Source organism: Equus quagga, chromosome 16 (assembly GCF_021613505.1).
Source record: "Equus quagga isolate Etosha38 chromosome 16, UCLA_HA_Equagga_1.0, whole genome shotgun sequence".
Taxonomy (NCBI): domain Eukaryota; kingdom Metazoa; phylum Chordata; class Mammalia; order Perissodactyla; family Equidae; genus Equus; species Equus quagga.
This window is the reverse complement of record NC_060282.1, coordinates 43,418,997-43,475,135: the sequence shown is the minus strand read 5'-3', so window position 1 is coordinate 43,475,135 and position 56,139 is coordinate 43,418,997. Positions and strand designations below refer to the sequence as shown.

General features: G+C 37.4%; 2 protein-coding genes across 9 annotated transcripts; one reads left to right on the top strand and one right to left on the bottom strand.

Annotated features, from left to right (window-relative positions):
* The first annotated feature begins 17,644 nt into the window (after positions 1 to 17,644).
* CIBAR1 (CBY1 interacting BAR domain containing 1) lies at positions 17,645 to 42,625 on the top strand. 2 transcript variants are annotated; one of them, XM_046641909.1, is made up of 9 exons: positions 17,645 to 17,863; positions 18,411 to 18,645; positions 20,949 to 21,017; positions 21,999 to 22,100; positions 24,749 to 24,754; positions 26,224 to 26,328; positions 34,151 to 34,264; positions 39,473 to 39,592; positions 41,676 to 42,625. In XM_046641909.1, the coding sequence occupies exons 1-9, from the start codon at positions 17,838 to 17,840 to the stop codon at positions 41,760 to 41,762; spliced, it is 864 nt and encodes a 287-aa protein (XP_046497865.1). In that variant the 5' UTR covers positions 17,645 to 17,837; the 3' UTR covers positions 41,763 to 42,625. The 2 variants fall into 2 exon arrangements, with proteins under 2 accessions (XP_046497865.1, XP_046497866.1); XM_046641910.1 differs by lacking the exon at positions 34,151 to 34,264.
* Positions 32,284 to 53,363, bottom strand: RBM12B (RNA binding motif protein 12B). 7 transcript variants are annotated; one of them, XR_006885576.1, is made up of 4 exons: positions 52,959 to 53,363; positions 49,838 to 49,886; positions 36,943 to 37,058; positions 32,284 to 32,824 (listed from the first exon to the last, which is right to left on the bottom strand). XR_006885576.1 is itself a non-coding variant. In XM_046641907.1 (4 exons), the coding sequence occupies exon 4, from the start codon at positions 49,232 to 49,234 to the stop codon at positions 46,328 to 46,330; it is 2,907 nt and encodes a 968-aa protein (XP_046497863.1). In that variant the 5' UTR covers positions 49,235 to 49,262; positions 49,838 to 49,886; positions 52,959 to 53,024; positions 53,213 to 53,345; the 3' UTR covers positions 45,817 to 46,327. The 7 variants fall into 7 exon arrangements, 4 of the variants coding, with proteins under 4 accessions (XP_046497863.1, XP_046497861.1, XP_046497860.1 ...); XR_006885578.1 differs by having other exon boundaries at positions 53,213 to 53,363; XM_046641907.1 differs by lacking the exons at positions 32,284 to 32,824; positions 36,943 to 37,058 and adding an exon at positions 45,817 to 49,262 and having other exon boundaries at positions 52,959 to 53,024; positions 53,213 to 53,345.
* Between the last annotated feature and the right edge of the window lie 2,776 nt (positions 53,364 to 56,139).

Sequence of the window (56,139 nt, the reverse complement as noted above, 5' to 3'; positions counted from 1 at the left end):
GGAAGGAAGGAAGGAAGGAAGGAAGGAAGGAAGGAAGGAAGGAAGGAAGGAAGGAAAGAAGGAAGGATGGAAGGAAGGAAAGAAAGAAAGAAAGGAAAGGAAAGGAGGGAGGAAGGGAGGGAAGGAAGGAAGAGAGAGAGATGGAGAGAGAGAACAAATGAAATCAAAAGCTAGCTCTTTGAAAAGATCAATAAAATTAATAAATCTCCAGCCAGACTCATCAAGAAAGAAAGAGAGAAGACACAAATTATCAATCCCATAAATGAAAGAGGGAACATCACTACAGGCTCCACAGACGTTAAAATACTAATAAGAGAACACTGCACACAACTCTGACTTTATACAGTCAACAACTTAGATGAAATAGACTGGTAGGAAGTATTGTAAATGTACAACTAAGACTAACCACTATATGCTTTATAGTTTCAAATATATTGTTAGTAACATTGATAATATAAAATAATAGTATTACTAATAAAAACAAAATGTGTGAGGGGCCAGCCCAGTGGTGCACTAGTTCAGTTCTCATGTCCCTCTTTGGCATCCCAGGGTTTGCCAGTTCAGATCCCGGGTGTAGACCTAGACACTGCTTGTCAAGCCATGCTATGGCAGGCATCCCACATATAAAGCAGAGGAAGTTGGGCATGGATGTTAGCTCAGGGCCAGTCTTCCTCAGCAAAAAAGAGGAGGATTGGTGGCAGATGTCAGCTCAGGGCTAATCTTCCTCAAAAAAAGAAAAAAATGTGTGAGAAAGGGAAATGATAGGGAGTATGAAAATACTAATTTCCTTATTTTTCATGGCAGAGAGCTAAGCACAGAATCTGAAAGTGAACTACAAAAACTTCAATTCTTAATGACTTCTGTAATCTTCCCTTTTTAAAAATCTTAGCAAGATCTTTTTGGAACTAACATCTTGTGGAATAGGAAATTTATTTAGAAACATTTATTTTCTAAATTTCAAGATATCTTTATGTTCTACTTTGTTTTCTTTTTCTCTGTCATTAAATTCAATAAAACTAAAGTTAACATTTTAATTAAAAACAACATCTTAAAAATATCCTATTCTTCCCCCAATTTTAAAACTGACTTCAAATGACAGTAATCAGGACAATGGAGCACTGGCATAAGGATCAACATATAAATCAGTGGAAGACAGTTGAGATCCAGAAATAAATCCTTACATTAATGGTCAACTGATTTTCAGCAACGGTGCCAAGACAATTCAGTGAGGAATAAAATAGTATCCTCAATGAATGTTCTCAGACAACTGGATATTCACACGAAAAAGAGTAAAATTCGACCCCTTCCTTAAATCATACACAAAAATTAACTTAAAATAGACCATAGACACAAATGTAAGTGCCAAAACTATAAAACTCTCAGAAGAAAACATGAGTGATTCTACATGACCTCAGGTTAGACAAAGCCTACTTTAAACATAAGACCAAAATCACAAGCAACAAAATAAAAATTAAATAAATTGGATTTCATCAAAATTAAAACCTTTTGTACTTCAAAAGATTCCATCAAAAACATGGAAAGACGATCCACATAATGAAAAAAAATACTTGCAAATCATATATCTGAAAAGGGACTTGTATCTAGAATATATAAAGAACTCGTAATAGTAATAAAAAGACAGAGAACCAATTTTTAAAAATGAGCAAAGGACCTAAATAGATATTTCTCCAAAGAAGATATACAAATGGCCAATAAGGACATGAAAAGATGCTCAACATTATTAGCCATCAAGGAAATGGAAATCAAAATAACTATGAGATACCACTTAATACTCACTAGGATTGCTAGAATCCTAGACTAGGATGGCTAGAATCAATAAAGTCAGAAAATAACAAGTGTTGGCAAGGATGTAGAGAAATTGTAGCCTTCATACACTGCTAGTGGGAATGTAAAATGGCACTGCCACTTTGAAAAACAGTCTGGAAGTTCCTCAAAAGGTTAAACATAGTGTTACCATATGATCTAGCAATTCCACTCCTAGGTATTTACCCAAGAGAAATGCAAATATATGTCCACACAAAAACTTGTACATAAATGTTCATAGCAGTATTATTCATAATAGCTAAAAAGTGGAAATACTCCAAACATCTATCAACTGATGAATGGATAAATCAAATTGGTATATCCATACAGTGAAATATTACTCAGCAATAAAAATGTTACATGTTACAACATGAATGAACCTTGAAAATATTATGCTAAGTGAAAGAGGTCAATCACAAAAGACCACATATTGTATGATTCTATTTATATGACATGTCCAGAAGAGGCAAATCTATAGAGACAGAAAGTAGATTTCTGATTACCTATGGGTGGGAGGATTGAGGAGAAATGGAGAATGACTGCTAATGTGTAGAAGTGATGAAAATGTTCTAAAATTGATTGTGGTAATGGTTGCACAATTCTGTGAATATACTAAAAATGATTAAATTGTACACTTTATATTGGTGAATTGTATGGTGTGTAAATTACATCTCAACAAAGTTGTCCAAAAAAAGGTGACTTAGGAAAATAAACTGTGGTTACACCCATTAAAAATTTTTTTCATGTTAAGGCCAACTTGATTTATCTTACAAATCTACAAACAAGTTTCTCTTGATTTCAAGTACTTTGATCCATCCAGAATATCCCTAATTAAAATGGCTTAGAATTGGCCCAGCCATAAACAAATAGGCCAATGGGATAGAATGCCTAGAAACAGCTAACCTATGTACGGAAACTAGGTATGTGACAGAAGTAGTAACAAAAATCATTTGGGATAGAGGAGGGAATGAATTACTCAATAAATCAGTCTGGCACAAGTGGTTATACAAATGGAAGAAGATAAAATTAAATCCTTACTTCATAGTATACACAAAAATAAATTCCAACTAGATTAAAGACCTAATATTAAAAACTTCTGTTCTACAAAAGTTATTACAAACTACACGAAAAGACAAGCCATTTCTATATAGACACTCAAGTACATAAACATTGCAGCATATTTTGTAACAAGAAAAATTGGAAACAACCAATATTCCACCAAAGAATGCAGACACTGTGATTTATTCATACAATAGAAATATATACAGCATTAAATGTAACAACATGGATAAATCGCTAAAACAACATTGTGTTAAAAAGTAAACTTCAAAACTGAATGTAAAACATTATATCAGCTATATAAAATTTAAAAACATAAAAAATACTATGTCATTAATGGATACAAACATCTAAAGTAGAAGCATACAAACAGGCATGGAAAGAACACGCACCACCTTGAAGACAGTGATTATCATGAGAAAAAGGCAGAGAGGGAACAAGATGAAGGGGTATGGCTTTAACTATCTACAACTTTTGCTTATTAAGAAATTCTGGAGTGACATCAGCATTAAGGGAGAGTGAGTTGTTCCCTCAGTCTCTCCCCTTTAAGTTACAACTAAATGGACATGTACTAACCAGCAGAGGTCTTCCTGCACAGCACAACAGGACTTCTGAGAGATCCACACAGCTGTACACCTGAAAGTGAGTGGACTGGATCCTCAAGAGGCAGCAGAACTAAGTAAGTGCACCCCTCCCCGTCCTTGGCAGCAGTGAGCCAGTTCACAGATCCTCACATAGCAGCTGTGTGCAACTGTCCGAGGAGATGGGGATGGCCTGGCCTACGCAAATGCTTTTGGAGCTGCAGCCTAGCCTGCAGGAGTGCCCAACATGCCACAGCAGCCCCATACATGATGAACACTCTACACCTATGTGGTAGTGGCTCAACCACCACATGGGTGTCCCTCGCCCCAACACAGCACAGGCAAGAAGGCACCTCACCTTCTCAGAAGGCTCCCTTGCCAGTGGAGCACAGCAGCCTAGGAGAACCACCAAGTGGTAGCTCAGCCACTGCCTGGGTGCCCCTCACCCTTGGTGCAGTGCAAGTGAGAAGGTACCTTGCCCATTCAGAAGGTGCCCCCTGACTAGAGAGTACAGCAGCCCATGAGACCCACTGAATGGCAATTCAGCCCCTGCATAGTTGCCCCTCCCACCTAGTGTGCAGCAGCTCAGCAGGTCCCCTGCCAAGCACAGAGGCCTCATCTATGGTGCCCAATCCACCCACTCAGCGCAGAGGCCCTGCCCACATAAGCACAACCTGCAGAGCAGCTGTGGCTGTCCAAGTGGAACACAGAGTAGCCCTACCTGCACAACTTCAAGCAGACAGAGCAGGATCAGAAAACACAACTCCTGCCATCCCCCCACCAGTGGTAGGTGGAGTCTGCAACCTAATACTACCACAAGTGTGCTGGCACAGGATCACTTCATCAAACACCATGAAGAACTACATTAACACTTTGGAGCAGAAGGAAAAGGACAAGTCTCCAGAAACCAACACTGAAGTCACAGAAATTTATAGTCTAAATGACAAATTCAAAATAATTTTCATAAAGTAACTCAACAACTTACAAGAAAACTCATAAAGACAGTTCAATGAGCCCAGGAATAAAATTAATGAGCAGAAGTAATACTTCATCAAAGTGATTGAAACTCTAGAAAGAAACACCCCAGAAATTCTAGATATGAAGAACACAATTAATGAGATAAAAAAATAATCTAAAATCCATAAAAAACACAGCTCACATTATGGATGACAGAATTAGTGATTTAGAGGATAGAAACATAGAAATGTTTTAGGTGGAGAAAGAGAACTCAGATTTTTTTTTTAATGAAAAAATTCTCTAAAAATATCCAGCGCAATTAGGAAAAGCAGGACAAGGATTATAGGTACTCCAGAGGGAGAACAGAGGGAGAAAGGAGCAGAGAGCTTGTTCAAAGAAATAACAGTTGAGAACTTCTCAAACCTAGGGAAAGAACTGGACTTACAAGTACATGAAACCAATAGAACTCCTAATTAAATCGGTGGAAAAAGACCTTCTCCAAGGCATATACTATTAAAACTGGCAAAAGTCAATGACAAATAAGAAATATTAAGGAGAGTAAGGCAGAAGAAAATAACCTGCAAAGAAACCCCTTTCAGCAGATTTCTTAGCAGAAACCTTATAGAATAAGAGAGAATGGAATGATATATTCAAAATATTGAAAGACAAAAACTTTCAGCCAAGATTACTCTATCCAGCAAAACTATCCTTCAGATACAATGGAGAAATAAATGCTTTCCCAGATAAACAAAAGATGAGGGAGTTCATTGCCACTAGACCTCCCTTACAAGAAATGATGGAGGAAGCCCTCCTACCTGTAACAAAAAGGCAAAGGTTTACAAAACCTTGAGCAAGGAGATAAATAGGCAGACAGAATCAGAAAATTGCAGATCTATATCAGAATAGGTCAGTAAACACTTAATTATAACATAAAATACAAAGGGAATTAAATTACTATAAACACTTCAATTTAGCCACAAACTCACAACACAGAAAAGAACAATTTGTGATAACAGTAACTCAAAAGGGGAAGAGCAAAGGGACGAAACCTGCTTAGGCTAATGGAGATAAGAGGCTGTCAGAAAATGGACCATCTCATCTGTGAGATCTTTTATACAAACCTCATGGTGACCACTAAACAAAAAATCAGAACAGATCCACAAATTGTAAATAAAGAGAAAACCATCACAGAAAACCACCAAACTGAAATGGCAGTCAGAAAAACAAGGGAAAAGAAACAATGGAAATATAGAAGAACCAGAAAACAAGAGATAAAATGGCAGTATTAAGCCCTCATATATCAATAATCACTCTAAATGTAAATGGATTGAATTCTCTAATCAAAAGACACAGAGTGGCTGGATGGATTTCAAAAAAGACCCAACTAAGGCTGGCCCCTGGCTGAGTGGTTAAGTTCGTGTGCTCAGCTTCAGTGGGCCAGGGTTTCACCAGTTCAGATCCTGGGCATAGACCTAGCACCACTCATCAAGCCATGCTGAGGTGGCATCCCACATAGCTCAAGTAGAAGGACCTACAACTAGAATATACAACTATGCACTGGGAGGCTTTGGGGAGGAGAAGAAGAAATAAAAAAAAAGATTGGCAACAGATGTTAGCACAGGTGTCAATCTTTAAAACAAAATTAAAAAATAAGACTCAACGTTATGCTACCTCCAGGAAACACATCTCAGCTTTAAAGACAAACATAGGCTCAGCATGAAGGGATGGAAGACAATACTCCAAACAAATGGCAAGCAAAAGAAAGCAGGTGTTACCATACTTATATCAGACAAAGCTGACTTCAAGATAAAGGAGACAATGAGAGACAAAGAAGGGCAGTATATAATGACAAAAGAGACATTCCACCAAAAGGACATAACACTTATGAATAAATATGCACCTAACACAGGACCACAAAAGTATATAAAGCAACTATTAACAGGCCTAAAGGAAGAAATTGATAGAAACACAATAATAGTAGGGGACCTCAACACCCCACTTACATCAATGGATAGACAGACAGAAAGTCAGCAAGGAAACAGTGGCCTTAAACAAAACACTAGACCGGATGGACTTAATAGATATAAATATAGACCATTCCATCCAAAAACAGCAGAATACACATTCTTCTCAAGTGCACATGCAACATTCTCAAAGATAGACCATATGCTGGGAAACAAGGCAAGCCTCAATAAATTTAAGAAGATTGAAATCATATCAAGCATCTTTTCTGACCACAATGCTATGAAACTAGAAATCAAGTAGAAAAAAAATGCTGGGAAAGTCACAAATATGTGGAGACTAAACAACATGTTACTGAACAACCATTGGCTCAATGAAGAAATCAAAGGAGAAATAAAAAATACCTGGAAAAATGAAAATGAAAACACAACATACCAAATCTTATGGGATGCAGCAAAAGTGGTACTGAAAAGGAAATTTATAGCATTACAGGCCTACCTCAACAAAGAAGAAAAATCTAAAATAAGTAATCTTAAACTACACCTAACAGAAGTAGAAAAAGAAGAACAAACAAAGCCCAAAGTCAGCAGAAGGAGGGAAATAATAAAAATTAGAGCAGGAATAAATGACATAAAGACCAGAAAAAAAAAACAGTAGAAAGGATCAATGAAACTCAGAGCTGGTTCTTTGAAAAGATAAACAAAATTGACAAATCCTTAGCCCGACTCACTAAGAAAAAAAGAGAGAAGGCTCAAATTAATGAAATTAAACATGAAAGGGAGAAATTACAATGGATACCACATAAATACAAAGGATTATGAGAGAACACTACGAAAAACTATATGCCAACAAATTGTTTAACCTAGAAGAAATGGATAAATGCTTAGACTCATACAACCTCCCAAAACTGAATCAAGAAGAAATAGAGAATCTGAATAAACCAATCCCAGGAAAAGAGATTGAAACAGTCATCAAAAATCTCCCAAAAACAAAACTCCAGGTCCAGATGGCTTCTCTAGAGAATTCTATCAAACATTCAAAGAAGATCTAATACCTATCCTTCTCAAACTATTCCAAAAAATTGAAGAAGATGGAATGCTTCCTAACTCATTCTATGAGGCCAACATTACCCTGATACCAACACCCGACAAGGACAACACAAAGAAGGAAAATTATAGACCAATATTGTTGATGAATGTAGATGCAAAAGTCCTCAACAAAATGCACTGGCAAATCAAATACAGCAATACATTAAAAGGAATATACACTATTATCAAATGGAATTTATACCAGGGACACAGGGATGATTCAAAATCTGCAAGTCAATCAGTGTGATACACCACATTAACAAAATGAAGAATAAAAATCACAAGACCATCTCAATAGATGCAGAAGAAGTATTTGACAAGATGCAACATCCACTTATGATAAAACCTCTCAGTAAAATGGGTATAGAAGGAAAATACCTCAACATAATAAAGGTCATATATAACAAACCCACAGCCAACATCATACTTAACAGTGAAAAACTGAAAGGCATCTGTCTGAGAACAGGAACAAGACAAGGGTGCCCACTCTCATCACTCCTATTCAACATAATACTGAAGGTTTTGGCCAGAGCAATTAGACAAGAAAAAGAAATAAAATGTATCCAAATTGGAAAGGAAGAAGTAAAACTCTCTGTGTTTGAGGACAATATGAGTCTATATATAGAAAACCCTAAAGAATCCACCAGAAAGCTATTAGAAATAATCAACAAGTACAGCACAAGTGGCAGGGTACAAAATCAACTTATAAAAATCAGTTGCATTTCTATACATTAATAACAAACTAGCAGAAAGAGAAGTCAAGAATACAATCACAACAAAAAGAACAAAACATCTAGGAATAAATTTAACCAACGAGGTGAAAGACCTATATACTGAAAACTATAAGACATTATTAAAAAAAAATTGAAGTAAACATAAAGAAATGGAAAGAGGGGCTGGCCCAGTGGCGCAGTGGTTAAGTGCACATGTTCTGCTTCGGTGCCCAGGGTTCGCTGGTTCGGATGCCAGGTGCAGACATGGCACTGCTTGGCAAGCCATGCTGTGGTAGGCATCCCACATATAAAGTAGAGGAAGATGATCACAGACGTTAGCTCAGGGCCAGCTTTCCTCAACAAAAAGAGGAGGATTGGCAGCAGTTATCTCAGGGCTAATCTTCCTGAAAAAAAAAAGAAAGAAAAAGAAATGGAAAGATATTCCATGCTCACAGATTGGAAAAATAAACATAGTCAAAATGTCTATATTACCTAAAGCAATCTACAGATTCAGTGCAACAATCAGAATCCCAATGACAATCTTCATGGAAATAAGACAAAGAATCCAAAAATTTCTGTGGAACAAAAAAGACCCCAAATAGCCAAAGCAATCTTGAGAAAAAAGAACAAAGATGTAGGTATCACAATCCCTGACTTCAAAATATACTATAAAGCTATAGTAGTCAAAACAGTGTGGTAGCGGCACAAAAACAGACAGACAGATCAATGTAACAGAACTGAAAGCCCAGAAATAAAACCACACATCTAAGGATGACTAGTCTTCAACAAAGGAGCCGAGAACAGACAATGGAGCAAGGAAAATCTCTTCAATAAATGGTGTCGGGAAAACTAGACAACCACATGCAAAAGAAGGAAAGTAGACCATTATCTTACAGCATACACAAAAATTAACTCAAAATGGATTAAAGACTTAAATGTAAGACCTGAAACCATAAAACAAAACTCCTAGAAGAAAATATAGGCAGTACACTCTTTGACATCGGTCTTTGCAGCATCTTTTCAAATACCATGTCTACTCAGGCAAGGGAACAAAAGAAAAAATAAACAAATGGGACTGCATCAGACTAAAAATCTTCTACAAGCTAAAGGAAATCATAAACAAAATGAAAAGACAGCACACCAACTGGGAGAAAATATTTACAAATCATGAATCCAACAAGAGGTTCATTTCAAAAATATATAAAGAACTCATACAACTCAACAACAAAAAGACAAACAACCTTATCAAAAAATGGGCAAAGGATATGAACAGACATTTTTCCAAAGAAGATATACAGATGGCCAACAGGCACATAAAAAGATATCCAATGTCACTAATTATTGGAGAAATGCAAATCAAAACTACAATGAGATATCACTTCATACCCATTGGAATGGCTATAATTAATAAGAAGAGAAATAATAAGTGTTGGGAAGGATGTGGAGAAAAGGGAACCCTCACACACTGCTGGTGGAATGCAAACTGGTGCAGCCACTATGGAAAACAGTATGGAGATTTCTCAAAAAATTAAAAATAGAAATACCATATGATCCAGCTATCCCAGTACCGGGTATTTATCCAAAGAACATGAAATCAAAACTACAAATATATCTATGCACCCCTATGTTCATCACAGCATTATTCACAATAACCAAGATGTGGAAGCAACCCAAGTGCCCATCAACTGATGAATGGATAAAGATGTGGTATACATATACAATGGAGTACTACTCAGCCTAAAAAAAGACAAAATCATCCCATTTGCAATAACATGGATGGACCTTGAGGGTATTATGTTAAGCGAAATAAGCCAGACAGAGAAAGACAAACGCCATGTGATTTCACTCATATGAGGAAGAGAAACAAACACATGGACAAGGAGAACAGATTAGTGTTACCAGAGGGGAAGAGGGTGGGGAGGGTGGGCGAAAGGGGTAAAGGGGCACATACGTATGGTGACAGATAAAAACTAGACTATTGGTGGTGAGCACAATGCAGTCTATACAGAAACTGATATATAATAACATACACCTAAAATTACACAACGTTTTAAACCAATATAACCTCAATAAAAGAAAAAAGAAAAAACAGTAAATTGTTACACATTTCTAATTTTCTATTGTTCAAGCAATACTTTGTTTTATCCAAAAGCTCTACCTACATATTGTAAATCATATCACTCTTGTGAATGTCTTTTCTTTTTCCCGCTTTTAAATCTAGTCATGTTTTCATTTGAATTAAGCAGCTTTCTTTATCTGAAAAATGAAAAACATTTTGTTGTAAAAAAAATATCTGAAGAAAATACGGTAAAATCTGTCCAGTGAATATACAGGGCTCAGTTAATTATTTTCTGTGTGTTTGATATATTTCATAATGTAAAAAAAATTAAATAATGCCCAAAATAAAATTTTTAAACACACAAAATCCTACCTTTATAAGATTGTCTTCATGCCTATTATATATATATATGCATATTTCTATATGCATGTATATACATATATATATGCTCTACCTCTACCTGTCAGATAGATCAATCTAGAAAAACAGATCAATCTAGAAAGGCATTCACCTAATATTAACATTTTAGCATATAGCATTGGCATGTTTTTATTTATTATGCTCCTCAAGTTTCAATGGAACTTTTTATAATAAATATGTATCAATTTTTCTCTAAAAGTTAAAGAGCTTTGCTTTATTTTGTTTCCTTACTTTATTTAGATTTCCTTAGTTTTTACCTAATGTCCATTTCCTGTCCCAGGACCCCATCCAGGATACTGTACTACATTTAGTTGTCATGTCTCCTTAAGCTCTTCTTGGCTGCGACAGTTTTTTAGACTTTCCTTGTTTTTGATGACCTTGACAGTTTTGAGGAGTACTAGTCAGGTATTTTGTAAAATGTCCCTGAACTGGGCTTTCTGGTCCGTTTCTCATGACTATACTGGGTTATGGAATTTGAGGGGGAAGACCAAAGGGTAATATGCCGTTTTCATTATATCACATAAAGGGTACATATTGGTAACATGATTCATCACTGTTGATATTGACATTAATCACCTGGCTGAGGTGCTGTTTGTCATGTTTCTCCACTGTAAAGTTACTCTTTTTTTCCCCTTTCTTTGAAAGGAAGTCACTATGTGCTGCTCACACTTAAGAAATGGGTAGCTACACTCCACCTCTCTGAGGGCAGAGTATCTACATAAGTTATTTGGAATTCTCCTGCATGGGAGATTTGTCTCGTCTTCTCCATTTATTTATTGATTGATTGATTCATTCACACATTGATTTATCTCAGGGACATTTAATTTTTACTTTGGGTTATAATCCATTACTACTTTATTTTCTTGCTACATTGTTCCAGCTTTGGCCATCGGGAGCTCTTTCAATTGGCCCCTGGATCCCTTTGACATACCCCCCAGTGTGTCGGTTTGGTTTTGTTTTGTTCTGTATTACTTTTTCAAAGGAATATGCAAAAAGACTAATATATTAGTAAGAAGATAGATGCTAATAGATATATTAATAGGGCTTAGTGCTGTGTGAACCACAAAGACCTTAATCATAAGTACAATTACCGATATAACTTAGCTAACAACACTAGCTCAACAACAATATTATTAAAAAGTTCTGCCTTATTTTTTGAGTTTTCCAAATCAGAAAACACTGACAGATCTGACATTAATAGGAGCTAAGCTTTGTGGAGAACTTACTGTGTCAAGTACCATGATAAGCACTTAACATCTACTGCTCCATTTAATCCTAACAACAACCTTATGGCTAACCTTGAGGAATATAAGGCTTAATTTCATCACTCTAGGAGTCAAGGACAATGCTTCTTAAAGTGTGGTCCCTGGACCAGCAGCATCAATATCACTTGAGAATTTGTTATAAATGCATATTCTTGGCTCTCGCTCCAGACTTGCTGAATCAGACTCTGGGGCTGGGGCCTAGGAAGCTCTGTTTTAACCTGCCCTCCAGGTGATTCTGAAGCTCGCTGACCCTTGAGAGAGTGATGGAGCCAGACTTTAAATCCAGGTGTGAGATCTCAGAGCCCAACAAAACCCATGTGCTTTATCACTTAATAATACTCCCTCCTTAATATACTAAAAAGAAAATCAGTTATAGGTGATTTCTGCTTAAAAACTGGTCATAAAAGAGATATGACAGTTTCTTTTTGTCCCCTTAGCTTCTGGTGCTTGGCCAAATAATTTTAAGTACTAAATTTGCCACTAGAGGGAGTCCCTATATGCCTTCAAATATTGAAAGAGCAAAAAATAAACAAAACAAAGGAAAAACTAAATCTTCTGCTGGAGAGAAGTTTTATTTCTATGTATCAGCATTAAAACAATTTGCTTAAGCTACTTAACCTGAAACAACTTCATGTGAAGTTATATTGTTCAGGCATAAACAATAGCAAATAAATACAATGTATCACTATTGATCATTTAACATCTTTCTTCATTTCTAAAATGAGACAAAGGGAGAGGGAAGGAGAAAGCTAAGATTAACAACATAACAACATAATTTAAATAAAATAACCTAATTTAAACTACATCATAGCCTCTAAAGTTCCAAAGAAATAAGACTAGAAGAAAATCCAAAAAATGATCCAGCTATGTGTATTGTTGTCTCCTTCCACCTTAGAGCACTTGGATTAAAGAACAGTAAATCCAGCACCTGGTACATGACAAGCTCTCAGTAAGTAGTGCTGAATAAATGAGTGAAGTTAATCTAACTCTTTGTCTCCACTGGACCTTTCTTAAACTATCCTAAATAAATTGAAATTCATTCAATATTATACAAAATAAGATTGTGCTGTTTTCACAATATAAATACAAATAACATATAATGGTTTAAGAAAAGTCAGTACCAGCTTAAGAAAAGTCCTGAAAAGTCATGTTATAATGCTTATAACCTGGAACGATAATTTCCAGAAACATTGGAACGTGGCACCCAATGATTGATCATTGACACACATTCTCCTTATTCCACATATGGAATGGCATTCATTGAACCTAAAGTAATTTACTTATGTTTACATTTGTTTAAGAACTTTGCAAAAAAAGATCATAATGAGAGAGAAAAAGAAAGATAGATACGTTCTGGTATAGGGGAAAGAGCACTGGAGAGGGAAGACAAAGGATTTAATTCCAGCTCTCCTAATATCTCATCAAGTGACCTTGGCCAAGGGCACGAGGCCTCCCCAGGCACCCAGCCCCTCTGTGAGATGATGTGTCCTATGAGAAAGTGTTGCCTTTAAGAAAGAAAAGTGCCTCTAAGCAGAGAAAAGACTTGAGAACAATTGTGCTGATACATGTTTTGAAATGTCTGTTGACAGGAGACAAAGAGTCCAGATCTCAGGAGAAGGGTTCCTAGAACCTATTCATTCCGTATATTGAGTGGAGACTGAAAGAGTGCAATTCAATATACATTTGTTCAACAATTACTATACTAGACATGACACACTTGCTAAAATATTTACGAGTTACATGATAACTAAGATAGTCCTCGCTGTAAGACATCAATATGAAGACAAGGACTGTGTTGGTTAGTTTTTGTCAACTTGATTTGACCACAGCATGCCCAGACATTTGGCCAAACATTATTCTGGGTGTGTTTGTGAGGGTGTTTCTGGATGAGATTAACATTTGACTTGGTAAATCAGATTGCCCTCCCTAATGTGGGTGGGCAACCATCCAGTCAATTTAAGACCTGACTGGAACAAAAAGGTCGAAGAAGAGAGAACACCTCCTACCTGACTGCTTAATCTGGGATATTGGCTTTTTCCAGCCTTCAGACTCAGCCAGAAACATTAGCCCTTCTTGGGTCTTAAGCTTGACAGCTTTCAGATTGGAATTTATACTATCAGGTCTCCTGGGTCTCCACCTTGCCGACTGCATACCTTGGGACTAAGCCTCCATAATCACATGAGCCAATTCTTTATGATAAAACCATATATACATTTTGGGTTTTTTTGAGGAAGATTACCCCTGAGCTAACTACTGCCAATCCTCCTCTTTTTGCTGAGGAAGACTGGCCCTGTTCTAACATCCATGCCCACCTTCCTCTACTTTGTACGTGGGACACTTAGCACAGCATGGCTTTTGTCAAGCAGTGCCATACCCGCACCTAGGATCTAAACCGGTGAACCCCAGGCCACCGAGAAGCGGAACGTGTGAACTTAACCCCTGCACCACTGGGCCGGCCCCTATTTTTTTCTTTCTATTGGCTCTGTATCTCTGGATAATCCTGAATAATACAAGGACCAAACTCCTTAGCATGGCCAAAATGCCCTTCTGACCTGGCCCATACCTACCCCTCCAACTATATCACACATCAGGTAACAACCTCCTCCACTCTAGCCTCATTGGTTTTCTACCATTTCCTCACATACACCATGCTCCATGTCGTGGGGTTTTCACTCACTCACCTATTCATTGATAAATTCAACTAATTTTTGAATTCCTACTATGAGTCAAAAACTGGGGTGGTATGGGGAATATAATGTGAACAAGATAGACTAGTTTCATGGAGAATACATTCTACTCACGAGAGACAGAAATAGCATATAAACAAACAAGTTCATTTTAGAGAATGACATTTGCTTCAAAGGAAACAAAACAGGGTAATATGATAATAACTAGGTGATCAGAGAAAGCCTCACTCTGTGGGTGCCTTTTAAGCAGAATGCTATATGATAAGAAGGGGCCAACCATGTGAAGATCTGAGTAACGAATGTTCTAGGCAGAGAAAATGACAAACACAAAACTGACTCTGAAATGGGCTTGAAATATGCTACAAACAGAAAGAAAGATATTGTAGCTATAGCACAGTGGGGCAGTGAGAGAAGGTAGATGGATACGCAAGAATGAGATACAGCTTTAAGAGGCAGAGTAAGGATTCAAAATTTTATTTTAAGCACACTGCGAGTCTGCCTTAGTCCATTTGAGCTGCTATAACAAAAAATACCATAAACTGAGTAGCTTATAAAAAACAGAAATTTATTTCTCACAGTTCTAGAAGCTGGGAAGTCCACGATCATGGCACTGGCAGATTCAGTGCCTGGTGAGAGCCTCTGTCTCATTGACAGACATCTTCTCAGTGTAACATGCAGAAGGCACTAGGGAGCTCTCTGGGGTCTCTTTCGTAAGAGCACTAATCCCATTCATGAGGGCTCCACCCTCAAGACCTAAGCACCTCACAAAGGCCCCATCTCCTAATACCATCACCTTAGGAGTTAGGATTTAAACTTATGAATTTTGGGGAGACACAAACATTCAGGTCATTTAGCAGAGGCTTTGAAAGGTTGGCATAATCTGATCTACATTTTTGATTTTGCATTGCAATGTGTAACTGTGGCTGTGAAGAGAACAGTAAGAAAGATTTGCAGTCAAGGTGAGTGATGATAGTAGCTTGGATTATACTGATGTAGAAAAAATGAAGAAGGAACGAGGCAGGATATGTTTTGGAGGTGGAACAGATGGAAATTGCCAGCGTGCCTGGGGAAAAGAAAGAATGACTCCTAGGTTTTTGACTTAAACAATCAGCTGGGGGGTGGTACCATTTTCTGAGACATGGAAGTTAGGGTAGAGGTGGGAATGGGGTTGGGGGACAATTTGCCTACACTATCCCTCTCTCTGGACTGTTTTTCCCTCCCTCTTCACTTAGTTAACCCCTTTCCAATCTTTGGATCTCAGCTCAAATGTTACTGTCTCAATCAATTTCTTTCCCCAACTAGTTCAAATGAAAATTGTGTACTACGTACATGCTCTCTTGGTGCCATGTACTTTTCTTAGTACCTGAGTTAAATTGCAAAAGTGGCCACTAACATGTTGCCTCTGTTGCCCCTGCTGACAGCCTTCCCATCCTTAGACTTGTGAGTGAGGCCACTGTAGCTCCTCCAGCCACCAGCAGACCTGCCTGCTGACCAGAAAAGCATGAGAGAGACCAATCAAGCAGACCCAAAGTAGAAGAACCAGTCAGTCCACTCACAGAATCCAGAGTTAGCTAAAGGATTGTTGTAAGCCACTAGGTTTCATGGTGTTTTGTTACACAGCAAAAGCTGATACAGTAGCACATATCTCAGCTGCAATTTCACATGTATTTGTTTGACTGGTGTCTATCCCTTCGATCAGACTGTGAGCTCTGTAAGAGCAAAGACTATTCTGATTTTAGGCTACCACTCCACGCTCAGAGCCCAGCATAATATCTGGAATTAACCAGGCATATAAAAGATAACCTGCTGAATGAACCCAAGAGGAGAAGAGGGGTATACATTGTAACACGAGAGAGTAAGAGGACTTCTATAAGAAAAGTAACAAAGCAGGGCCAGCTTGTTGGGCCAGCTTGGCCCAGCCATTAAGTTCTCACCGCTGCTTAGGCCACCTGGGGTTCAACCGTTCAGATTCTGGGTGCCGACCTATGCATGGCTTGGCAAGCCATGCTGAGGCAGGGATCCCACATATAAAGTAGAGGAAGATGGACACGATGTTAGCTCAGGGCCAATCTTTCTCAGCCAAAAAAAAAAAAAAAAAAAAAAAAGAAGGATTGGTGGCAGATGTTAGCTCAGGGCTAACCTTTCTAAAAAAAAAAAGAAAAGTAACAAAGGACTGGGGACATCCATTTGTCCAAAACAAACTTTTATGACCACAAGACCAAAATTACATTTCCTCCGCCTCCAAGAGCTCAGTCTAGACTACAGGAGACAGTACAAATCCAACAGAATATACTAGAGAGGGAGGGGGCTCTAACGCGGTCTGCAAGAGTGAAAGGTGGGAGTTGTCAAGGGAGGCTTCTGAAGAGCGATAAATCTTGAATTTAGCCCCAGGGGAGTTTACTCAGAAGAGTCACACAGCCGAGGACCAAGAGGGCGGAAAGGAATGGGTGTTCAAGGGCAAGAGTCTCCTGTTTATCTCAGGGTTTTGTTGCAGTTTAAATGTCTGTCTCCCCAGCAAACTCTAGGGCCCTTCAGGATAGAGGCCTCTTCTTCTTACCCTTGCATTATTCCCAGCGTCTAACACAAGCTTTTCCACAAAACAGGAACTCAAAAACATTTGCTGAATAAATGAAAAGTTAAAGATGAGGCGGTAAGCACTGTTCTTTCGAAAGGCAGCTTCCAAGACACCACATTTTCAGATTCCTCACAGACAGGCGGACAAACTGAGCACATGTCCTAAGACTCGATGTCGCCTAAGCGGAGCGGCCCCCACTGGCGGGTGGTTTTACGTTTCCCGCCTGGTTACCGTTTGGCTCTTTTCCTCATTTGCTCGCAGTCCGGCCCGAAAAGGGCCGGGGAAGGGTGCTGGGAAGGCAGCGCTGCAGGAGGAGGGAAGGCCCGGCAGCGGCCACCGGCTTCCGCCACGTTCCACACACGCCACGGGGGCAGGACCGGGCGGGCGAACGCGCCGGTCCCCCGCCCGCGCTGCCGCGCTCGCGCCCGCCCCCCCCCCCCCCCCCCCCCCCCCCCCCCCGCCGCGCTCCCGCCGCCGCCGCCGGCTCTACGGGGTTGCCGTAGAAACGCCGGGGTCGGCGCGGCGGCGCGCGGGGCGGGCTCTTGGGCTCCCGGCGGCGGCGGCTAGCGCCCTGGCGCACGCCCGGGCGCCTCGGAGCCTCGGTTGTTGGGTCCCAGCCCGGGGGCCCTGGCCGTGCGCGAGGCAAGATGTTGAGGCGCGTCTTAGAAAACCGGTAACAGCTCCGGGCACCAGCTGCTCAGGGCCCGCCACACGAGAGGGCTTGGGTGGGAGAAGTGGAGCCTTTCTCCGTGGGGCTTCCGCGCCGAATCGTGACCCTGGGCCGAGGGCTGGACCGTCCCCGCTGCGCTCTGGGGCCTACCTCCCTGGGCTGCAGCAAGCCCCCGGGGCCGCCCGCGGCCGGGCCGGCTCCACCCACCCGCTCTGCCGGGCTCGGGTCCCCGCACGGCCGCGGGCGGTGCAGATGCCTGGGGGGCAGCCGGGCGCCCAGGCCGCGCAGCGCGGAGCGGCCCTCGCAGCCGCCGCCTCGCAGCGGTGCGGCCAGCCGGAGCCGGGCCCCTTCGTGCGCCTACACGGTGGGGATATTGAGGCCAGGCTAGAGGAGGGGTATTCGCCTCGGGAAATGGTGGGATTGTTAATGGTTTGCGCCTCAGAAGCTGCGAAATGCCCCGGGAATGTTTGCGTATCAAATTAACGTGAAGACGGAAGCCATCTCCTCTCTAATGAGAATGATTTGCGTTTTGTGTCACCTTTTTCTCCAGAGACGCTCAAACCAGACAACTGCAAGATGCTGTGACAAATGTGGAGAAGCATTTTGGGGAGCTGTGCCAAATCTTTGCTGCTTATGTACGGAAAACTGCCAGACTGCGAGACAAAGCAGACCTCCTGGTGAATGAAATCAACGTGTATGCCTCTACGGAGACCCCAAATTTAAAGCAGGGCCTGAAAAACTTTGCTGATGAGTTTGCCAAACTTCAGGATTATCGACAAGCAGAGGTATGGAGTGAGGTCACAGCGTCATTGTTGTGAATGAGCCCTGAAGTAGTGGATGAGGGAACCCTGAAGACTTGCACTGGTAATCTACCTAACTGCAGTGGCGAACACACACTTGATGATAAACGTACATTTTCAAATCTGTAACACTGAGAGAGTTATTAAAGGGAAGCTTCCCGTGATGTTACCGTTTTCAAACTAAACTTTAGGGTGTCTTGAAGTCCTGAATTTCTCCACGTCCTTTGCCAACTTTTGGCCAAGGGGTGAGTATTTACAGGGGGCGTAAACATAGTATACCCATGGGAAGAAAAGGAGCATGACTTGTGTCTTGTAAGTATATTTTAAAGTATGTGTGGAGATGGAAGATGTTGGGAATAGTAATGTGAGTGAATAAGTAATAAATGGACAAGAGATCCTTGCTGCTTCCCTGCTCTGGAAAGTTGACCAATGTTCATTGAAGAAAAAAAAGGAACTGGTTTATATCATCGATTCAAACCAGCAGTGAAACTTTTGGAGTTTTTTTTTGCTTTGCCGGCGAGGGAAGAAGGTGGTCTTGTAATTGTTTTCTTTCTAAAAGTCCATTTTTTCCTTTAATACCTTATAAATACTTCGTTTATATTTACGTTAGATGTCAAGAGACAAGTTAATTTGTAAGAAGTTGTCCAGTTAGAGCTGCATTGCTGCTTTTCTCATCAGTGCTTTTGATCCTTTTTTAAAGCCTGAAACAGAAATTTGATTTAAAAACCCCACAAAAACAAAATGAGGATAATGATCTTTCAACCTATTACAGCTATTCATACAGAAATTTGAGTAGTAATTATATTTAGAGGTACTTTTTGGGAAAATGTTGGGTTCTTGTCATATGATGTTTTTTCTGTAATAAGCAACTCTCAGTTATACATAACTGGGGATTTACTATTTCAAAAATTTATACTCACAGATAATCCTAAAATCCTGTGTTAGCCACTAATTTCAATGTCCCTTTCTAGGAAACTTTTATGCTATTATCAAATAGCAAAGTGAATTCATGTACACTTGTTCTCCTCTTTGTTTCCCTTGCTTACCAAACAGTGGAGGTGCTAATAAACAATTAGCAAAAGGTGGGCGACCAAAAGGAGAACAGAAAAAAGACGTGGATGATCTCACACTGCATAGTCAGTGTGTGGATTATTCAAAATGGTATAGAGTAAACTATCCTGAATATTCATGGTTTTGATTTTAGGATTCCTAATATTTAAATGCTCAATGAGAAATTGATTTTCTTCATTTTCCTAAAATCTTTTAAAATGAAACATTCATATGCACTTTGTTGACAGAAACTAAAGAAAAATCAATATGCAATGTACTCACTGATTATATAAACATGTATCATCAAAAAAAGCCTTTTTCCTTCTACAAAAGTAATATATGTTCATTTTAAACACTTAAATACGTGTCACCTTGTATTACCTATCCTGAAAAAGAAAATTTTACTGTCGAAGTCTTATTTTTTGTGTGCTATATTTATATACTTACCTTTAAAGCAAATCCTTTTCTTCAGTGCTTTTCAGTAGTGCTATTAGTAAAAGAAGAATTACTCAAAATGTGATGATAAAAATTGTAGTGTTTAAGAAAAACTGTTTAATTCTAAATAAAAGAAAGATCAACCCTACTGTTTGACAACTCAGCAAGCCTGAGACCATTTATCTTGTTCTCTAAGCTTTTCTAATCTACAAATGGCTTCTCAGAAAAAAATTGCCCTTAATACAGTGGTCTCTAAGCTTTTTTGCCTTTGAGGGTTATGTTGCTTTAAATGTTTCCAATGAGCTATTTCTTTCAGCTTTGATTTTTTTATTTGGAAACTTGGGCTATATTGTATTTCGGAGATAAAGTATGTAAAGTATCCAACACTGTGCTAAACACACTGAAAGTGGTAGCTGTATTAAAATTTGAGATGTCTTAAAACTTACCCCAAAACTACTACTTTAAGATAGAAAAGTAATACAGAGATGATGGTGTGGCAAGGATGAGCTCCTTGGAAACCCGAGACATTTTCTTGTCATATTGCACACCAGCTGCTTTTCTGCTTTTATTGTTACTGTATAGCTTAACAGTTTTTAATGTGTTTGAGTTTAGATTCTGTCTTATCAATTTCTCATGATTCTTTTATTTATAAAGATAACTGTGACATTTTAATCTAAAAATTTTAAAATATTAATCTGTGTAGTAATTATGTTCAAGTTAAACAGCACAGGATTTATTTCAGAATTTAAATTTTGATATGTATGTGTTGCTTTTCAGTTACATTTTATAATAATTTTCAATAGGTTGAACGACTTGAAGCCAAAGTAGTTGAACCTTTGAAAGCTTATGGAACCATTGTAAAAATGAAACGAGTAAGTAAATTCATTTGTTTCTTCTATTATTAGGTATTCTGGCAAAGAGTATGAGGTTTCCGATAATTGTCTTTTTAATAAAAAGTACAAATTAATGTTTATTCATTCTTTTTACACACTCTGAAGCATTATTTCTTAGAACTTTGAGAATGAAATTTTTTATTGAGCTTACTAAGTAAACTACTATAGCAACATAAAGCATTATTTTGTTTATTATGGGAACATTAAAATATGTCATATTTATAGTCATGAAGAATATATGGACAGAAATCATTTTACTAAATGAATATAAGTTTGTATTTTTGTTTGAAAGCAGACAATAACATGACTAAAAATAAGTATGACAAAATTCTATTTTTTTCAATTGAGGTATAATTGACATATATTAGTTTTAAGTGTATAGCATATTGATCTGATATTTGTATATATTGTCCAGTGATCACCACAATAAGTCTAATTCACATCTGTCACCATACAGCTAGAAATTTTTTTTTTCTTGTGATGAGGCGTTTAAAGATCTATTCTCTTAGCAACTTCCAAATATGCAACACAATATTATTAACTATAGTCACCATGCTATACATTACATCCCTAAAGTTCTATTTTTTAAATCAGCTTTATTGAGGTATAATTTATATGCACTAAAATCCTCTCATTTTAAGTGTTCATTGAGTTTTGACAAATGTGTATACACATGTAACTACCACCACAATCAAGATATTTTGTGTGTGTTGAGATATATACATATATATATACATATATATGGTTATAGTTTTGCATTGAAATTGTGTCATTATTTTGAGAGGATATTAAACACTCGCGTGCACACACTCACACACAAAGACACACACTAATTATGCAGTAGTATTGCTGTGGTAATGCCTGAATCAAACAAGGAGTGTTCTCTCATTCTTAAAACAGTGTGTGTGTATTTTATTTCTTAAATCAGATTTTTATTAGCAAAAAAATGCTTATTTGCAGGATGACCTCAAAGCAACATTAACAGCAAGGAATCGAGAAGCTAAACAGTTAACTCAGTTGGAAAGAACACGTCAGCGAAACCCATCTGACCGACATGTTATTGTATCCTTTGAATTTTGGTCTTTAAAAAGACATTTTGTAAGGTATGAAATATGAAATATATATATGGAAATTATGCATTTATACTTTTAAATGTGTACAGAATTTGAATATAAAGATTGAAAAGAAATGCATGCATTTATGAATTCTCACTATCAAAATTAGCCAATTTTAAAGAGAATACACCACCTAATTCAATCTCCTTTATTGTTTTCCACAATTGATATACAAAAAATAAAACACTTATAAATGTAGATGTTTTTATACAGAGTAAATTCTAAAATTCTGAGATTTTTTTTCACATGATGACTATTAATTATAAAATTAACTTAAAGGTCTGTTATTAATTCTAATGTATCAATGTCCTTTCTGCCCTGCTTTTGAGAAAAGGAAGGAAAAATCATTTTTTCCCCAGTATAATTCCCTTCATCTTTAAAAGAAAAAAAAAACACCATGAAACTCACAATATGACTTCCAGCCAAAGACCCTCAGGAGATTGAAGAGTATAATTGAGGTCCACAGCTGGACACAAAGGATCTATATGGCAGTGTCTACTGTAACAAGGTTCTTCTGTTAAGAATGCCTATTTTTTAAATTAGAACGTGCCTTGTTCATTACTAAACAAAAGAAGAGAAAATAGTGCCTGGCTAATTGCGAGCCTCTGGGATAGGTGCAATTGTATACAAAGTACTAACTTATCCAGCTGCTTCTTTTTCCCATTCCCTCCTATGTCTCCTTCCTACTTCCTTAAGGTTTTTACTGCCCAGCTCAGCCAGAAACCACATGAGGAGTGGCTCTTTGGGGGCATTTGAGGTTCCAGAACACCTCCATTCCTGAGGGGATTCCCTTGAGCAGTGATTTGGGGCTGCGTCACTTGCCTGGTCCTCCTTCCTTTGGACCAAAGGTACATACGCCCAACTTTGTAATAAACAAAAATGGGCAGCCACAGGGCTGGGATTGCCCATTGGAGGCTGGAACAGGAACAGCTAGACAGTAGTTGATGCTTAAGATCCACCAACTGGAGATTACAGAGTCTAGGTTTTAAGCAAGTTGGAGAAACCAGAGACTGCTGGAGAAGTTATGACTGACAACTAGGGACAAACGCAGAGGTGAGGGAATGTCAGTAGTTTTTAAGAATTAAGCCAGAGTTGAAAATTTTGTTGTTTTGTTTGGAGGAGAGTGTATAAAGGCAAAAAAAATGTCACATCTGGACTCCTGAGTGGTTGGCAAGATTGAATCAGAGATAGTATTAGTAAGGACACTCAACACAGAAATGAAGCTATTCCTAAGTCTGCCTTAGAGGCTCTGCTGTACACAGTGGTGTGGAGGAGGTGTCTTATGGTAGATGAAGCAGGTCTGTGGATTCACATGTGGGGAAATGCAACAACTGAGTAGATTCTTGCTCTCAGTGAATTGCTATGCTCACTGGGAAAGATCTGTGACTTCAGTGGATTTTAATGACCTGAGACTAGAAAATAAAAGACAATCCCTACATATAAATGTATTCAGTATAAATATGGAAATATTCAATCATAGAATATTAACCAGGATAGACCCTTAAATTTTAGCTGACTATTCAAAAGAAGCACATTAAAATTCAGTGTGTAAAATATAATGGAATAGCCCTGGCCCCAGAAGATGGAGTAAAGAATCATCCCAGGGCTTTGCCAGTTCAGCCCTCAAGGCCCCTGGTGGCTTCTGAACAAGCTTCCTATAACATATTTTGAAAAACACTAATCTGGCTCACTTTTTTATAAGCCATTTTGCACTTGTGACTAATTTGATTAAATATACTGATAATTCAGTCGTAGCTTAGTATTTCAATCAAAAGCATTTCCTACTCAAATTGGGACATTATAGGATTTTGAAGAATCTTCAACAAAAAAAAGATATAGAAATCTGTATCCTCTTTGCTAAAAATAGCTGTGTAACTTTGGTTGAGTTGCTGTGCTGAAGTAAAAAGGAGTTCAGACTTCAAGAAATGGATAGTAGTTGCCAGAGGATGGTAGATTACGTTACAGACGTCCCAGCTGTGGCTTATGCTTCCCCATTCTTTTCTAGTTTAGCCAACACTAGTTACCCTTCTAGAGTTTAAAATGAAACTATCAGTAAATGGGGAGAGGAAAGACAAAAGTCAAAAGGAAGAAGAAACAAGTAAAGAATTGCGTGAGTCACATGTAATAGACAGTATTAGGAAGTTAGTCTGCTTGAATACTATCATTAGTAAAAGGTTAACATGCATCAAATAAGAGAAGTTTTTTCATGCTAATAAATCTTTAAAGGAGCTCTATTTTACTTTGAATTTCCTGTGATGAAGTTATATTTTAAAAATCCCAAGCCCAATAACAGTACAGAGTATTATTTTTGATTGCTGGGTATGATTAAAAGTTTGTATGTTTTTTAAAAACTTTACATCCTATATGGCAAATATACACACATATACACGCAGGTATAAATGAATATATTTTTAAATGCTTAGTATCTTGAAATTGTATATTTGAATTAATTGTAAGAGTATATACAATATTAATATGTAATTAATGTATAATCTAATTGCAAAAGTATATAATTCTATAAGAGTATATGATTTGAATTTATTGAAACAAATTGTTCTCTTTGAAATGTATTTTTTCCTTTATGAAAAATTTCAGTCACAGGTGGGTAATAAAGTGGTGTGTCAAGAGATGGATCCTTATAGTAAACCCTTTTACTTATTTCAATTTCTACATTTTCTTGAAAAAGAGAGCCAGGGCTGAATGTCAGAATATGATGTCACAAAACTTTGATGACAAATGCAGATTTTTCCCATGAATTAACTATTGAATGATGATGTGTGATACTTTTGAGTAAATGCAATACTAGCATAGGAAATGAAACTTTATTAGAAAGAATTTAATAAGAAAATTGGACTACGTCTTTTAAAATCTCTATGTTACTGTTTAACAAAAAATTTTAAATATTTTTGGGCAACTATTGTCCTAAAAGATGAGATACTCTTTTTTTTTTTGAGGGAGATTAGCCCTGAGCTAACATCTGCTGCCAATCCTCCTCTTTTTGCTGAGGAAGACTGGCCCTGAGCTAACATATGTGCCCATCTTCCTCTACTTTATATGTGGGACGCCTACCACAGCATGGCTTGCCAAGCAGTGCCATATCTGAACCGGCGAACCCTGGGCCACTTAAGCGGAACGTGCGCACTTAACCGCTGTGCCACTGGGTCGGCCCCTGGATGAGATACTTTTTTAAGAGAAATGCATCATTAGACTAGAAATGTCCTGCATTTTATAGAACTGTAGCCACTAGCTATATATGGCTGTTGAGCTCTTGAAATGCAACTAGAGTAACTGAGGAACCGGTTGGCTTTTAAATTTTCATTTAGTTTTAACTTGTTTAAATGTACATAGCCACCTGCGGCTAGTGGTCACCATATTGATTGTACAACACAGATCTAGATAGTATGAGTACTTGTCATTAGAGTATATAAAACAAAGCATTAGACTTGCCAGCTAATTTATTAGTTACTATATATATATTTTTTGTAATAAGCATTAACAAAATAGTAACAGTATGATATTGTTAGCTTATAAGAATATACAAATAGAAACCCCATGCTGGAATAAATATTTCTAGTGTATATTCTTTTCTACCTGGGATATTACAGAATTAGAAATATTTAATGCATTTGGAGAAATAGAAAATTGAAAGTACTTAAGTCACAGGTTCTTTCTTTTTTGGGGAGAAAGGGTTAAAGGGGAGAGAGAGTGAGAAGTAAAAGGATAGTGGCACAGACAGCAAAATAGGTAAAAGCAGTAGAAAATACAGAAAATGTTTTACAGTAAATCATCCAAGGGTGATACAGGGAAAAAATGGTTGTGTAGAAAGAAAGGGAAGAAATTTTGTTTTCTTTTGTTTGAGGTTATGAATCATGTCACTTAGTAGATTTAAAGTTCTTTATTCTGCATGTGCTAATTATATAGATCATTTTATCTCATGTGGTAAATACATTATTGAACAGTTTACACTGTTATGCCAAAAAGCCAGTACTGCAGTGGTAGCATTTACACATAGATTCAGTTGAATGGATTTTGACTTGATTTTTTTGTATCTTTGGGGAATACTTTTGTAGGCAGAAACCGAATTGCAGAGAGCTACAATGGATGCTACCCGAACAACTCGTCACCTGGAGGAAACTATTGACAATTTTGAAAAGCAGAAAATAAAGGATATAAAGGTAATAAAGTAGCTATTAAGGTTTAAAACATGTTTTCTAACCTTAGTTTTTGTTTTATTTAAATTTATGAAAAATTTAAATTACTCTGACTTTTTTAGGCCATAGTCTGTGTGAAAAAAATATCATAAATAAAAATATATCAAATGTTATTTTCTTATGGAAACAATGGTATGTAAAGGGACTACATTCCCAACCAGAGGCCAGATATTCAACTTTTTATCACAAATACTATTTAATCAAAGGAGCTATCATGTGGTATGTTTTATGTATCAGGCACTGTTCCAGGTACTTTACACAAATTATCTTTTAATCTTTACAGCAACCTCGTGAGAATAAGGTGGTATTATCCATATATTGTATAAAAAATACAGCAACTTACCCAAACTATCATAGCCAAATATCTGATATGTAAACCAATCATGTATTTTAGAAATATGTTCTTTCCATTATAATAGACTATCATTAATTTTTATACCATAAAGCTTTCTAATAACTACCTATTATTAAATAAGTAGGTTAAGAGTAGCCAACCAAATAAACTTGCATCCACCATGATATGGTGTCACAAGAAGAATTGCCTTATTGTATTGTAACAAAGTAGGAGATTTAAAACTTTTGGGATCATGGGCTTCAGAAGGTCTTCAGTGACTTTTTCATAGGCATTTTGGAAAGATTTGGAGGATTGCTTGTGACCGTATTCTGTCTTTTAAAACAAATCATTTAAGGATCCCTTTTGGCTCACTGCAAATTTTCCTGGAACAAGCTTTTAAAGTATTTTTGTCATTTTACAACCATTAACAAAGAAAATGGCCTGCTTTCAAAAGTTAGGTTCTTATCAATAAACTAAGTATTATCTACTACTTAATTATATCATTCCTCTCTACAATCCATGAAACAACATTCATTTGCCCCTTTTATTTTTTAAATTTCCTATCATAGTTTCAAAGCATTTCAGAACTTTGATGTTTTTGATAGCCAGACTGAAAGGTCCTGAAGACCAAAACTCTTTTTTTAAAGCTTCTCGATTCATTCCGCACCCTGCTGTGTAATGGTAGATTGCTATTCGAGAAGAGCATCTCAGGAAGCTGCCCTGAGACAAACCCTTTTACTGAGGTAAGAGAGTATAGGCAGGGTATAATATTTTACAATTGCTGACATCCTCCTTAAATTGAGAAAGAAAGGAAGGAAGGTTATTAAAATAATTAGCTTTAACCTGAAAAATGAGAATGGAGACTTGCGAGGTCTGCCTGGTTCCATTGCCACCTGACAGCTGCTTTAGTGTGGTGGGAGTCTGATTCCTTGCTCCACCACTGTTCCTCATGCCTACAAAATCTGCTTTACCTATGGCAGTCTGTGCCTGTGATCTTTGGTGGGTTCACTTCAATGTTCCACCTGCATGCTGGCTACCTCTACAGGTGTCTTTAATTCCCTGGCATCACCAATAACAAAACTGGGGTAGAGAGAGTGCAAAATTCCCAACTACAATTCCTACTGCCTATTTCCTGAAGCAACAGGACATGGAGTGAGGGACTGCATAATGGAGGGTGCACAGAGAAGAAAAGAGCTCCCAAACTTTTCTCTTTGCCCCTGGAAGAGGGAAGTCTCTTGATGATCACACAAAAAAGGAAGACAGGAAGAAACCTAGTTTTTAAAAAATTGAGATATAATTCATATACCATACAATTCATCCATTTAAAATGTACAACTCAGTGGTTTTTAGTGTGTTCAGATATGTGCAACCATCACCACTGAATTTTAAAACATTTTCATAATCTGAAAGTGAGACCTAGTGCACTTTAGGCCCTGCTTCCCCTGACCCCCTCCACCCCAGCCCTAAGCAACTTCCATTAATCTCATGTCTCTATGGATTTGGCTATTCTGAACATTTCCTATGAATGGAATCATAAAATACATGGTTTTTAACTGGCTTCTTTCACTTAGCATAATGCTTTCAAGGCTCATACATATTGTAGCAGGCATCAGTACTTCATTCCTTTTTATGGCTGAATAATATTCCATTATATGGATATTACCACATTTTGTTTTTCCATTTATCAGTTGATGGACATTTGGGTTGTTTCTACCTTTTGGTTATTATAATTAATTATATAAATATTCATATACAAGTTTTTGTATGGACATATATTTTCATTTCTTTTGGGTATATACCTAGTTGAATTGTTGAATGATATGGTAACTCTGTCTTTAATTATTTGAGAAACTGCTAGACTGTTTTCCAAAGCGGCTGCACCACTGTACATTCCATCAGTATTACATGAGAGTCCCAGTTTCTCTGCATCCTCACCAATACTTGCTGTTCATCAGACTTTATCATTATAGCCATCCTAGTGGGTGTTAAGTGCTATTTCATTGTGGTTTTGGTTTGCAATTCCCTGCTGATGCTTATTGGCCATTTGAATATCTTCCTTAAAGAAATGTCTGTTCAGATCCTTTGCCCATATTTAATTGGGTTGTCTTTTTATTATTGAGTTGTATTGAGTTTTTATATATTCTAGATACAAGTCCCTACCAGATATATAATTTGCAATTATTTCCTCTCATTTTGTGGGTTCTTTTCACTGTCTTGATGGTGTCCCTTGAAGCACAAAAGTTTTTAATTTTGATTAAGTCTAGTTTATCTATTTTTTCTTCTGTTGCTTGTGATTTTGTCATCATATCTAAAAATCCATTGCCGAATCTGAGATCCTGAATATTTACCCCTATGTTTTCTTCTAATGGTTTTATAGTTTTCGTTGTTACGTATGTCTTTGACCCATTTGAGTTAATTTTTAAATATGGTGTGAGCTAAAAGTTAATCTTCATTTTTTTGCATGTGACAATCCAGTTGTCCCAGCACCATGTTGAAGAAACTGTTCTTTCCCCATAAATAGTCTTGGCGCCCTTGTTGAAAATCAGTTGACATGGTTTTGTTTCTGGACTCTTGTTCTTTTATTGATCTGTCTATCCTTATGCCAGTAGTACCCTGTCTTGATTAATTAACATTGCTTTGTAATAAATTTTAAAGTCAGGGTGTGTGAATTCTTCTGCTTTGTTCTTTTTTAGGATTGCTTTTTTTGTGATCATCTGTTGCAATTCAATACGAATTTTAGAATTGGCTCATCAGTTTCTATCAAAAAGTCAGCTGAGATTCTGATAGGGTTTGCATCAAATCTATAGATCCATTTGGGGAGTATTGCCATCTTAAGATTAAGTCTTCCAATCCATGAACATGGACTGGTTTTCCATTTATTGAAATCTTCCTTAATTTCTTTTAACAATGTTTGCAGTTTTCATGGTATAAATTTTATGCTGCTTTTCTTAAACTTTTTCCTAAGTATTTTATAATTCTTGATGCTATTATAAATGGAATTGTTTCCTTAATTTCATTTTTAGATTGTTCATTGCAAATGCACAGAAATACAATTGATTTTTATACACTGATCTTATATCCTGCAACTTTACAGAACTCATTAGCTCTGATAGTTTTTTAGTATAGATTTCCATGGATTTTCTACAGACAAGATCATGTCATCTGTGACAACCCACACTTTTAATGCAGACCCCCATGACTCTAGCAATTTCCCAGAAATGGGAGTTCCAGAGATCAATACCAGAGTCTGTGAGGGTTGTGAATCTCCTGTATATCTTTCCTACTCACCGTCAGATTGTTTCTTTTCCACATGAGGCCTCATTTGAGATCTTTTATGATAAAGAGGGATGCACAAATCCCATACCAAAAGCTTCAAAGATCAGTCAAAAAGGGTTACATCACTGCCCCCTTCTTTTTTTCAAGGAAGGTTAGCCCTGAGCTAACATCTGCTGCCAGTCCTCCTCTTTTTGCTGAGAAGACTGGCCCTGAGCTAACGTTCATGCCCATCGTCCTCTACTTTCTATGTGGGACACCTGCCACAGCTTGGCTTGCCTCATGGTGCCATGTCCAGCACCCGGGATCTGAACCGGCGAACCCCGGGCCACCAAAGCAGAACATGAAAACTAAACCAACGTGCCACTGGGCCGCCCCCCTCCCTTATTTCTAATAAAAGCAATATTCAGATATTGCCATGTTAATTTTAGCATGTCTCACAAATGTTTTTGTTTGTGAGACAAATTCTTGGAAAAGTGAATATTGTTGCTGCCATTCATATTTTGGGAGAACCAGACTTAGAACATTCTTATTCTTACCTGTTATCAGGCTACTGCTTCAGATGGGGGTAGAGCTTCTGGCTCCTTCTTCAACCTCCATGGGGCCAGAAATGATTGCCAGTAGTGGGCACTAGTCATAACTGTATTACTGTGTTTGAGATGGGGTTTAATTGACAAGTCCATATGACTTTTGTTAGCAGCATTAATCAGCAAGGTAGCACAATTTTTAGACAAAGACTTTTCACAGGAACCTTGCAAAAAATTTGAGAAAAGTCGGTATGAAACTTAGTTTATAGAATGTCAAAGAAAAATCGCAATCCCATTAATTTCCCATGTAATAGGAAAAGTCATGTTACATGGTATGTCAAGGGAATTTCAGACCTACAAAAAGGATCTTGACCAGGGGTCACTCTTGGAACAGATAGGGGCAGGAATTCAGTATGTGGTGAAGTAGCTGACATGGGTAAGAAACATCTTCTAAATTTAATTTTTAATAGCTTTATTTTTATAAAATCACCATAAGTTTTTTCATAAATTTATTGAGAAAAATGTAATAATCCCACTACTCAGAAATAATCAGCATTTTGGTTTACATCCTTCCAGATTTTTTTTTCTATGCATTTATACACAAGAGATATGGTGATAATAACAACGTTTCTTAGGCATTGACTGTGTCACACATTCTAAGCATTTTATGTGGATAAACTCATTTACTCCTCACAACATCCTTATGAGAAAGGTGATATTATTAGTTCCATAGTTATATTTAAATGGGACCAGACCAGCATCCCTTTTTAAAATTTAATGTATCATGGACTTATTTGTGCTAAGAAACAAATCTGTATCATCCTTTTTGGTGTCCTCATAGTATTTTGCTATATGGATATATTATTTAACTAGTCCTCATTGGTGGACATCTAGGTTATTTTTGCAATTACATCTCATTGCGTCACCGAACATCAGACTTTTTGCTGGCCCAGTTATTCTTTTGGGATAAATGACCAGATGTGGCATTTCTTATTCAGAGCATACATTTTCAATTCTGATACCTATTTTTAAACTTCTGTCCATAAAGCTTGAACTAGTTTACATTCCTACAAAACCCTGCATGAGCATCCCAATGTAACGATGAATATTGTTAATAATAGCCAATCTGATAGGTGAAAAATCAGTATCATCTTAATGTACATTATTACTACTGTTGAGGCAGAATATTTTTTCATATATTTAATGACATTTTATTCTTTAGTAAGTTACATTTGTTCTTGGCCTATATTGAGTGTTGGCATTTTTCTTTTTTTTTTTAGATTGGCACCTGAGCTAACATCTGTTGCCAATCGTTTTTTTTCTTCTTCTCCCTGAAGCTCCCCAGTACATAGCTGTATATTCTAGTTGTGGTCCTTCTGGTTGCAGTATGTGGGATGCCACCTCAGCATGGCCTGATGAGCGGCGCCGTGTCCGCGCCCAGGATCCAAACGGGCAAAACAGCAGGCCGCCGAAGCAGAGTGCGCGAACTTAACCACTCAGCCACAAGGCCAGCCCCCGGCATTTTTCTTACTAATTTGTAAAATTTCTTTATATTGAGAAAATTAACCATTTATATTAAAGAGAAGATATGTCGCAAATGTATTTTCCCATTTTGTTGCTGAAGGTGTGTTTTTGCCACTTTTTTTTTTTTTTTTAAAGATTGGCACCTCAACTAACAACTGTTACCAATCTTCTTTTTTTCTTTTTTCTTTTTCTCCCCAAATCCCCCCAGTACATAGTTGTATATTCTAGTTGTAGGTCCATCTAGTTGTGGCATGCGGGACGCCACCTCAACATGGCCTAACAAGTGGTGCCATGTCTGCACCCAGGATCCAAACCAGCAAAACCCTGGGCCACCGAAGCGGAGCCCATGAACTTAACCACTCAACCACGGGGCCGGCTCTCATGTTTTTGCCACCTTAAAGTTTTATTTTTGTTGCCAAATCTATTGGTCTTCATTTCTGCCTTGGCATCACACTTAGAAAAGTTGTTTTGTTCTTCAAGATTATATAAATATTTGCTTATATTTTCTTCTAATATTTGTATGATTTTTAAAATATTTAAATATTTTATCTGATAGTTTGTGCATATGGTTTAAGGTAGATATCTAACTTTATTATTTTCACTTGAGTCCTTTCTAGCTAGCCAACTATCTTAGGAAGACTGACAGTTAAGAGAGTAAGTCCCAGCCCTAGCCAAAAGCCATTCCACTTCTCAGGCATTCCTTGGTATCTGGAGATTCTTGGTGTGAAATCCAAAATTGTATCTTGGCATAATGCTGTTTATTAGTGTAGTCAGTTGCCAGTATATCAGAGCCCTCTGTGACCTATATGAAGTGATAGTAAGGGTCACTGTTAGTCATAGTTATAAGTCTCTTATCCCAGAGCCCCATCTTTACAGTTAAACCAACATATGTGCTTGGCAGCCCAGAAGGGGTACTGTCAACTACAGCTCTGTTTCCATTGAGTAGTGATCCAAAACCTGTTAGTACTCCCTTAAATATTTTTCTAATCCTTAAGAAAGAATAGAGATGGAGGGGAAAAAAATCATGGAATACTGAGGGATATCTGTATGGCTACCATCCAAAGTGCCGGACTGCTCCTATATGGGTAGTCACCACAGGAAAGCAGGAATGAAGGGAAATGGGTATTTGACTGTTGCCTTTTAGCCTATCTCATCTCTTCTATCTTTCTCTTTTAAGGACAGTGCTTGAGTATTTTCTCCCTTGTTCTCATTCTCCCCACTTCTCTCTATGTTAATACTCTGATTTTTTATTTTTGATAAGGGACAAAATAATTAACAAAAGGATAAGATCCTATTTTATTGAAAACTTGCCTGGTCTGTATCCTCTCCCTGCCTTCCATTATCTCACCCCTGCTTAGACCAACTTGCACATCTTCATTCATTCTCTTTGCTCATGATCTTCCTTATCATAAGTTGTCATCAGGCTCATAAGAGTTTACCTGCACAGTTTATTTGTGAAGAAAATGATTGATTCCAGCAAGAATGGCACAGTACAGTGAGCAAGAGCTATAACCTTTGAAGAATCAGATCCAAGTCTCAACATTCTAGCTGTGAACAACACTGGGCAAGTCATATGTTTGTAAACTGGAATGCTCTATGCTAATGTATGGTACTGTTATCAGTGGTAGGAATGTCATTATTACCAAGTAATCCCTTCGTGATTAGAGAATATAAGTAACATATAGTGAGAAATACGATGGGATATAACTCCTGTCTAAAAAGCATTCTATTCTTTAAACATCAGTTGGAGTTGCTAAAATACCAGCTTCTGAACTGAGCTGCTTTATCTAATACATAAGGCATGTGGTAACAGTACATAATGGCATATACTGAAGTCAGATCTTTTTTAATCACAAATGTCAATTACAAATTATAAATAGAAGAACTGACTAAAAAAATAAGAGGGAAGTAAATGGTGAGATAGGAAATATTTTGTATAATTTGAAGGTCTGCTACAGAAGGTCTTTGAAGCTATTTTTATTCCAGTTATCTTTTGTACTTAATGTATCCTGTAGAAAAACACACCTCGGTATTTCGTAAAAAGCCAAGACTATAGTAAGGAATAAATTTACTAAATTCACAAAGCCATTTTTATGATTGTTTAAATTCAAATCTTTATTTTTTTTAGACTATATTTTCAGAATTTATCACTATCGAAATGTTATTTCATGGCAAAGCTTTAGAAGTCTACACTGCTGCCTATCAAAATATACAAAAGATTGATGAAGAAGAAGATTTAGAGGTAGGACTATGTCTAAGCTCAGTTTTTCTGTTAATATGGAAATGTTTAAAAGAGCATTAGTTTTCGTGGGTCAAATAATCTTAAATTAGAACACTACGATGGATGTGTTATTGTGTGCAGCCCCAAATAGCTGAACTTTTACGATTTTCTATTTATTTTTAACTTTTCAAATTAACCACAGTAAAGTTCCAAGAGTTAATTTATTAATAGCTAGTAAAATATAATCTAAAGCCATTACATGAAATACTGTATCATTTTAACTGGTGATATCATCACTTAAGTGTCCTAAAAATAACGTATATTGATTTGAACTAACATTTGAGTGTTTATGCCATGCCCAGTACCCAAAGCTTTATATGCATTTTTTTAATTCACTCCTCAAACAATCCTGTGAGGTGGGTGCTATTATTATTCTCATTTTACTGCAATTGATTTATTTTTCCTGTAGTTGTACAGAACTACCGAAACAGGTTTGGAGACTTTAAGTAACTTAACTTGCCCCTGGCCACCTTGCTAGGAAATAGCAAAATCAGGATTCTAACCAGTTTTGTGTGACTTAGTCAGTAAGCTATGAAATAAATGTAGGTTTATATATAAGGCTTGTTTTGTACTGATAGTTAAATGCAAATAAATCTGATTGGCCAGCTAAGATTAGAGCAATTAAATATCAAAGCCTAGCTTCAACAAGCACATCTGAAGAGTAAATGTCCTGCCCTCTTACCTTCCAAAAGAGGGAAAAAGACAGAGGAGTATTTTTGCTGATATAGATCAAATAGCCAAGACATACTTTGTCCATATTATCTCCACAGTAGAAGTGAAAACACCCATGGACTCTCAAGATATAACCACAATTCTATATTAATAAGTGATAGAATTTTGGAATGTCTGCCATTTGACAATTTTGAAAATTACCTCAATTTTTTTTTTTCTTTTTACTAACTTCACTATCCATAAAGAGATCCCCTAGGCCTTCCCACTACTCTGCTGGTTCCAGGAAACTTAATTCAGTAAAAGCAGATTATAGCTTGACTAAAATGAAGAAAGGTACATGTTTTAGTATGTGTATATCTGTTTTCCAATGCCAAAACCTGATCTCAGTTTTACATGTTATCCATACATTATCATATTGCTATTAACTGTCTGTCAATAGATGGCTTCCTAAGTGTCCATTCCTTCCAAATACTAAAGCTAAGGTTTCTTAATTTTCATTCCTTTCCATGTCCTCTTTTTTTAAAAATAGATTATTAAGGTTTTATCTGTCATTTGTAAAATAATAAAAATAGCAGACGTTTATAGAGTGATTACTTTGGATCAACTACTGATCTATGCATTTTAATTCTATTATTTTAATCCTTCTATCAACTTTGATAAAAGAACTTATTGTCCCCTTTTCCATGGATGAGAAAACTGAGGCACAGTGAGGTTAAGAAATTTCCTAGAGGGTCCCATAGCTAGTAGGTAATGTAGCTGAGAGCCAAACCCAAAAGTCTGACTACAGACACTGTTTTTACCCTCTCTGCACTGTACTGCCAGAAGTGTGGTTCTTGACGAGTGACATGAACCATTTCCTGCATTGAGTGTCAGGTTCAAAATTGATCCCCCACTTTTCCCACAAGATTGGAGTCCCTTTTACAAGTATTTTCATTCTCCTTTTTCCAATAACCTTGACATGACATTTGTTAACTGATACTACAGTTCCTTCAAGCCCTTTGGACCCTAGGATTTTCCTTCTCATTCCAGAGATCCTAGGTATCGTTTTTGTCACACCATTTCTTTTATAACTTCTCTTACTACTCCTGATCAACTAGCTAGGTAGCTTGTGGGAGGAGAGACTTATAAAAAATTAAAAATCTCAGGGCTGTGTGGTAGATGTTTTTGAGTATCAACTTCCCCACTTTCTAGTGGGGCAATATTGAGCAGTGAACTTCACACTTGAGCCTCCTCATCTCTAAAATGTAGACTTCTAGTACTTACCTCATAAAATGTTCATTCATCAACTGTTTATTGAGCACCTGTTATATTGCCAGGCCCCATTTTGAGTGCTGAGAATTTAGCATTCTAAGTTAGAAATGGTCAGAGTTGTCAAAGCAGAAACTTAAAAATCCATCAGGGAGTTCAGACATTAAAAAAATATACTTTGGAACTATTTAAGTTTTATAATGTGACCAGTCCCATAAAGAAGAAATATAGTGTGCTGTGAGTTTATGTGATGTAGGATTCTAAATACTAGTCTGGAGAATAAAAGAATGATTTCTTAATTAGAAGCTTGAGGAATGAATAGGAGGATGCCTGGCAACAACTTGAGGTGGAGGGTACAGATTGATATGCAAAGGTCCTGGGGCATAATGAGTTATAGACGTAAGCTGTTACTATTATGCCATATAGAAATTGTGGAGAGGAGAGCAGTCTGGGGAGAGTTGTGGGACCAGGGGAGTAAAATTTTATCAATTAGGTACCAAGAAGAGGAAGAATCCTTTAAATACAAGGTTTCTTAGAAAGAAGTAGAGAAAATATGCAGAGGGGCAGAGAAATAACTTGCTATTCTTAGGTAGTCTGTGCTTTATGAGAACTGCTGAAACTTACTCTGGCAGCAGCTAATTTTTTGCAGCTGAGACTTATTCTGGCAGCAGCTATTTTTTTGCAGTTAGGCATCTAGGTATTATCACAAACCATCTTACCTTATTTGTTCTTCACAGAAAAAGTATTGCCAGGCCCATTTTCCCCTTCAAAAGATCACCTCTGTGTAATCACTTCAGAGCATATTCACATCTTGAGACTCATTCCTAGAAGAGATCTTGGACCATATTGAAAAATGCATTATTGCCAGTAAACTAATAGTTCTGTAAATCTGTTGTTTTGCAGTAAGAAATTAATTTTAATATTTAACTGGTTTAGACTTTCAACCCAAGGGTTGTGTGTTGTCTTCCATTTCCCACTTTTAACTTCGTCTTTGCTGGAAAAGTTAAAAGACAAAAATACCTCCCTTAAAAATACCAGTGGATGAATAAGTCGTCTAGTTTTTATATCATACCATGATGCCAGTGTTCCATGTCAGGCACCAAAATATGATTGGGTCCTCAGTAACCCGTTAAATAACCTAATTAGCATGCCTGAATTGCCCTCTCATGTTAAGTTTCATCCCTTGATTCCTTTTGCGTCCTGCACTTCTCTAAGGTTTAAAGAAATGTGTAGAGACATTCCCTAGTTTGAGTCTCCTTTTTTCCCCAAAACATGGGGATTAAGTTCATATCATTATCATTTATTTACCAAGTGACTCTCTTAAACTGGGAGGAATTGCAAAGATAAAACAGGGCACCTTGCTCCAAAGGAACTTAAAACTAGTTGTGGGGACAGATAGGTAATTACACAACAGTGAGATGACAGCTGTACTGAGGGTATGAACAGGAGCTACTGACTAGAGAATACAGGAAGGCAGAAGAAAGATGTCATTTGACTCAGCTCTTGAATGAGTAAGTTTGCTGGAATTCCAGGCTGGGGAATCAGCATCCAAAGACAGAGTATAACATGTTCTGTATATAGGCTGGAAGTGAAAAGTGATGGGTAGGTCTGGGTGATCTTAAGCCTTGGATGTCACCTAAGGCATTTGGACTCTGGGTAGTCAGGAGCCACAAACTTTTTTAATAGAGAAATCATATTTTAGTAAGACAATTCTAAGTAAGGTATAAGGAAAGATGTGTAGAGTTAATAAATTAAAATAGAAGTACCTCAGGTGAGAAATATAGGGAGAATGCCCAGGCTTCTAGCCTGGTCTGCTAAGTGTATGGTAATGTCTTTCATTGTAAAGATGAATCTAGAGCTATACTGTCCAATATAGTAGCCGCTAGGCATATGTGGCATTTTAAGGTTAAATTGAAAATAAAAATTCAGTTCCTCAGTCATATGAACCACATTTCAAGGGCTCAGTAGCTACATGTGTTCTCTTTGGACAGCACAGAGCAGCAAGTATTTCCATCATCTCAGAAAGTCCTGTTGGACATGCTGGTCTAAGAGAACAAAATGTAGTTGGAAGCATAAATATGCCTCTAAGAAGACAGTCTGTGGAGTACTGGTTGAAGGGTAACCATTAAACACCATGTAGATAAGACCTTTCAAAGGAAGGTATCAAAAAAGGAAAAGTGGCCTAAGGGAAACCCTTTAAAAATATTTAAGGTGTAAGCAATAGAAAAGATGTGAAGAAATAGGGCACGTAGCACATGAAAAGAGTTTAGTGATGGCATACATGGAAAAGAAGTTTCAGGACAAGGTCAGTGAAGAGAAAGACAAAAAGATTACTTTGGTGATTTTTGGCAAGAGCAATTTCAGTGGAAGGTGATGAAAGCCTAACTAGTTTGTTGACAAATGAATGGAGAAGTAGAATATTTGAGTTTTTTAAAGAATGAAGTTGAACCTTGAAGTAATTTTTTTAAAAAACATTGATCTTGAGCTTGTTTGCTGGGGGAGAGAACCTGTGGAGAAAGAAAACTTTTGTTTGTTGGTTTAGTTTGAAGTTTTGGATAAAGGAAAAATGCATCTTGGGAAGAATCAGAATGACATTTGCTTTAAAAAAAGAAAAGAGTGGGGTGAAGAGTTGAGGAAAAAGAGGGAAGCTGAAGAAATTAACATCTGATAACTTTACCTGTTGGTCTGTATGTTAGAGAAATGGGAGAAAAGATAAGATATAGATAGGGAGGCTTAAGAAAGTGGTCAGATTGGGAACTGCTGCTTTAAGGAAAAAGAACTGACGATGACATTCCAAATCCTAGTGAGACTATAATCAATAAATTACAGTCGCTCCAATTTACTCGTATGTGATGTACCATAAAAGTACTGCAGTGAAGTTAAATCAGTCAGTGGAGAATAAGCAGAACAGAAAGAATCAGAGCTATGACTTGCACCTCCCTACTGGCTTGCATTCTTTGAGGGTAAGAACTTTCACATTGCCCCAGCAAAAGCTCTGAAGTGACTGCTTCAGGACCCACCATCATCTTACATGATTCAAATAGGAGTTTTGAGCTTTCATCTTTCCAACCTAAAATGTTTTTGTATTTTTTAAATTTTTGTTTTACATTTACAATAAATAATTGAGATTTTGGCCCCGGGGAAGGGAGGCTGCTTTAAAAAAATCTTAACTAAAGAGGAACTTAACATGGCTTTCTAGATTTCCATTGTTTACCATCTACCTATAATGTTGTTTTATCATTGCAACAGGTTTTCCGAAATTCTCTGTATCCACCAGATTATTCATCTCGTTTAGATATCGTAAGAGCAAATTCGAAGTCACCTCTTCAGAGATCACTGTCAGCTAAGTGTGTATCTGGAACGGGACAGGTGAGCTAGAAACAGTAATCTAAAACAATTTGAGTTGCTGCCTTTGTTCAATACTAAAAATGTTTCCCTTAAGTCATATGACCTCATGTAACTTACCGTCTTTCACATAAAATGACAGAAAATTCTATTAGGTGCAGCTCCTGTTCTTACCCTTACGTGAAATGACAAAATTGTAGTAGATGCAGCTGTTATTTCTTATATAATCTCGTATATTGTAATACATATTACTCTCCAAAGCAGAATACTTGAGAGCAGAGGTGGAAAGGACAGAAGAATGCTAATCTAGATTTCTAATCTAGATTTCTCTGAACTATGAAAAACCAACCATGGTGGTCTAGTGGTTAAGATTTGGCACTCTCACTGCTGTGGCCCAGGTTCATTTCCTGGTCAGAACACCACACCTCCTGTCTGTCCGTTGTCATACTTTGGCGGCTGCGAGTTGCTGGGATGCTGAAAGCATGGCAACTGGTATTTCAAATACCAGTAGGGTCACCCAGGGTGGACAGCTTTCAGCAGAGCTTCCAGACTAAGACAGATTAGGAAGGACCTGGCCACCCACTTCCAAAACAATCGGCTATGAAAACCCTCTGAATAGCAGCAAAGCATTGTCTGATGTAGCACCAGAAGGTGAGAGGATAGTGCAAAAAGACCAGGCAGGGTTCCACTCTGCTGTACACAGGGTGGCCAGGAGTCAGAATCAACTCAATGGTACTACCAACAAATAGTATGAAGAGCACTGATTCTGAGGTCAAACTGCTAAGGGTATAAATCTCACTATCATGACTTACTGGAAATTATACCTAAAAAGGGCTTTTGCCGAACATTATCATAGATCCAGAAGCAGAGATCTTTTAGGTAAAGAGCCAGTTTTCTCATTTCTTCTATATCCAGAAAGTCACAGTTACCTAGTATCTAGAACAAGAAGGGCTCAACAACCTTCTTCTCTAAGAGGCCACAAAGAGAATAACAGGTTTTGTGGGCCATATGGTCTCTGTCCCAACTAAGAGCAGCCATAATCAATACATTAATAAATCAATATGGCTGTTGTAATAAAACTTTACTTACAAAAACAGGAGGCAAACTGGGCCATAGCTTGCCAACTCCTGATCTAGAGAGATGCCTTTTTTCGTATTTAACCTTCCAAATTTAAAATTGAGCAAAATATTTTCAAAATATAACTTTTAGGTAAATTTGATCCAATACCTTCTATTTTCATTTGATTCTCCTCTAACCATTTATTTACTACTTTATATTTATGCATGTCTCCCCCTAACCAAATTATTTTTATTATTCCACCATTAAGTGCCTTGCACATAAATTCCATAAATCTAGTATTATAGTACATACAAAGTTTTGTTTGACTATTTAGAGCTAAGTGAGCTAACATCTCTGTAGCACTTTGGAATACATTATTCCAGGGTTTCCTCGACCTCAGCACTATTGACTTTGAGCCAGATAATTTGGTACAGGGCAGGCTGGGTGGGGGAGGGGAGTCCTGTGCATTGTAAAGATGTTGAGCGACATCCCTATCCTCTACCCACAAGATGCCAGTAACACAAACACACACCCCCAGTTGTGACAATCAGCACTGTCTCCAGACATTGCCAAATGTCCCCTGGGAGGTAGAAACACCCTCAGAAAGATTTGAAGCAAGATGACCCAAGTAGCAACAGTCAAGACTTAAAGCCAAATTTCAACTGCCTAGTTCAAATATCCTTGTGTTTTCCCATCCCTTTGATGATTCTCAGATACCTGTTTTCTGACCCAAGAATTGTTCAGCCTAAAATATTTTTGACATTCGTAGTATACTGAGACTCTACTTTCTCTGAAAGTACTTGTTATTGAAGTACTGGTATCCAACTACAATCAAATGGTTAATTTCACATTTTATTCAAAAAATAACATGATAAATGAATGAAAAAACTGTGACTACTTTCAACTTTAAAATACAATAATTCATAGGAAATTTTCATTACTAAAAATTATTACTTACGGACATTTCTTTATAAGGGCATATTAAAAAAGATACCAAGCATGTAAAAATATATTTTAGTATTTTTTAAAATGTGTTAACTTTTAACAGGTGTCCGCCTGTCGACTAAGAAAGGATCAACAAGCAGATGATGATGATGAAGATGAAGACTTAGACGTTACAGAAGAAGAAAATTAATTTCCTTAAGTAAACGTCACATTTCCATTTTCATCTCAAATAACTTGGAATCCAGAATTACTGAGTTATAAAACTGGCCTGATAGCTTAAACCTCAAAATGAAACGCTACTGGAAATGGAAAAATAATTAAAGGAATTTTATGCTGACCAAAATGAAGGTTTTAAAAAATATTACACACCTTTCATTTCAACATCCTATCTAGCATATGTGATCTTTTTTGTACAGGTTCCATTTTTTTTAAAAAGATGATATATTTCAAAATTATTTCATATTAATGCACTATACCTAGTTGAGGTTGTAATAGTAAGCAGATGACAAAAAAAAAGATCTAACAATTCCACTTTTTTCTTTTAGGTTAAGATACTATGCTTTCATCACCAGAAAAGGGTCCTAGATAGTCATTCTGATTGAATACAAATTCTATTCCATAAAGACTTAAGCAAAAAGACATTTTCTTTTTTCGTTTTTCTTTTCACTTTTACAATAACATACAGTTTCATTGATACGTAAATTTACTTTTCAACAAGAGTGTAATCACTCTTGATTAAAACTAATGGGACCCTAGGATATCAGTATTTTACAACTATGTGTAAAGCATAAATTTTAGCTTTAAAAGGAAAGTCACATTCAGCCTGATTCCAGTTTTAACCTGAGACTGCTGTCACACTAAAGCATTTTACCATGGTATTACAACTTTTGGAAAGCTGTACTTTGGTGGACTGTTGCCTAAGAAAAGAAACTGTCATAGAAAACCATAAATCATTAAAAAGTCTATAAAAATTTTACCAAACTACCATGTAATTAATGAAAGTTTATAGTCACTTTTATTCCTAAAAATATAAAACAATTTAATAGCCTTTCAGTATGTCTGATGCTTTTCTTTGGATGGGGAATTATACTTTTGTTATTTCATGGATCCCAGTCAGGCATATAAAAATTATCAAATTTATAAAATCATTTGGGATAACCACAAAAAGCAGTTATTCATAACAGAAAAAGACAGACTTTCTAGAAAGCTTTTTTGACTCTATTTATGGTTCTGTTCTTAACAAAGTACTGCTTCCTAAGAATGGTCCTAATTACTTCAGTACTTTTTAAATAAAATATCCAAAACATTTTAGAACCCTAAATAAACTGATATTCTTAAGAAATTGAGGCTATCATTGCATTTTTATTTTCTCAGTATTTAAATTTGGTGGTGTAGATGGGAGAAAAAGCAGGGTTATAGTATTTCTCTTGCTGTTTACTAAAGCAACTCACTTCTCTTGAGCATCAGTTGCCCCATTTGTAAAGTTAAAACAGTGCCTGATATATGAAGCAATTAACAATAATCTAATATAAAATATATGCCCTGCTTACCTCAAAGAAATATTCTAAGGACAAAAGGAATATTCTAAATGACAATACTTTCATCAATGTAGAATTAAGTTTCTTTTAGACCAGGCATAGGTTGGCAAACTTCTTCTTAAAGGGCTAGATGGTAAATATTTTTATAATTTGTGGGCTGATAAGACAAAATCAAGGCTACTACATATTATATAACCATTTAAAATATAATCACCTTTAAAAATGTAAAATCTTTTAGCTTCCTTGTAAAAGAAAACAGGCACCAACCTGAGCAGTTACTTAGCCTACAGGCCTCTGTTTCTTATCTCCAAAACAGGTTTAAGATTATTGAAACTAAATGATATGGTGAATTCATATATAATTACAGATCATAAACATGTAGTATCTAATGCAGCTCAATAAATGATAGCTAACACTTACTACAAAGATGAAGGTGACAAGGTCACTGCTTAAGAGGCGATAGATGGACCAAGAGCCATTGGTCTTGAGTGTTCTCAGTAAGTGGTAAAGTGCACTCCTGATATAACGATTCTTACCTGTCTCTTGGTTATGGGATTAAGTTTACTTTCAAGACATCTATATTTTTCAGATACCTTCTAGATAAACATGTTTGGCTTTAAGATAATTAAAATGCCACTGGGTGTTAAACTAGAGAACCAGTATGCCCCTAGTGTACCTGATGTATCTGGGAGTAGGAGAAAGGAAACAGGAAAACTAGTATTGAAGCTGGGTGATGACTATATGAGGATTTAGTATGCTATTCTGTGTGTTTGAAATTGGTGGCATGCTGGTAAACTGGCCTCGGGTGGAAAATGTCCTGACTTGCCAATTTCCATGGTGAAAATACTCCTTCCATGGCTAATTTATTAACATATCACTGAAGGGAGAGTCGAGAAGAGATGTACAAAAATGGCTCTCAACCAGTATAAGCCAGCTTTCTATAAAAAACTTTTATTTAAAACTTAAACTGATAGATCATGCAGTAAAAGTTACTTTTTATGTCAATTCATTAATTTTACAATTAAACTACAAAGCGTGTGTTGACTATCGTTGGACTCTTTATCTACTACCACCATCCCACCCCAGCCTAGTCTGAGAAGCAGTTCCACATTAAATATTTCACTTTATGCTTCATCTTAGCTTTTAGTGATATGTATTTGAGAAGTGTTAAGTCTTCCATACATTCCTCAAGAAGGCTGTCAAATGAACCATCTATATAATCTTTGAGCATTACAAATATTTCTTCCTATTTTGTTCATTGTGCTTGGTTTAGAGATTACAGTTCATCATTCTCCTAGCTATGAGTTTACTAGTTTAAAGAGCCATACTGATGCACTTTTTGAACCAAATTTACCAGCTTATTCGTTCTACTAGCAAGTAGAATAGTCACTGTAATTAAAAAAAAACACACACACAGAAACTTCAGTTGGCTTCTCATAGACTTCATTAAATCACTTAAGATTAATCCAAAATATTATAGTACTAATTGGGTAAGTACTGACAAAGTGTTCTACTTCTACATTATCCTAGTATTAAATGACTACCGTATATAAATTCAAATTTTGTTCTTTTTTGCTCAATGTGGGAAGTCTCTGAATCATAAAATTGAGAAAAACTTACTTTATATAAACTATAAAAGGCCAACCAAAGTCAAATTATGTTTGATAAAATGAACAATTTTAAATTAGAAGCCAATATATAATATTAGTATCTAAGAGAAACTCTGGATATAGAAACATATTTTAAGTTACTTTTCATTTTTAACAATGAACATACTAAATTTTATCTTTTTAATGCTATTTTTAAAGCAATAATGGAGGTAAGAAAATATTTACTCTTGAAAATATTTTTAGCAGGGTCTAAAATTAAAAATATCATTTAACAAGGGTAGTAGGCAAAAGTGTTACGAGCATAAACTGGAGTCATTGGTCTGTCTGGATTGAAATTGGCTCCATGATTTACTAGCTATGGCTTAAGGCAAGTTATTTAAACACTGAACTTCACTATCTTATTTGTGAAACAGAGGTAAAGAACACTCTACGCTTCTTGGGGAATATTGAGATTACGCATGTAAAGCACCTAATACTGCCCAGCACATAGTAAGTGCCCAATAAATGTTAGCTATTATTATTATGGGTACAGAAAATCAAATCCAGTATTTGCAAAGTGTCTACACTAAAGGTTGACTGTCAAAGAAGTCAAAATTCAGTCTCTCAAAAGTCTTATTTTTATACAAAGTTTTGAAATTAAAAAATGAGAACCTAAAAAAAATACAAGTTATATGAATTACCAGTAAATTCTTCCTAGAAACACAAACTATATCCATTTATCAGATTCTTCCCAGCATAAGCCTGAAAGTCTTCTCGTACCTATAATTACTTTCTTATTTTTTGTCTTTTACGTATTTTGAGTTAATCTCATCAGTTTTGTTGATGAAATGTTGAAGAAACAATAAAACTACACATAGCACTCTACACTATTATTATAGAATGTTTGGTCCTCCTATCAGAAATATTGCTTAATGTAGCTATTGAAAACCTTCCCAAAAGAAACTTTTTTCTTTTTATACAAATACAAATAAAGTTAATTAGTTGGTCTATTCAGTTGCAATTTTTTTATTTTTATAAAACTTTCCAAAGTTATGCACATGGAAACTTAAGAATCCCCTAAGGTTTTTACATGCGTAAACTTCAAGTTCACAGTCTGTCCATTTTGAACTATTTATTATTAATGGGAGGCTTAACACAGTAATATCTCAGACAAAGAAGAGGGCATTAATTTTGCAGGCAGTTAGCAATGAAAATGCTAAACCTGAACAATCAGTCACTGACCATTTCCTTATACAGTGTGAGTAGAAGATGTAGACTACAGAATGGGAACAAAAGTGAATATAAAATTTATCTTCCCCAAATACAGCTCTACTTTATACAAGTCTTGAGGTTTACCCAGGATAGCAACAAAAATTAATGCACTCAGGGAATTAGTTCTCCCACTGTCCCAAAAAAAAAGGCATATATAATTTTAAATTAGAAAAAGTGAACGGCAATTTGCAAGCAAAAGAAAACCAGATTCACACTCTATTTACATTTGTTCTATTCACAGGTCAAAATTAAAATATTTTTCACTAGGTAATTAAAAATAAACACTTTAAAAAAACCATAAATGCATTTGCTGCATCAATACCGTGGGGAGGTAACTCTGAATTTAGAAATGCTCTTTAGAGCAAAATTAACTTAACTTTGCGTGGACCAACTGGCCTATCATTTAGGTCTTTAATAGCAGCCACAGCTTCATTATAGTTTATCATAGCAACAATGGCTTCCCCTGTAGGTAATCCTTGCTCATTATACTGTATTGAAACTGAATCAGGAATGATTCTATAACCATGGAAAAAGTCTAGAATCTCATTAACATTAGCTTTAAATGGAAGATTCATTATCTTAATAGGCGTTACTCTACCTGAACTACAATTTAATTTTGGATCAGGCATAAACCTCCCCTCAGGAAAACTTCCCATATTACGCTTTGCAAAATCAAACTTGCCACCCTCTGGGCGACCAAAATTCACAAAAGGGCGATGACTTCTAAAATGATCAGGTGGGCTCCTAAAATCCTCACCAGGAGGTCTAAAATTGTCAGGAAGTCTAGGGTCCTCCTCTGGACCTTCCCTGAAGTCTTCCTCTGGGAGCCGCCTGAAGTCCTCATCAGGACACCTAAAATCTTCCTCCGGGGGACTCCTGAAGTCCTCATCAGGAGGGTGTCTAAAGTCTTCATCGGGAGGGCCCCTGAAATCTTCATTCGGTAGGTGCCTGAAATCTTCCTCTCGGGGACGCCTGAAGTGCTCCTGGGGTGGCCGCCTGAAATGCTCCTGAGGTGGCCGCCTGAAGTGCTCCTGGGATGGCCGCCGGAAGTGCTCCTGTGGTGGCCGCCGGAAGTGCTCCTGCGGTGGCCGCTTGAGGTATTCCGGGGGTGGCCGCCTGAGGTGTTCCTGGGGTGGCCGCCTGAAGTCCTCCTCAGGAGAACGCCTGAAATCCTCCTCAGGAGAATACCTGAAGTCTTCCTCAGGAGGTCGCCTGAAGTCTCCCTCTGGAAGTCGCCTGAAATCCTCTTCAGGGGGCCACCTGAAATCCTCCTCAGGTGGTCTCCTCCATTCCCCTGGGGGAAGCCGCCTGAAGTCCCCCTCAGGAGGCCGCCTCCAATCCTCAGGTAGTTGCCTGAAGTCTCCCTCTGGGGGCCGCCTCCAGTCCTCCTCAGGGAGTCGCCTGAAGTCCTCCTTGGGAGGCCGCCTGAAATCCTCCTCAGGTGGCCGCCTCCAGTCCTCCTCCTGAGGGTATCTGAAGTCCTCCTCCCAAGGGCACCTGAAGTCCTCCTCAGGAGGCTGCCTGAAGTGCTCCTCGCGAGGGTGCCTGAAGTCTTCCGGGGAGCACCTGAAGTCCTCTGGGGAATGCCTAAAGTCTTCTGGAGGGTGCCTATCAGGCTGTCGGAAATCCCCCTGGGGATGTCTGAAATTGTCCAGTTGCCTCAAGTCCTCTTCCTGATGCCTGAAGTTTTCAGAAGGGCCAACTAAGTATACTGGTGGATCATTTGAATCAAATGAATGGGAATGATCATCTCTCTCACATGACTGTGAATGGTCTTGCATTCTCTCACTGGACATCAAGGAAAAATTTACACCAAACTCCTGCATTTGTGCCTCAGATATAAGTCTTAACAATACCTCTGTCCCCAAGAATCTTCGTCGGTTCAAACGTTCAGCTTTCATGGCCTGTTCTTCTGATTTGAATTTCACCAATGCTTCTCCCAGACCAACTCCTTTGTCATCATAAAGCAAGTAAATGTCATCCTCAGCAAGAGAAAAGTCTGCAAAGAACTTTTGCACTTCAACTTTTGTAACATCAAATGGAAAATTTCTTATATATATGCACAGTTTCTGGCCAGAATAGCCTCCTTGAGAGTATTTTTGTGAAACATGTCCAAGTCTGTCTTTCTCTATTGACACTGGTCTTTTCTTTTCATAACATTCAATGAACTTCAGCATTTGTTTTCTAGAAACTGGATCAATATGAACTGGACGATACTGTAAAACAGTCTTATGTAAACCCAGAGCAGTGTTATAGTCTTTCAGAGTCTTGAACATCACAAAGGCATATCTTGTTCTTCTTTCATCTTTATATAAAAACCTAATCTGTTCATTAGTCAGATCAGTATCTCTAAAGAAATTTCTTAAATCTCTTTTGTTAATACTTAGAGACAGATTTTTTAAGTGAACATAAAATCCAAGAGGGGAACGAGAACGTGTTCTTCTGGGAGATTTTGAATGAGATCGTTTTCGAAAATGTCTATCATTAATTCCTCTTGGTGGAGAATGTTTTTCAGTTCTCATAGGAACGTCACTCTCCTTAACTGCTTTACCACCAAACTCAATCCACTGTTGTTCTGAGCCTTGCATTACTTCTATAAATCTTGAACCCATAAAACTTCTATGACATTTAAGACCTCCTGAAGCATCAATACATGAAGCAAATTTTACTATGGCATCACCATTATTTCGGCCATCATGATGTTTTAAGAAAATTACTCCATCCACACACAAACCAGAGAAAAAGACACGTACGTCATCTTCATTTACTAAGTAAGGCAAACCTCGTAGAAACAAGTAAGGATTCTCGGCCTTCAACGGTCGTGTCTTTCTTGGCCTTAAATCACCATGTCCTGTACCATTAGTATGAAACCCAGCACCTTGATTAATCGGAGAACCATATCCAGAATTACTTTCTTCTTCTTTAATAGCCTCAACAAAATCAGAGAAGCTGCCAACCCCTGATGCCCCAGATCCTGGTCGCTCTCTTCCTATGCGATCAGTTCTTTTCATTTCTATAGTCTTCTGCATTTCTGCCTTACTACTAAGAAAGAGCTCTACAGATGAATCCTTGATAAACCCTCCTGAACGACTTATGGCACGTCTTGCATCTTCATCTGTTGCAAAAATAATAAAAGCCTCCCCAATTTCCCCTCCAATTATATGCACTCCTCCATCAGGAATAGTCAATCCCGTGAAGAAGTGACGAATATCCACAGGCCCCGCAATAAAAGGAAGCCCCAGTAAACGGATGACTACAGCCATGCTGAGCTCAAACCACAGCAATAATGACCTGCAGACAAAAAGGTACACATAATAGCAAGTCTTATTTTTTAAGTACCTTATCCCAAACTAAGCTTAATAATTATATGGTTCCTACCTTCTTCCACATTTATAAATGAAAACAAGATACGACTTCACAAAAATATTCTAATTCTTAAAAAAAAAATGAGTAAACTTTCTCCCACCTAAACATACAAATAAACCAACTACTTCGAAGAAACATTTCATATCACCTATCCTATACAGTATGAGCATCAAAAATATCAAATCTTTGTAAGTCTGCCAAGTGCTGCTTCACAACAAGACCAAACTATTTTCAGACTCACTTAGAAACATATCTTCTACTGAAACATGGGAGAGAGCTTTGTGTATTAAAGAATTTTACCAACCACGATGAATTGTACATATTAAGAAAAGCCATCTATGGTCAGTATATAACTTCTGTTCATGATAATAAATCGCCTACCCCTAGTGCATCACTAGTCAGACATAAAGTACAGAAGCCACGTGTACCTAGATGTACTATTCTAGTTTACATTTTTTTGTCAAGCCTCTGTGAAAAGCCTTAAGCTCTGGATATCTTACCTTTTTAAAAATTTCTTGAAGACCTGTTAATTCTGTAAAAGCAACTTAACTGTGGAAAGAAAATGAAATATAATTAATCCTTGGACCCTGTAATTGATCTTAAACAATGCCAGATTAGGATATTCACTTCAGAAGTACCTACTAAAAGTGAAGCAACATAAGGAACCACAACTATGGGCATTACAAAATGGTCTTCTTTGTTCCAAAGGAAAATTAATCATCCCTCAGCAAAAAGGAGGCACGAATTCCAAGCAGACATCTGCAAATTATTTAAAAAACAAAAAACCTTCTGAAAATTAAACTATTGCCCTTGATTGGAAGTGGCAAGAGGAAAGGGGTGATGGAAAAGCTAGATATTTTGATTGGAGTATTGGTTAAGTGAGTGTATAAATTTATCAAGGCTAAATGAATTCTATCCTTAAGGTCTGTGCATTTCACTGTATATAAATTTTACATCCATTTTTTTAAAAAAGATAACTGTTCTACAAGTAAAATAACAATTTAAAAACATCAAAAATTCCCAAAAAACTTTCTATCACTTCCGCTCATGAAAAGACCAAACATCTAGCTCATTACTACGTCCAACTCTTGCAATTCTCCTCCCTTTCAAAATGTAAGATCAAATCAAATTAATAAGGCAACCATTCAAAACGATACAATAACTGAACACAGTAATAATGTTTCAAATTCAAAAATCAATTTTTAAATCTAAATCAATGGTGACGATAAGTTATATATATACGGCTCATGCTTCCACAGAACCAAACTTCCTGACTCCAATATAATTAAGGCAAATACTAAAACATCCCTAAAAATAAAAATCTTCACTACTGCTTATCGTAAACTCCTAAAACAATTACTATTAAAATTCATCTGAAGCCAATTAGAAATGTTCAAATAAGTAAAGAATCTTATTATACTAATAAGATTTTTCCATTTCAAACAACTGTCCTGCATTCTACAGAAGAAATCCAAATACAAAGTAGAATAGTAAAAATACATTAATTTGGAATGTTTGGGGATTATCAGTGTTAACTACTGAAAAAACCTCAACTTAGTATTTTTTTAAGGAAATTTACATCTAATACTTTCAGAGATACCCAAACTAACAATATATAATGTAGTCTTAGTAAATAAGTTTTTAACACTTGCTAAGTTAATAATTGTAAATGTATGTTTTGAGTGTGCAAATAAATGTTGCTTTCATTTAGTACTTACACTTAAGTACCACTCTTCCACAAGTGGGGTCTGCAAACATATTCTTTAGGTATGCAAGGTTTATTTTCCTTTAAAAAGGGTCCGTAAACGTCCTAAACTACAAGCTAAACGGTGAGAAATTATTTGGAATAGTCTACATCTCAATTATCAATGCCAAATTGGTATTAAAAATATTAATGAAGTTTACTATTAACATATCTGCACAGCACATGTGTCAGGGCAGAGGGCATATGGCAAATCTCTGTAACTTCTGTTCAATATTGCTCTGAACCGAAAAAACTGCTCTAAAAAGAGAAAATTAAAAAAAAAATCTGTACGGTACCAAAAAAAAAAAGAGTATAAGCTTAGTTTCTTCCACAAACCAATATCCACACCAACATTTTACCAAAAACTATAAATGACTTCTGGACTCGCTGTCCACACTACAGTTCCAAGACTCCTTCCTACGCAAATCAACTTAGTTCCTTTTCTACTTTTAAAATATTTTAGAAAGCAGTGTAAGATACACATAATTTTGTCCCTCCTAAACTTTTTAAAAAATTTAAAACGGATTTACCTTGAGAACACAAACATATCTACCAAAAAAGTCAGGGACCTTTCAAAGGAATAATTATAAGTAAAAGTCAAAAAATTTCTAGCAATTTATCCTCCCTAACTTAAAAATATTTTAACTAAGTGATTCCATAAGTTCAAATCTCATGAATTCCAATTCAAGCAGACTATAGAAAAAAATTATTCTAATTTGCCAGTTAAATATAACTAATACTTAAACTTTTTTGCCCTTGAGTATGTTAATGTACCATTTTTCCCATTACAATAACACACCTAGGAGATCACCAAGAGAGAACAGCTCTCAAAATGAGCACTTTTCCTGTGGTTCCCATGTTATCTCCTTAAGTAAATTCCCCACAAATTCTAAGAACACTACACACAAATCAAAACACAGGAAAAGTACTCTCCACTTAAAATTTTTCTACCTAGGAAGGCAACAAAAGTATTTTCGTGACTCTGTTGATTTAAAGACAGTGATCAGTTACAACTTCTAACCTATGAAAAGGGAGTGGGTCCTTAAAAGCACATTTAAGGGCAAGTCGCTGAAATAAATAAGCTCATTTTAAATAATTTTGCTGATTTTATCCAACGATTCATCCCACTTGATCACCATTATCACTAAACAATATGAAATGTGCACCTTCTAAACAAGATTGAGAAGGAAACACGAGGGAGGCTAAACCTGAATAGGTACTCTCTCAGATCCATTTGATTTTAAGTCATTTTCTAGACATGGTTACGGAGATACAACTGCGACTATTTCTTAAAACCCAATGTTATGAGGAAGCACATTCAAATTATAAACGCATGGGTTTCCCCTACAGAAAATGATCTATCCCAGTCCACAATTATTCTTTATGATGATCTGCCTTTCATCCTTTTAAAACGTAGATGGTCAAAATAAAAATCAAAGGCATGACGAGACAGAGCCATAGTCCCCAACAGGAACTGTAAACGAAGACGAATCCACATGGCACAGGATTTCCCATCACATCCATCATTTTCAAACGGGGATCATCCGAAGGCAGCGCTTCTATAGCCCAAAGCCTTTGTCCACACTCCCAGGGCTCAGAGCTTCCTTCTTTCGCGCCAGGCCAAAGTTGCTACGTGAGATCCGATGCTGTCGCCAGACCTTCAGCCAAATTCAGCCTTCAAATTAACCTAGACCGCCCAACCTCCATGCCTTTCCGTTACGCCGTCCCAAGGGCACACATTCCACGCTAATTCGTCAGAGGGGGAACTGCCCTCAAATCTAACTGAAACACTTTGGCCCCTCTCAAGCCTAACCAGCCGGGCCTTCAGCGCTTTTCTGCCACCACTGACTACGATGACATAGCAAAGAAAAATATACCTATGAAATCCTTCGAGATCTTCACTCAAGAAGACTGGGAAGCGCACACAAAACACCACATGGAGGCTGACGGGAGAGTCGGTGTTTAGAAAGGAAAGAGCAAGGAAAGAGAGTGCCCTAACGGCAGAAGCTACGCTAGCTGCTAGCGCAGCCGCCGGCCCCGCCTTTCCCTGTCCTTCCGTCCCCGTCGCCAGCCCCTCCTCACCCCCGACGCCCCAAGGGTAACTGCTTCGCACTTGGCAGTAAACACACACCACTGCAGCTGACTCGGACACACAACGCCGGGGGTGGGGGACACTTCTTGTCGCAGCAACCTCCCCAGAACAGGTGGAGCCCTCCGTGAGCCTAGAAGATGGCGCCCACTCTCCCCTCCGCTCCGGACAAACGGACGTACAGTTTGTCTGCCCATGCGCTCTCCAGGCGTAACCCACCACCCCGGCGCCCTGGCCACGTTTGCGCACGCGCCCTGACACACCCGCTTCCCGTTGTCAAGGGGAGGTGGCGCCCACCACCGCGTCAGCCCGCCCTCGGTTTGCTGACCTTCTGCGCATGCTCAGATTCCAGCCAACCCGAAAGGCTCCACCAGAGAAAGAAGAGATTCCGCGACGAAGTTATGAGTAAACCCGTTGCGGTAATGAGAAGCTTGCCCAAGTACAGTAGACAAAACGTTCGTAATTTCCAGGAGTTAAGGAAAGCGATGCAAAGGCAGGGAAAAGGCGATTTCCTTGTCTTTTCAGCGCTGCAGTTACTGTGTGGTGTAAGCATCTTCTGAAAGGCTCTTTGTAAACTCTAAAAGGCCACAGAAATGTTCGTTTTACTACCTTAGATGTTCGTCAGATGCAGTGCGAACACCCAGGGGGCTTAATAAATGCATACTTAGTCGATTTTGTAAACAATAATTTTATGAAGAAGTACCTTTATACATTTGTTGTTCCTACCTTCTGGTTTGTCGAAAAATGAGAACAGATAAACCAATCTTGAAAATTCGGAAGTAAAAAGCACAATTATAGCATGTTCTGTGATGCGTGCTATGTAATAACTGGTGAACAACCTTGTTTGATTTTGTTATTTGCAAATAACAAAGCAGCCCACCATGTTTTATAACTACATGAGGCATTTATGGGTGGCTGCAAAGCTCACTAAGAAAGTAGAACTACATCTTTAAAACATTGTTACAGATGAGAGAAAAAATGAGTTTTCAACCCTTCTCTCACTGCAAAATACCCATTCTTTAATTTAATGACATGATTGTCAGGAAAAAAAAAGGTAATTTAATAAGTGAATAAAAGATGGTTCTAGGAGTGAGAGCCACCATTTACTCAGGCAAATTACTTAGCCTCTCTATGCCTCAGTTTCCTCCTCTGTAAAATGGGGATAATAAGAGTACCTACCTCTTAGGTTTGCCAGAAATGTTAAATGAGTTAATATATGTAAATATCTGAGACTCTAAGTATTAGTGCCTTGTTTCAAATGTCAAGGTGATCCATAGACAAGCAGAGAATGTCATCTTAGGGAGCCAGGCTTATTGACTAGGTAGAATTTACCTTGATTATTCTCCACAGTCCAAAGTTTGGTCCTGGCCTGGCAAGTTCAGGAAACTGAACTTAAAAGCTAACATTTATTGAGAGTTTATTATGTACAAGGCTCTGTGCATGATGTCATTTTATTCTACAACTACTTTTAGAAGTAGGTACTATTATTTTTCCTATTTTACAAATAAGGGAAACTGAGGCATAAAAAATTGCATAGCTTGCCCAAGGTTATATAGATAGTACAAGCTAGGAATTGAACCCTGGTAGTTTGCTTCCTAAAGACCCTACTCTGTATTACTTAGTGGGAGGATTCTGTCCCCGGAGGCAGAGTTTCTTTAAACAAACAGACAGAAGCAATACTTCACAATGTCAATAGTGGGAATATTAATTGACAGGAAGAAACACTAATAAAGTGAACCTGAGATCAACTTAGGCTGATCAGCACTTTCCTGGCTGTATACGCTCTCTATATGAAGTCAAATGATCAGAGGGTTGTTCGCTAAGCATGAAACAGAACGTGGGGATTTACCTAAGATCAAAAAGTGTTTCTCAGTTAAAGGTACCTGGAAGCATTCTCACCCATCTTAACAAAAATAACAGCTATCATCATTTAATGAGCACTTGCAATAAGGCTCATCTGAACAAGTGTGCTTAGATCAAACTCCTTCCCTTGGGCAGACTTAGGTACTGCCAGCCTCCTTTGTTGTTCTGAAATGACCATCCCCTTCTAGCCACACAGATTTTCTCCAAACAAGACACTATAGTGAAGGCCTGTCTTTTCTAGTCTGCCTTCTGCATTTCTCAGATGACCATACCATTACAATCAAAAAAAGAAAATTCCAGTCAAGGTAAGTGGGCTTAACTACTTTGTATTCTGGTTATTGAATAGTTTCTTGGGCCTTTAGAGTGTCAACATAAAAACCTAACCATTCTGGAGAACAAAGGAAAGACTAAGTTTCTGGAACAGCAAAACAGAAGACTATACCATGAAATATGGTAACCACACCAAGCCATGGCCATTCTGTGACTCTGCCTGGGCAGTAGTCAGCCTCCCCAAGTGTGTTACCACAACTACAGCACTACCTACCCTCCTGAATAATTTTGGTATCAGACAGTTTTCAGCTGCCCTTCCTAGCTCAACATCCACAAGAACAGCCTTTCATCACTTGGTCTCAGACTTCCTCAGCCTTCTTAACTCCCAGAACCTCTTGCACACCTTGACTTCCATTCAATTCAGCTGATATTTATTGAGCATGGAGTGTGTGTCAAGCACTTTGAGAAGGCTGCTGAAAGACAAAGGTGAAGAACTCACAGTCTCCTCAAGAAGTTCACACTATAACAGAAGAGACAGTGCACACATGCAGCCGGTCATCCCACACACAGGAGGACGTCTAGAGTACAGGGATTAAGACCGTGGGCTCTTGGATCAGGCAGATCCAAATGTAAATCCCACCCCTGCCACTTCATGACTGTGGACAAATTCCTTATCCTTAGACTTCTCCATTTGAAGAATGAAGATAGGACCCACCATACAGGGCCATTATGAGGACTAAGTGAAATAATGCTTGTAAAGCACTTAGTGCAGTCCCTAACACACAACAACTCAGAAATCAAGCATAACTTAGAAATCAAGAAGGCTAGCTCAGAAA

What these genes read in the sequence shown, in the direction of transcription:
- CIBAR1 (XM_046641909.1), top strand. Translation starts at nt 17,838, where the DNA reads ATGTTGAGGCGCGTCTTAGAAAACCG. An exon ending in AGGATTATCGACAAGCAGAG is followed by an intron (nt 18,646 to 20,948) that starts GTATGGAGTGAG and finishes AATTTTCAATAG; the next exon opens with GTTGAACGACTTGAAGCCAA. An exon ending in AGAAAATAAAGGATATAAAG is followed by an intron (nt 26,329 to 34,150) that starts GTAATAAAGTAG and finishes TATTTTTTTTAG; the next exon opens with ACTATATTTTCAGAATTTAT.
- RBM12B (XM_046641905.1), bottom strand. Translation starts at nt 49,234, where the DNA reads ATGGCTGTAGTCATCCGTTTACTGGGGCTTCCTTTTATTGCGGGGCCT.